The sequence below is a fragment of the Mustela nigripes genome, chromosome 5 (genome assembly GCF_022355385.1).
Source record: "Mustela nigripes isolate SB6536 chromosome 5, MUSNIG.SB6536, whole genome shotgun sequence".
NCBI lineage: Eukaryota > Metazoa > Chordata > Mammalia > Carnivora > Mustelidae > Mustela > Mustela nigripes.
In genome coordinates, this window is record NC_081561.1 from 66,371,575 (window position 1) to 66,443,276 (window position 71,702).

Sequence of the window (71,702 nt, forward strand, 5' to 3'; positions counted from 1 at the left end):
GAGAGAGGGAACACAAGCTGGGGGAGTGGGAGAGGGAGAAGTAAACTTCCCGCTGAGCAGGGAGCCCGATGTAGGACTCGATCCCAGGACTCTAGGATCATGACCCGAGCTGAAGGCAGACGCTTAAAGACTGAGCCACCCAGGTGCCCCCTAAAAACAAAGTGTTTTTTAAAACTAACTCCAAACTTCTTGACTTATAATTCAAATAATCATTGAGCAGGATGTAACTTAGCCTCAATAAGAGAACTGTGGAATAAATGATGGCATATCCACAACACTAAAAAGAAAGGATTAGAGCTGTGCCAGCTGACTAAAGAGAACTCTGGGAGGTACTGAGTAAGCAAAGCAAGAAATGAAGTGTCTGTAATATGATTGGATTTTTGATAAAGCAATGATAAAAATCTTGATTTTGATGATAATTAGAGAGCATGGAAGAAATTGTGAAAAGACACACAGGAAGGGGGCGAGCAATGTGGGGGAGAGGGCGAAGTCCGCAACAAGCAGTGCAGGAAAGTAAGGACATTAAGCAGCATGTAATGTAAGAATTTTTTTTTTTTAGATTTAGAGGAAAAGAGAGAGCGCATGAGTGGGAGGAGCAGAGGGCGAGTGACAGAGGATGTCAAGCAGACTCTGCGCTGAGCATGGAGCCTGGCGTGGGGCTTGATCCCACGACCCAGAGATCAGACCTGAGCTGAAGCCAAAAGTTGGACACTCAACTGACTGCGTCACCCAGGAGCCCCAAGAAATAGTCCTAGTCATGCATTTATATAAAGCTTGTATGTAGTTAAAAAAGAAATCACACAAAAAATGTGAACACAACAAAATGACTTAACTTAAACCTGCACTATAAGGTTAACTGAGTGCCAAGAGTGGCCCTGATCAGTGGCAGCTGGCTCCCATGGGCCAGCAGGGGCCTGGCTGATCTCCCTCGAGAACCAAGGACATCCAGAGGGGAGGTGACACTGTGATGGCATCTGGATCATATGCAGCTGGCTGGAGAGACAGAAAAAGGCACCCAGGGTCTCATTTGATTTCTGGGCAAAGTGCAGGGATAGGAAGAAAAGAGAAATCTGGGAAAGTTGGGAGAGAATGTTAGAGAGGACCGGGGTCATCAGGGACAGGTGACGGGGAGGCTCCCAAAGGCACCTCAGGGCTGCCTAATGAGTACGATGTGGCTAGATGTCTCCTGAGTTATGGGGGAAGAGAAATCTGGAAATTTAAGAATGACACCAAGTATAGGAAAGTTCTTATCAACCAACATGCACAATTTTAATTGCAAAAGTAAGAGCTTTCATTACATAAAACTTTAATTTACATACATTCTTTACATGGCAGAAGCCTTTACAAGTTTGTAGTACATTAAGTAACCATCAACATTCTGCACCGAACACATATTAGAACAGCACACATGTGCGGTTGGGACAGGTATCCGTCTCCCTCTGCCTGTCAGGACCTTCCCTGGTTCCCTGAAGATGCACAGCAGCTATCCCAAGGCCTATCCCTGGGCAGGGAAGAGGCTGAGCAGGAGTTGCTGGCTTAGCTCTGCCCTCCAGTCTGCTCCCCCAGCCTAGGCACCTGTTACTGACCTTTCTGCAGGAGAAAGGGAAGAGATCACAGCTGGCATGTTTCTGAGGGGGGACACTATGAGAAGTAATTTGGGGGCAAAGTTGCCGGTCATGATGAGACTAGGGGCTTGGGAATGCCTTGTGTCTGTCTGAGCCTGTCATGAATTCTTGTGGGCAAGAGCTTGATCCTGAAAGGGCCAAAAGTGTCCTGAGGGGCTAGAGTTTGGAGGCTGGGACACAGCTGATCTTTGAGTAAAGGTGGCTTCACAGGGTGACCTCCTCTATCCCACAGAGCTGTTGTGAGGAAATGTAAATAAAGTTTGGCACACCGTGATGGCCTGACTCCCCAGTTTCTGTCTGACTCTAATCTGGTTTCCCTTCTCTGCTCAGGTGTCTGCAGCTGGAGCTCACGCTTGGATCCACGCCGACTAAAAGACACACAAAGTGGAGGGGGAGTGGTATCCAGCTCAGCCCCAGTCCCACCATGTCTGGACGGTTCCAGGCCTAACTCTAGGAGTTACATAATATTTATTCTCTCCACTCTTCTGAAAAGCTCTGGACATTTCCCAGTCTCTGGAGAGAGGAAAATGACAGATGTACTTAGCTCTAATGCTTAAATTATGCAGGGCAGGGAAACCAGACACTAAGGGACCTGGATGAGAGACAAGCTGGCTGGATAGTTTCTCACCAAGGCCAGCGCATAAAACCATACTGTGTCCAAGGGTGGGCCAACTTGGGTGTGGTGCACAACAGGGGAGCACCTGTCCATCTTCTTGGAGATGCTTTTGTGGAAGCTACTTCTTTGGGAAGATATCGGGAGACTGGGGGTGGGGAGGCTGGGGAGACGCATGCTGATGGTGACACAGCATTATATCCAGAGCCTCCCATTTTTCATTCGCTACAGGGTCATCCCCATAAGCACTGGCCCCTTCCTGGCCTCCTGGTCCCAACACCTCTCGGCGCTGTGTACAACATGCATAGCTCCAAACACAGAAAGAATCCCAATCTAAAATGCCACTTAAACCAATACTGCACTGTATGTTAACCCAAATTTAAAATTTTAAAAAAGGGGGGAAATGCCATCTAAAGCACATTCTGCATTGCTTTCCTTTGACAAGTTTTAGTTAGGGATGGGTTACCACTTAAAGCTATTGAGTGTGAACTTGTGAACTCAGGAGAGTTTCTCCTCCATCACTAGGAGAGCTCAAAAGCCTAAAAGACCCTTCTGATTAAGAACTGATTCTCAAAAAGTCATGATCACTTCTCTTCATGCAACCAGAGAGCTCTGGCTCTTTCCCCTACAACTTGGCCACCTCCTGCAGGCAAGGATTAGGTGAAAAATGAACATTTGCTTTGGGCTTTTAAATAATGTTCATTATGGAAGCCACTGGTTAAGGAACAAACTCTCATCCCAGACTATATTAAAATGAGTGAGGCCATCAGCGGCAGCGAAGGAGACTGACAGTTTTGTTTTGTTTTTAAAGATTTTATTTATTTATTTGACAGACAGAGATCACAAGTAGGCAGAGAGGCAGGCAGAGAGAGAGAGAGAGAGAGGGAAGCAGGCTTCCTGCGGAGCAGAGAGCCCGATGCGGGGCTCGATCCCAGGACCCTGAGATCATGACCCGAGCTGAAGGCAGCAGCCCAAACCACTGAGCCACCCAGGCGCCCCGAGACTGACAGTTTTTTAAAAAACGAACTGCTCCTACACAGAGGCCTAAGCTGGGTTTGGGAAGAAGGGATGAGAAAACGGAGAGCTGAAAAACAAGTGAGGTAAACTCTAAAGGGAGCCACAACTAGAACTGGGCAAAGTCCCTCTTCTGGTCACACATCTGGAAACATGTGTGATGGGAAAATGGCTGGACACAGTTGTGTTCCAGCCACGCTCACTCTAAAGAGTTTTCAAATGGGGAGGGAGAAAGTGAAAGGATTTTTATAAAAGTCATCTGGTTAGATCCTCTTTTGTTCCCTTTCTAAAACAATTTTGAAAACAAACCCTGAAGAGTTCCTGACTTGCTGACCCTACCCCGAGGTTCTCTTGACCCAGTGGGGACACGCCCCAGGCAATAAACCCACAAATTGGTTCTTGGGCACCAGGCTGTGCTGAGGCAGCGAAACTGAGTTGCAAAACCAACTACCTACTGACCAGCAGGTAACTGTTCTAAGCCCAGATTTTCCGAAAAATGAAGCTTTAACATCTACTTGACAGGACTAAGTAATGATTAAAGGAGACCACGGAGACTGAGGCCCTCTTAGAATGGACTGGACAAACATTACTATTCTTATCCTTAGAAAATGAGCCCAAACCTGCCCACTTCTTTTTTTTTTTTTAAAGATTTTATTTATTTATTTGATATATAGAGAGAGAGATCACAAGTAGCAGAGAGGGAGGGGGAAGCAGGTTCCCTGCTGAACAGAGAGCTCAATGCGGGGATCGATCCCAGGACCCCGAGACTATGACCTGAGCAGAAGGCAGAGGCTCAACCCACTAAGCCACCCAGGCGCCCCCATAACCTGCCCATTTCTTAAAACTGTTTTGTTTCTCACCAAATACGAAGGTTCTGTTTGTTAATTTTTAGGATTTTATTGTTAAGTAATCTCTTCACCCAACATGGGTCTCGAACTTATAACCTGAGATCAAGAGTGGCATGCTTCCCCGACTGAGCTAGCCAGGTGCCCCTAGAGTCTATGCTCAAAACCATATTATTTTACTCCCTCCCTTCCCTAAAAAAATTGAGAGTGGGGAGAGGGTAAGTTCTGCCTCTTTTTATAAGCCTGAACAGGTATAATGTGTTACCAATATCGGACAAGTATACTTGCCCCCCACCCTTCCACCTCATCTTGATGACTCTTCTGCACACGGGGTGACATGGAGGGACTTCCGCCACTTCCCCAAAAAGCCGAGAGCTAGGTGAGCAGCACCCTCACACAAGGCCTCGGGCTGCCAATTAGGCCATTCCTGAGGGAGGCCATTCCTGTATTCTGCTTGTCAGAACTGCCTTGAGAAGAAGGCAAATTACTTCTACGTATCCAGTAATTAAGAGGGGGAAAACTCTCTTCAGAAAATTCCCCCCTTAACAGAAATTGACCTTCAACTCTGAACAGGATAGACTTTAAGTTTAGAGTAGGAAATGCACGAAAATCTCTGCTTCTTTGTTGCCACACCATTTTTTTGGTTGAACTGTAGACAGCTCAGGGGCTTAGGGGACTTTCCAGGAGAGACCTCAGAACAGCAACACATACAAGGGTTTCTCAGTTTTCAAAGTTTTGAGCTGAAGCGGATATTTTATGAACATTGAAGGTATGAAGGGCAGGAGTGAAATGGAGAAGGAACACAGGGTAATTCATAAAGACAAAACAGAAATCTCAGTCACCAAAAGTTTCTTTTTCTTCTAGGAAACCCTCTCGTTTGTTAACCCAAAGGGCCCAAACGAAGAAAACTCTGAAGAACTTGTTTACATATAATTCTTCTCCATGCGCAGCAGGGGTAAGGACACTGCAAAGGCCCTAAAAGCTTGCGCAAAGCTGGCCTCAAGATGATCCCTCTGAAATAAAACCTCTTAAATCATAATTGCTTAGCAGCATGACTTTTATATCTACAAAAAATTTTGTTTTGCCTGTATTAACCCACACAAGGCACAGACTTGTTTAAGGAAAAATTCCCTCAGGTACCATTTATCCTAATTTCACTCAAGTCCATAGAGGCCAATTAGTTCCACCCTGAGCTCTGTGAACCATTCTTGTCCTTTACAGGCCTACAAACAAGACTTTCAGTGCCTTGTTGATCCCCAACGCCACTCAGGAGATGTGCTAACAGAGAGCCCAGGGATAAGGTCCAAGGCCACCTCCAAGGATGCAGAGTAAGGACCCTGCAAGGAGTCACACCCCCTTCTCTCGCCACTGTCTGCCTCTGATCCACTCTGCCATGAAGCCTGTACTCATCTGATTCCTGCGATTCAGAACCAAGGGCCATAGTCAGGCTTTTTTCTTCAGCTTGGCGACAGCATGACTAGAGGCCAGGTATCAAAATAGCAGCATCAATAAAGGAATAAAGGGGGGAAAAAAGAGGAAGAAAAGTATGCCCTTATTTACACCATTTGATTAATACATATTAAAAGCACTTGGGAGAAAACAGTGAGCATAGGGAATCACCCAACTGAAAGAACATAGCTTTATATTTTTACAAACGATAAAAAATACCTCACCTTGTTTCCCAGGAGAAAGAAATGATTTCAAGACAGAGGATCCCAGAGTCGCACACCCAGCTGGCAAACACGTTGGGTCTGGAGTTCCTTCCCCAACCATATTACAACATCAGCTTGACACATCTGTAAAACATCTTCCCTGCAGAAAGCTGGACCCTAAAACATCAAACCCGGGGAGGCACCCTCTCCCCAGGCCAGGACTCTAACTCATCCCCTCCGAAGACACTTGGTAAACCAACCCAGCTGACAGAAGCTGTGCCGCCTCAACAGTCCAGGGCTCTGGACCTGCCAGCGAGGGAGGACGGGGAGTCCAGCTTCTGCGAGACAAGTGAGAAGGGGTGGGGGTGGGGGTAGGCCTAAGAACTTGATCAAATGGAGGCAAGTATTACCTTAGGAATTACCATTTCAATTATAATCACACTCCAACCTGGCATCACTGAAACTCCAAGAGTCATGGACACTGGGAAAGCGGTGCTTTTCTTGAGTGCAATGAGATTACTTAATCCTGTTTCACGGATTCTAGATTCTGTGCTGCTGGGGAAACTGCAATGACTTCTTTAATCAGCCATGGCTTTCAACAGAAGTACAGGGTGGTGTGGCCAGGAAGAAAGGACAAGCAGGACCACCTAGTGAGGGACGGCTCTGAAGTCTGGACCTGCAGGCTGCCCTCTCTGTGGCCAGGGAGCCAGCAGAAGGGATCATGCCATGCAAGTAAGGGAAGGCACCAATCCTTTTTCCTGCTTGAGGGGCAGCCTCGAGGCTGCGGTTCCAAAAGGTGTGGAAGATAGAAGAGCCCAATCCCTCACAGGTAGGTACTGGCAAAGTCTTGGCCAAGCAACTAGGCTGGAAGAGTCGGGAGGGCCAGGCTCTGGCCATGGCCTCCAGCATATGGTTGGCTCATACACGCATGCACAGGGCAGGTAACTAAGTGACCTTGGAAAGTGGTTTCATCGTTTTTATTTCTCCCCTTTCAATCTGATCTTCAGCTCTCGAAGTTGTTCCTCTGTCCAGTTCTTGTTTCCTATAGTTCTGAGAGGGTGGTTCCATCACAGATGACCAAAGGCTGGACCCCTCTGGCTATCACGTAGACCTTCCAGTGTGTGGCACCGGCATAACCTTATAGAGAAAGAGCAATAGGACAGCAGGTAAATGTCAGGGACCAGGCACACCTGTGGGCAGGAGCAAGGCAGGTCTGCCTCGAGTAACACCCCCAGTGCTCGGGCCTCTGTGCAAACTGACATCCGGCAGGAGTCACTGTGAACCAAAGTGCCTCCTTGCCACCACCTGCTGGGGGAACGAGGACTCAGTTCAACAGGTTTAAAAGGACAGGATGTACCAAATGAGGTTGGAGCTGGGCATCAATTCTCAGGCCCATGTCATCTTTATCAGCAAGAAGACAGGATGAATTCCGAGGGGGAGCAGGACCCCCCCAGTTCAATTCTCCTCCTGTGATCTCTAACACTGTCTCATGATAGAACTTCCAGATTAGCTCAAACCAGCATGTCCTAAATCATGTTCTGCAAACAGCATCGGCCTGAAAGATAGTCCAAGGGAAATGGGTTCCATGGTCAAGTCAGTCTGAGAAACCTAGGTTCCATCAAGGCTTCTGGAGCCTTTGGTACACTAGCGTGTACTATGTAATGACAAGACAGACGGTTCCCAAAATTAAAGGACCCAAGAGCCCTATTTGCCAAGAGCCTTTCTAAGGGGCTCGTGCTCCCACCCCCAGGTCATGAGTGATCTGAAGAACTCTTCAGGAAACAGTGACCTGCTATAAACTTAAAAGCTTTAAAAACTTGAATACTTCAATAATCTCTAGAGTATGATGTGCCTTACCTATCTTTAAACTGAGAGCACTGAACAGAATTCAACTTCTACTTGGTGACTCAAGAAAGGTCACCATGGGCAGTGACTCCTCAATCACAGCACATGTGTGGGCTCACCAATGTCAGCCTCTGAGGCCTGACCCCTATATCATTCTTGAAAATGCTTCTCAGCACAGGTTTTCTGGTGACATGTGTCCCTGTCCCCTTCCCCTCAGCCTTCAGAGGACAACGCTTATTTTGTCGAAAACCAGAAAACCAGTGTGATTCTTAAGGGTCCCAAAGGTGCTGGAGATGCCCCCATCCTACAAGCAGCACTGGATTATTCCCCTTTGCTGTCAGGTTCTGCTTTCCTGTCCTTGTCTTTATTTATGTATTTTTATAAAGACTTTACTTATTGAGAGAGAGAGACCGCACACAAGCAGGGGGAGGGGCAAAGGGAGAGGGAGAAGCAGACTCTCTGCTAAGCAGGGAGCCTGATGTAGGACTCAACCCCAGGACCCTGGGATCATGACCTAGGCGAAGGCAGACGCTTAACTGACTGAGCCACCCAGGAGGCCCTCTTGTCCTTAACTGTGGCAGCTGCAGTCATGGCTTCTGTTTCTTCCACTGCTCAGAAGCCTGCTGACCTCCTTAACCCCCACCACCCCGTTCTTCTCCCAGACCTGCCCTCTTCCTTTGGTTCTAGTCAAGCCCCCATCCCTTCCCCACGTTGCTGTCCCGTGGCTGGCCTTTCATGGACACTGCTACCCATAGGCCTCCTTTCCTTCCGGTCAGCAAATCAGCCAGTCAGAGCACAGCAGCTGATCACGCTCTGGATCTGAGGCTTTTCTGCACTACTCCCACCAGCCTTTGATGCTCAAAGCTTCTTTGGTCAATACCTGTTCCCCATTTATTCCCCTTAATTCTATAATTGGCATTCTAGATGTCTGTGGGCTCCAGAAACCTAAACTTTGGATAACTGAGATATTTCTGTAGTTGTCTGAACTGTCAGACTTCTGTAGAACAGAAGACAAGAAGCTTTTTCAAACATCACTACACACTCAACCCCAAATGCCACACAGACTTGTGCAATAGTCCTGCCTCACGGAAGGGTCACCTCCACTACAGGAAAATAGCTTTAGAACAATTTCTACACAAAAATTCTCTTTTTTGCAGTAATTCCCAAAGGCCAGGCCAGCTGTGCTCCATTATCAGTTAATGCTTAATTTGCACGTTATTTTCATTTCTAAACTAAAACAAGTTATGTAACATGGATTAAAGCTTGTCATAGTTTGCAGTCTAAACCCTACTTCCAAATGAGGGGAAGCAGGGACCAGGGTCTTCTGTGGAGGTAAAATGAAAAGGAATCAGTTGGGAAAACTAGCCTGGGCTCTGTCATGGGTGCTAAGCTTCCCCTAAGCTTCGTGAGACAGGAGGAACAGAGAGGGCAATTTTGACACTTGGTATTTGCTTCTGCCAAGAAAACTCTACCATCAAACTGATTGCTACGGACAGCAGTTGATTCAGACCTGTTTTCTTGGAACAGATTTTTAGAAAATAATGCACAGAACAGGTCACAGTTGGGAAATCATGGAGCCAAGGGTGAGTCATGACTGTGAAGGGGGGCCCTGGCTGTGGAAGCCACAGGGAAGGTAATACACCCCCACGGGGCTGTTGCCCTTGCACACTGCTTGTGTTGTTTTATGAGCAAAACAGGCACAGAAAGGGTTTCTTCGAATTTAGAATTGTACCTCCCCCTGGCCTGACTCTGTTGCAGAAGACACATAAAGCTCAATGCTTTGCTTAGCTGATGGGAACCTGGGATGGTCACCTCTCCTTTCTGGGGTCTCAAGCTCCTCATCTGAAAAATAAAGGATTGCTCTCAGTATTTTCTATAATGCATTCTAACTGGAAACTTCTAAGACCGACAGACACATCATGCATTCTAAATGTATATACAAGAAGGCATTTCTCTGTGCTACATTTCTTCTTTAGCCTAGTGTTCCACCTAAAGCATAAATATTGACTCTGTCCATAAAAGAAGGCTATTTTTGACTCTACCTAATTGAAACTTTGTGTCAATTCTCAAGATAGTTCTTGAGTTAAGAACTACAAAGATCCTGTGACTGACCTTGTCCCACCCGGGGCGGAGGCACCTACCAATATCCCCTGGCTCTAGGGGCATTGCTACCGACTGGCAGTGTCTTCGGCACTGGGCAGGAGGAATGAGCTGCAACATGGCCTCACCGCTGCCAACGATGAACAGGTCATGCATCCTATACATCTGGAAAGAAGGAAAAAAACCAAAAAACAACAACAACAACAAAAAAAACATGGGAGAAGGAAAAGGAAACAAAATAAAAACCAGTGGCACAGGAGATTAACATACAAATATTATATATATATATATATATATATATATATATATTTTATATATGGCTCTGACTTTTCTAGCAGCCTGAGCAAAAAGCAAAAGAGAACCAATGACACCATTCACAATTATGTCCGAAGGATTAAAACAAACTAGTTTCTCCTAAACCTGGCTTCTCCTGGTATTGAGACCACGGACTCAGCGTCCCTATCTCCTGGTACTGAGATCTCTTCTGCGGGTTCTGCTAAAGAGACATCCTTAGCACCAGCCGCAATGCAGATCTAGCATGAGCTTCATAATTCACGGCTATTTCTCGCCACAGCTCCAAAGCAGGTAGAAGGCAAATCATCTATGTATGATTTAATAAGTCTAGGTGAGGCCAACACATACTGGTCAAAGTACACGACCTTCTGAGGGTCTGGTTGGATCCAGACTTTTCAGAGAAAGGGATGGCCTGCCTTTCCTTTGTGCAATGTTCCATGGAATATTACTTCTTACGGCCAGGGTCTGGAGAACTGAGCAGCAAGAAGTTCAAGTTTACACTCTTGGGCAAGACCTGGGTGAGCAGGTATATCACACTACTGATGAAAAACTAATGGCAGTAAGAATGGCCTTAGATTTCAGACCCTCAGAAGGCAGCCAGGCTCCACGCCCCCACAGGAACGTTTCACTTGGGAGGGCAGACTACTGCCACCAACAGGATGTGGGCCAGGTCTGGCTGTGAACCCTGGTGTTGATGTGGGCAAGGAGAAGAGACAAAGGGAGAGGTCAGGCTGGTCTTGCTCAGGCTTTTCTTCCTACCTAGATGGTGAGAGGAAAATCCCTAGGGCCTCCTTTCCCTGTTCCCTCCAGGAAAAGGCTTTCTGTGCCCACAGAAAACAAGGATCTGAATGAAGTCTGACTCTCTGGGCCACATCCCGGTTTTCTCTTCAGCACCGGGGCCCTCCAGAGCTTTGGATTGGGCCCTATCTTCTCCTGTCCCCAGCCCTGGTCTCTCTGTTGCGCCCACAGGCCCTGGCCAGAATGCTGTTTCCATAGCAACATTAGAGCCATTCAATTGCCAGAGTCGTGACAGGAGGAGGACTAAGGAGGACAAGTGGCTTATGACTGACTGGCAGAGGCCCAGACACCTGCAGTCTTGAAGAAATCCCAGTACACCAAACCCAGTGGATGTAGCTCTTTTTCATACAGGCCTGAGAGGGGGCAGGAACATGTGCCTCTACCCTCAGGATGGGAAGAAACAGACAACGGGATGGAGTGGGCCAGGCCCCAGGTGACACTGTAGACTGGGTGAAATAGGCCTGGAAGCCAGGCTCTCACCTCTTTCCTCCAGTGCCTCTTACAATCGGATCTCCACTGCCCAATTTCTATTCCAAGACTGCCTCCACAGACATATGACTTTACCGGGCTGCAGGGCCCAGGGATGTGGACAACAGGGTGGAGTAACGAGGCTGTAGAGAAAGGAAAGCCTGGGCCAGGGCGGGGAGCAGATGCTCTAAGGAACCAGACTCTCAGGATTTCTGCCTCTTTGGACCACTCCCCTTCCCAAAACATGCTTGGGAACCACAGGATGACTCTGATAGGCATCTGAGTAACTTAGTATTTACCTTCTGGCTGGATCCTCTGTGTTCTTGTTAAGCAGACTGGTGAAATTAACTTCAGATTCAAGTGGGAAAACCAAGATAAAGATAAAAGCTCTCGCCCAGAATTATATCATAACTATGAAGATGAAATCATACTAGGGCCCTGAGTTCTAGCCGGGGACAGCAGAATAATCTTCTTTAAAATCTGAGGCAAGAGCCCAGCACCTCCACCCTAATGCTGGCAGACAGAAGTTCTTACTTCTAGACAAAATGATTGTTTTTATAGGCTTTGAAATTCCTTTACCACGATTCAGCAAATTTCGAGCCAAACAATAGTACTGGGAGGTTGAAAACATAAGCCAGAGTTGATAGGGGTCACAGTTTGGGAAATTTCGTCCTATTAATTCTTCCAAACCAATCTAAACTCAAAAACCTTCCTCAGGAATGAGATTCAACAAAAGAGCAATTCAGAGAAAAGTAAACAGACACAACACAAAACAGATGGCCCCAGAGAGGTAATGTGGGCTCTGGGTACTTGGCCGTGGACTGAGTAAGAAGTGTTGCTACCTAAACTGGTCTGCCTGCCTTGGGCACATCTGGCAACCCTTTCATCCCTAAACTTCTTAAGCTTTTTGCTTTTCAGGTTCTCTACCTGAAGATTCTCATTTGTTTATTTCTGGGGAAAGCTAACTTGGGAATAGGGGGTGGGTGGGTAGAGCCCTCCTATTAACTTGCTGTGTCCTTGGGCAAATCACTGTCTCTGGGGCTCAGTGGCCCCATCCACAAAATGAGTAAGTTGAGCTGCTTACAGCATTGCTGCTGTCTACTTTGAGGTAGGGAAGTCAAACTAACTGCATGCTTGGGTCCCTTTAAATTTCAGGATTTTATTTCCTAATGTAGAAAAGTAGATTGACCTCAGGTGTCAAGGGCCGGAAACAGATTTGCAAGGTAAGGAGACTTTCTGTAAGCACGTCTTCGTGGAAGGGTGGGCCACTGCAGGTCTCCTTGCTAGCAACAGATGGAGAGAACTTTAGATTATGTGGGTGTCCCTTCAATTCATCTTCTGAGTTGACATGCAGGGAAGCAAGGGATTATGACATCAGCCCAGGTGCCAAAAGAGGAAAACTCTAGACCCAAGTCTTCTCAAAGTGTCCTACCTTACTACCCACAATAGGTTCCGGTTGAAGAAGGAAGCACTTTTTTAAGGAGGCATCTTTTGGAAATGGCAGGTAGGTGAAAACAGGAAAAAGCTCACGTAAAATGCGTGCTCTACTTAGAGGTCTTCTCCTGTAAAAGTTTGAAAGAGACAAAAGTAATTCAGCTGCGCAAGCCAGCCTCTATCTCCATGACTAACAGAGAGCTAAGCAAGAGTGGGAAAACTGTGGGCGGTGGGTTAACAGGGAAAAGTATCAGGACAATATCTTAAGTATTAGGTTCATGAAGAAGAGTCATGCCAAATCAATTAATTGTGACACGCACTGGTACACACGTAACTCCACAGCCGCAATTTGTACACGTGGGTGGGGTGTTTATGAAGTCCAGCTAAAACAACATATAGAGGAAGAAAATAAACAGTCCATTCATTCTATCTTGGAAAAGAGACTGAAGTAACTAACAGCAGGCCAGGCGGGAGAACAGAAGGGAGGAGGAGGAGGCAAAAATCACGAACTTTCTTCTAAGGTGGTATGGCATGCAGTGGGAAGCTGACTGGTTAAACCAGAGTATTCAACAGGCAAATAAATGGCAAATTTTTTAAAAAGACCAAAGCACTGAGAAATTATCTAACAAAAAGACCAAAAAAAGAAGGCATTTTAATTCTCTTCTGGAATGGTTCTAGACGGAAACGGGCTTTCCTTTTTTTTTTTTTTCCTAGAGAGCAACCCTCACCCCAAGAAATGGACCATATTTTCTTTTTTTTTAGATTTTACTTTTTATTTTTTTTAGGAAGTGTGAGTGTGAGCAGGGGGAGGGGAAGAGGGAGAGAAGAAGACTCCCTGATGAGCACGGAGCCGGATGGGAGGCTCAGTCTCAAGACCCAGAGATCATGACCTGAGCCGGTATCAAGAGCTGGACACTTACCTGACGCACCATCCAGGTGCCCCGACCGTGTCTTCTATAGGAAGGACAAAGGCAGGAAGAGGGAGACAGATCTGGGTTTTGGGCCTGGCTGGGTGACCTTAAGCAAGGTTCTTAACCTGATTCCCACTTCTGATCTGAAAAATGACCATGATAGTGCCTACTTCCAGAGCTATTATGAGCATCACCAATGAGCACCAGACGCTAAGCACTAAGGCACACAGCCTGGCACAAACGAGTGCCAGGAAATGAAGTTGGCCTTCTGTTCTTCATGCTTTCTCTCTAGCCCTCAACACTCAGGAAGCAGTCTGCATAAACACAAACACTAAACATGACTTCAGAAATAAATCAGGATGCTTTCATCTAACTTGAAGAGTGCTTACCCAGTGCGAGGTTAGGGAGGGTCTGAGTAGCCAGTACTGCTTGGACATCTGCTCAGCCCCCTTCCTACCGCATGCAGGCTAAGTGCCCTTTCCCACACTCACCACGGATAAGGAAATGGGAACCACCGGTCGGGAAAGCAGCGCCACCACTTGGTGAAAAACCCTTCGCTGAAACCTTCCGTGACCTCAGGGTACTGGCACAGAAGATGCTGAAGCTCCTTGGACAACAAGAGCTGTCCGGTCTTGGCAAGGCAGAAAACAAAAGCGGGACAAAAAAACAAAACAAAACATGGGATTCCTTCTCAGGTATGTCACAGAGCTTGATGCTTGCTAGCCATTAAATAAATAGCCTAGCAGTGGGAGAATGAGGCTTCTTGCTCACCTTGATCATCAGAGGATGGAGTCTCTCAAATTTCTTTGGGGTATCTTCCAAGAGCATTACCTTGAGGGGTAATTTCTGGGCACAGCCAGTGCAGTTGGCAGGGACAGGGTCCGACTCATTCCGCTCACAGCTGTTTGTCCACCAAGGGTCAAAATCTGAGCAAGGAAGGGATATGGAGAAGGCAGATACAGAAAGAACACAGCAGGTAAATCCTCAGCCTCAGCAACAAAAGGAAAAAGCAAAGATGTAATGATTTAAAAGCTAGGAGTGACCTCTGAAAAGGTACATATGGAATAAGTAGCCTCTGGGGAGGGAATAGAAGGCACGGGATAGGGGTGGGCAGGAAAGGAATGTTCCTCTCTATATTCTTCTACACTTCATGGAAAATATTTTTTAATATGTACATATATCTCCTAAGTCAAATCAACAACATCAACCATGTGGAGAAGATATTCAGTGATGTGGGGCTGGAGATAGAGCTCTCCCATTTTCTAACCAGTGACCCAAACGTCTGAAAGTCTATAGCACTTGGGGAGGCAGGAAGGGTGGTCCCACCATCAGTGATGAGCCCCACTGCATGTCTTCTCCAAGTGGAGGTCAGGATGACCCTGGGAAAGAAGAGTAAGAAAAGAAGGCAGAGAGAAGTGATGGAGAGGAAATAGGACTTCTCATGAGCCCATCTCTGGTACAAAGTAAATTGTATGTGCCCATTAAAACAGTTCTCTGTGGGGCACCTGGATACACAGCTGGTTAAGCGTGGGACTCTTGGTTTCAGCTCAGATCATGATCTGGGGGTTGTGGGATCAGGCCGAGACAGGCTCTGTGCTCAGCGGGGAGTCTGTCTCTCTCACTCTGCTCCTGCTCCTAGCACCCCTCCTCAGGTTCTTTCTCAAATAAATCTTAAAAAAAAAAAGACACACTCTGTCCCAGCTCAGACCCTTTTCTCTGGCTGGTCCTCTGCTGAAAGGTTGGCTCCCTCTCTCTATGCAGCGCTTCTCAGTTTCCTTCTATTCCTTCCCTCTGACACTATTCTGTTTCTAATGTTATTGCATTATTTCTTGTTTGCTTTCTGTTCCACTCTGGGTTTCATCTGTGTTCTCTGAGATATGTGCTTATGATAAACTCTAATTTGGATCCAAAATTTTCACAGATGGTTTCAGATTCAAACCCAATGGAAACCAAATCAGGAGAATGTCTAGAACAAAAGACAAACAGCCAAATGTGGCTGAAATGAAGTCAATTCTCTGAACCAAAACATTTGCTGCAGTTGACAGCAAGTGCTTTTTCCCTATTTTTTGAAGGCAACAGTAGTGGGGTGGAGGAAATCCCCACCAGGGAAGGACTGCACTTGTTCTCAGCTTGTTTCCCGGGTGCCCTCCAAACCCCCTCCATCTCTTGCAGAGAGAATCTGTGTTTCCTTGAGGCGGCTGATATCTCCCCTCCTCATGTGCCTCAGTCGTGGACACACTGCCAGCTAGGGGACTCTCTGCTGCATCCTTATCCTGCCAGGAGCCTCCAGGCACAGCCAGGAACCTTCCTATGGCACCTGTTTCAGAGGGCACACTGAGGCTACAAAGTTAGACTTTTTTTTTTTTTTAAGATTTTATTTATTGGGGCACCTGGGTGGCTCAGTGGGTTAAGCCGCTGCCTTCGGCTCGGGTCATGGTCTCAGCGTCCTGGGATTGAGCCCCGCGTTGGGCTCTCTGCTCCACAGGGAGCCTGCTTCCCTTCCTCTCTCTCTCTGCCTGCCTCTCTGCCTACTTGTGATCTCTATCTGTCAAATAAATAAATAAAATCTTTAAAAAAAATATTTTATTTACTTATTTGACAGACAGAGATCACAGGTAGGCAGAGAGGCAGGCAGAGAGAAAGGAAGGGAAGCAGGTTCCCTGCTGAGCAGAGAGCCTGATGTGGGGCTCGATCCCAGGACACTGGGATCATGACCCGAGCTGAGGGCAGACGCTTTAACCCACTGAACCACCCAGGTGCCCCTAGACTTTTTGTCTTCTGGGATATTTTCTTTCTTTCTTTTTTTATTTTGATAGAGAGAGAGAGAGAGATCATGAGTGGGGGACACGGGCAGAGAGAGAGGGAGAGAAGGCTCCATTCCCAGCACAGATTCCAATATGGGGCTTGATCTCATGACCCTGAGACCATGGCCTGAGCCGAAATTGAGAGTCGGACACCTAGCCAACTGAGCCACCCAGGTGCGCCTCTTCTGGAATATTTTCAAATGTTCCTAATTATAGGTCAAATACGATGAATTCTTGCCCAAATACAAGCACTCTGGGTAACAGACATACAATGAGCCATAAGTAATCATAACATGTTATATAGCATTTCACTTTCCAAAGTCCTTGTGAGGGAGTTCTAAGGAAGGAATAGAAAGGACATCGACGTGTTAAATGCTAGGCCCCATGCTGGTCATGTTCACATGCTCTATCATTTACTTTTTACCATAAAATTATTGAGGAAGTGCTGCTCTTCTCCCTTTACAGATGAGCAAGCAGAGAGTGAAGGGTGACAGCAGTGACCAAGGCACCAGAGTGTGGGGGGAAGACCAAAGACCGGGAGGCGGCAGAAAGGAAAAGTAGCATGGCTATGATGAGGGCCTCCAGGGAGTGAAGTACTTCTGACTCTGACCAAAACAAGGAACCAGCAAAGGCCTCTGGGTAAGGGTTTCCAATGCTTTAGGAAGGTTATTCTGGGCTGTAACTAGAGGGTCTGAGAAGAGAGAGGCTGGAAAGAGGAACATTGGATTGTACTTTTTGTCCTTTTTTGGGGGGGGCGGAGGTTGTACTGTGACGAGAGGTGACATATAATGAGAGGTAAACTGAGGCAGTGACAGCACAATCTACAGATCTAAAGAATGCTGTGCACTGAGATTGCCCGAGCATGCCTTGCCTAAGGGGGCCCGGGTGCAGGAGACACTGGAGACCTGCAGATTCACCATGACATTTTCTTACAGGCATGAATCCTATTCCAACTGAATCAGTTAATTATGGCAATTTCTCCAGTAGATAAGAATCAAGTGCCCAGAGAAAGGGGCATCTTCTCTTAATGCATACAAACATGCTTTAAGGGCTAGGGGCTAGCAGTGAGCAGTTCTGAACCTAAGGGCACAGAGAGATCATTTTAGCTGTGACTTACTGAATTTCAGTTTTATTTGGAGCTTTAGACACTCCTGGGATTTCCGGGTAGAGGTGCCCTGAAAAAGAGGTAGAGGAAGAAAACCCCAGAAAGGAAAAATTGGGAAAGAAAAAGAGAGACTAGAGTACTACAAAGAGGACTGAATAAAGTGGCAGGATGTAAGGTAAACACACCTAGACACAAGAACATCAATTACCTCTTCCTCTCACTGCAAAACTGAAATGGAAGAAGGCCTCATTCATAACTAGCAGTAAGTTTCACAAAAAAGATAAACTGTAGTATTTGACTGGAGGACATAAAATAAGACCTGAATAAATAAACATATCATACCATGATCCAGGATAGAAGACTAAATATTAAAAAGAGGCCAAGTCTACCCAAAGATCAGAACTTGGATAGTCTCCCATCAGAGTTCTTATGGTGAAAGTGGGGTGGGGTGGGGTGGGGTGAGATGGGGTGGGGTGGTGTGAGGCTGTGACAATCCCATTCTGAAGTTCATCTAGAAGAGTAAATGTGTGAGAACAACAACAGGCAGTAATCCATCCCCTCCCCAGATTAACTCTGGAAAGAATTTCAGGGCCAGAGGCGTCCTTGGTAATACAAATAACTTACAAAGTTTGGTCGCTGCTTCAGATCTACGGAGGATGGCCCCCTCAGGCCCAGATACCATTACAGAGTACAGTAAGAGCCTATGTGATGGACCCTGGGCAGATGGTGGACCTGACGACCTTCACCCCTGACCGCTCATGGGTCACCAGACAGCTCAAGCAAGCCTCTCTCCACGTGGGGCATGAAGAGGGGCAGGACTGGAGGGAAGTGGCATTATTTTGCTTTCTTTTTGTAGATAAAACACTAACAAAAAACCAGCTTTACTGAGATATAATTACTAGACCATAAAATTCACTCATTTAAAGTGTACAGTTCAGGGACACCTGGGTGGCTCAGTCAAGGTTAAGACGCCGACTCTTGATTTCGGCTCAGGTAATGATCTCAGGGTCCTGGGACTGAGTCTGGAGATGGGATCCACGCTCAGCAGGGGGTGTGCTTGAGATTCTCCCTCTCCCTCTGCCCCTCCCTCCCGCTCCCACCCTCTCTCAAATCAATAGATCTTTTTAAAAAAACTTTATAATTCAGTAGCTTTTGTATATTCAGAGTTGTAATAACTATCGCCATTATCTAATTTTAAAACATTTTCATCACCCTAACAAGAAACCCTATACCTATTAGCAGACACTTTTCCCATTCTAACCCCTCTCCTGCCAGCCCTAAGCAACCACTATTCTTTTAGTCTCCCTGGATTTGCCTGTTCTGGTATTTCAAATAAATGGAATTGTGCAATATATGGTCATTTGTGTCTGGCTTCTTTAATTTAGCCTAATGTTTTCAAGGTTCATTCATGCTACAGTCTGTGTCAGTTGTCCTTTCCCTTCTATTGCCAAGTAATATTCTGTTACATGGATATACTACATTTTGTTTATTCATTCATATGTTGCTGGACAGTTCTACTTTGGGACTGTTACGGAAAACACTCCTATGAATACTTGCGTACAAGTTTTTGTGTGGACATGTGTTTTCAATTCTTTTGTGTACATACCTAGGAGCGGAATGACTAGGTCATTTGGTAACTCTGTGTTTAATTTTCTGAGAAACAGCTAAACTGTTTTCCAAAGCAGCTGCACTACTTTATGTTCCTGTCATCTGCATATCTTTCTTAGAGAAATGTCTATTCAGATTTTTTGCCCATTTTTTTAAAGGCTTTATTTATTTATTTGAGCAAGAGAGAGAGAGAGTTGGGGGGGCAGGGAGCCGGGTTGGGCAGAGGGAGGGAGAAATAGACTCCCTGCTGAGCAGGGAGACTAAAACAGGGCTCGACACCCCCAGGACCCTGAAATCATGACCTGAGCTGAAGGCAGATACTCAACCAACTGAGCCCCCCAGGTGCCCCTCTTTTGTCTATTATTGAACTTAAAGAACATAATTTTTTTTAACATAAATTCTTGAAAAAAAATAAGGATCTTGCTCATCTAGATATAAGAACTTAGTAGCATTCTATAAAGTGACTGTAATTAAAAGAGTACAGTCAATCCTATTTACAGATTCTGATCTGTCAATCTGCCTACTCCCTGAAATTTATTTGTAACCCCAATCAATTCTTGTGGTGCTTTTGCAGTCATCCTCAGCCATGCAGAGTGGCAAATCCTAGCTGAAGTAGAAGAAGTTGACACTTGGCCATTTTGTTTCACCTCTCATGCTGTAAATGAGTGTTCTTTTTGCTATTTGGTGCTACATTTTTTTGCACTTTTATTGACGATTTTGCTGTTTAGAATGGCTACCAAGGTTATGCATTGTGGGGACAGTGGTATATGGGAACTCTCTGTACTTTCTGCTTAATTTTGCTGTGAACACAAACCCAAAACTGCTCGACAAGTAGTTAATTAAAAAAAAAAGGCTTCCAAGCATAGTGCTAAAGTTCTAGCCTTCTTAAGTGCAAGCACACTGTGATGTGCCTTACAGAGAAAATATATGTGTTAGATAAGCTTTGTTTAGGCATGAGTTATCGCGTTGTTGAATGTGAATTCAATGTTAATGAATCAACAACATATGTATTAAATGAGGTATCTTTAAACAAAAACATAGATAAAACAAAGTCAAGTATTCATCAATTGATGAAAATGTGGCCAGAGACTCTCAGGAGCACAACTATGATTTCCCTTAAGGGCAATGGATCAATATTCACTAATTCACTATTTATAGGGACTTTACAGAACATAACCGTAGCAAATAATGAGAACTGTATTCTTATAAACAGACAAAAAAATGTAATAAAACCAAGTAAGAATGTAGCAACAAATCCAGTATATACACCCACATACACACAATGAGAATATTTAATTTATGATAAAGGTCAGTTTTAATTCAGTGAAGAAAGGATGGATATACAGTAAATGATGTTGGGACAAGTAGCAACCTATTTGGAAGAAAATAAAGTTTGATCTCTACCTTTCACTATACACGGAAATAAATTCTAGATAAGGACCTAAGTGGATAGAACAAAACTTTAAAAATAATTAGAGGAAAATATGATTTTTATAATTTGGGGGGAAAATAAAGGCTTCCTAAGCAGATTCAACCAATACTTGCATATGAGGCAAAGAATATCTCTAATATACAATGAACTGCTATTTATTAGAAAATGTTAAACAGGCAAAGACTAAACAAGTAATTCACAGAAAAAATAAATAAAACGGCCTATAAAGCATATAGAAAGGCATCCAATTCCATAATAATCAAAGAAATGTAATTTAAAATAAGACATCATTCTTCAGTTTTTCTAACTGGCAAAACAATGACAGTATCACTGCACATATGCTGCTAATGAAAGTATACACTGATATAAGTTTATGAAGAAAATCTGGGTAGTATTTATTAAAATTCAAAATGTGCATGCCCTTTTGACCCAGCTGACTTTTTTTTTTTTAATATTTTATTTATTTATTTGACAGAGAGAAATCACAAGTAGGCAGAAAGGCAGACAGAGAGAGAGGGGGAAGCAGGCTCCCCGCCAAGCAGAGAGCCCGATGTGGGGCTTGATCCCAGCAGCCTGCCATCATGACCCGAGCCGAAGGCAGAGGCCTTAACCCACTGAGCCACCCAAGCACCCCCCAGCTGTTTGACTTCTAAGAATCTCTTACAGAAATAATAGTACATGTATATAAAGATATGTATATATTAAAGTCCCAGGTGCATTTTTAAAATAATAGTAAAAAAAAAAAAAAGATAAAAAAAACTCTGTAGAAACTTAAATGATGGAATATTCACAGAATGGAGTAATATAAAATCTGGAAAGGTATATATACTCAGTTGAATAGGAACGCCCCCCCCCCATTTAAGTCCTTCTGGAAAGTCAGAATGTGACCACAATTGGAAATAGGGTCTTTGCAGATGTAACTAATTAAGATGAAGTCATACTGTAGTAAGGCGGGCCTTAAATCTACTCCAACTGTTATCCCTAATAAGAAGATGAGAGGACCACACAAAGACACACAGAGGAAAAATGGCCAAGTAAAGGTGGGCGCAGAGATGGGGAAATGTTACCACAGCTAGGGAGCACTACGGATCACTGGCAACCATCAAAAGCTGGAAGAGGCAAACAAGAACCTTCCTTGGAGGGAGGAGAGCCTTACGAACATCTTGATTTTGGACTTCACCCACAAACTGGAACAGGATGAATTTCTATTGTATTAAGGCACCCAACCTATGGTACTAGCTCAAAGTATGTACATAAGTCAGTCTCCTGGGTATGTACCAAAATATATTTATATATGTTAAGTGTACCTATCTGTATAGCCATGGAAAAATTCACAAGTATGTATATCAAATTATTACCAGTGGTTGGGTGGGAGGAGGAGTTAGAAGGACTGAGAGAAGTCTCTTTATTAAAACTATATTTTTTAAAATAAAGATTTTTATTTATTTATTTGACAGACAGAGATCACAAGTAGGCAGAGAGGCAGGCAGAGAGAGAGAGGAGGAAGCAGGCTCCCCGCTGAGCAGAGAGCTAGACGATGGGCTCGATCCCAGGACCCTGGGATCATGACCTGAGCCGAAGGCAGAGGCTTTAACCCACTGAGCCACCCAGGCGCCCCTAAAACTGTATTTCTAAAAATAAAAATCTTATACCCCTTTATTGTCTTCGTATGTGTCTTATATATTTTCCAAATAAATAAAAATGCTGCTGGGGACTATGAAAACTTAAGCTGAGAGTATCAGCTACAAAATGTAGAGTTCGATTATCTTAGAAGGCAGGCCTCTGGAGTGGTACCTGACAGGAGCAGAGACACTGGTCAGGCTGGTGGCCAGCAAAGAAAGAAGGGAAACGATGAGGAAAAATGGATCATTGGAATGGGGTAGCTTATGCCATCCATCTGAATTAGGGGAGCCAAACTTCAAGAGGGAGAGCTACTCTTGATCTCTCTACAGCCTTGAGATCACCAAAGGTGGATAAAGAATGTGCTTATATTTTGGTGGGAAGTGACTGATGAATGGCCAGGTAGTGAATTGTCTGGGTGTATGAGGGGGTGCACGGCTGGGGCTCCTTCCTCCCCTTCCTATAAAATCCCCAACAACAAAAGGAGAAGTACCCAGACTCCCCACTTGGCCTCCATCTACCTGAAAAGGCTTCATCTGATGTGTTCTCTATACAACTGGCTTGAACCATCATACCACGAAGTGAGCAAAATCATACCCTGGAAAATAGCCAACAGCACAGAGCAGACCACCCTAGGCCATTCCAGTACACAGCTCTTCTTCAGCCCCCTTGCATGCTACATCTCACCTCTCCCCAGTCCTCTCTTCTATCCCCTCCCTGCAGCACCAGATAAAGCCCTGTGGAATTTGGATAGTCACTTCCTAAGTTTTAAGTCTAAGGTTTCCTTACTCCAAATAACCTCCCTATCCTAGCTAATTGTTTAAAGATTTTATTTTTTATTTGAGAGACAGAAAATGTGAGAGAGAGATCTCAAACAGGGGGTGTGGTAGAGGGAGAAGGTGACTCCCTGCTCAGCAGGACTCAATCCCGGGACGGTGGGATTGTGACTTCAGCCGAAGGCAGATACTTAACTAACTGAGCCACCCAGGTGCTGTATACTAGCTATTTTATATTTTAAAAAGGTATGACAGAAGTACTACACACACACACACACACACAAATACACACACAGAGGAATATCACTCAGTCATAAAAAAAGATAGAGATCTTGCCATTTGTAACAACGCAGATAGAGGGTACACTGTACCAGGTGAAGTAAGTCAGGCAAAGATGAATACTATAAGATTTCACTTACATGTGGAATCGAAAAAATAAAAAGGCAGCAACAGACCCATAAATGCAAACAAACTGATGGTTGCTGTGAGAAAAGGGGGTGAGGGAGGATAGGCAAAATGGGTGAAGGGGACTGGGAGACACAGGCTTCCAGTTATGGAATGAATGAGTCACCGGGAGGAAAAGCACAGCTTAGGGAATGTAGTCAATAGTACTGTAACAGTGCTGTACGGTGCGAGATGGTAGCTACCCTTGTGGTGAGTACAGCATGACATAGGGACTTGTCTCCTTGTTGTGCTGCACACCTCAAACTAATGTAATATTGTGTGTCAACTAGACTTCAGTTTAAAAACATGGTCTCTAACTGTGAAACTTTTAGAACAGTCAATCCCGGGCATACCAGTCTCCTCATCTTTGAAGTGGACATAAAGGGGCGCCTGGGTGGCTCAGCGGGTTAAGCCTCTGCCTTTGGCTCAGGTAATGATCTTAGGGTCCTGGGATCAAGCCCCACATCAGGCTCTCTTCTCAGCAGGGAGCCTGCTTCCCCCCCCCAACCCCCGCCTGCTGCTCTGTCTACTTGTGATCTCTGTGTCAAATAAATAAATAAAACCTTAAAAAAAAGAAATGGACATAGAAACGGTAACCACTCTGTGATTGCTGTGATGACTGAGAAAATACATGGCCCAGAGCTTGATACAGAAAGTGCATCACACAGTTACTATTATCACCTCAAATTTTCTTTGCAAATAAGAGGATGGGACATTCCCTGAGGTCTGAGAATTTCATCTTTGGGCACTGGCTTAGACTCTGATTAGGTCCTTAGTTCTAAGTCCATGAATGATTTACTATTCTCAAAACTCCTTGATGTTGGATCTACTTCAACCTTTCCTTGAAAGTTCATGAAGACATGAAGTTCCAATTATGCAGTACAGATCCAGAGAGACACTTTCTCATTGTATATGGGAACTATCCCAGGCCTCCTCAGTAAAAATGGATGTCATAATTAAAAATTATAGATGCCTAGGGGCACCTGGCTGGCTCAACTCAGGAAAGCATGCGACTCTTGATTTCAGGGTTGTGGGTTTGAACCCCATGTTGGATGTAGAGATTACTTAAAAATAAAATCTTAAAAAAAATTATAGATGTCCCAAGTAACAAAGTAATTGGACCTAACATGCAGGAGCCTGGCTTGGCTGAGGGCAGAGACAGTGGGCCATAAGTGCGGTGTGATGGAAAGAATGCTACATTAGAGTTAAGAAACAAAGGTTCAAGTGCCAGTTTGGTATTTTTAGCTGGGTAAGCAAGTTACTTCACCTCTCTTGTCCTTCATTTCCTCTTTAAAAAAATGGGGCTATACACTAGATCAACACTAAAGTTCCTTTTTAGCTCTAAGACTCTGTGACTCCATGGAAGGGTGAAAGCCAAGAGGATGGCTGGTAAGACCAAAGTGGATATGAAGATAAGAGGCTGGAGAGAAAATAAGAACTAAGACTGAGATTGTGAAAGAAAACTATGGGTTGGTAAGATAAAGGATTCAGTCAAACAATAAGTGAAATATTACCCATAAGGGTGCAGACCAGGAAGATGAGTGGGGCTGAATACCTAGGAAAAGACTAGATTAGGAAAATTCTAAAGCACCAAGAGCTTGGCTTATCTTTGGATCTGCAGTACCACATGCAAAACCTTGTTCTGGGCACTCGGGAGCTGAGAGGAAGCATCTGGTGAGCTAAGAGAGAGTACAGAACTCCAAAATCAAACTTTTCTTTTTCCCCCCAAATCAAACTTAAAGCTAGATTCTTCAGGTACACTGTGTAGCTACACACAACTCCCAGTACAAGGTAAGAGCTTAGACTCTGAGAATAGGATGCCTGGGTTCGAATCATGGTTCGGTGACTTATTAGTCATGGGACCTTGAGCAAGTGACCTAATGTCACTGTACCTCAGTGTCTCCATCTTTAAAACGTGCATAAAACCAGGACTTCCCTCACAAGAAAAGTGTAAAGATTAAATGAAGCAATATATGGAAAACCCTTTGAACAGGGCCTGGCATCAGATAAGTACTAAGGAAGTGTCAGCTTATTTATTTTCTGCTGCAGAGTGGGAGGTTGATGTGAGTCACTGGAGAGTCACTTAGCTCCTTCCCATCAAGAGGATTCAGGAGCAGGGTTTCCAATCCAAGGCTGGAACCTAGAAAAACAATCTCACTTCTGTTGCCTTTTGTTCCCTGGGTGGAGTCAAGAGGAAAAAATACCAGAGGTCAAGAGGAAACCTAGCACCACTGGTAGTGCTGCCTGGGGCATATCAGCACTGCTCCCACCATTGCCCTTGGTCATTCCCAAGATGCCACTGCAAGGAGTGTCAGAGGACTGGGTGGGGGGGGACAGATGACAAGTTAGACAGACAGGGCAGCCCCAATATGCCAGCAGGCTTTCCTTCAGGGAGCCGAATCTGCCCGGCCAGACTCTCTACATTCACTTCAAAGGTATCACTAAGTAATCCTGAATAAAAGGCAGTTGTTTTTTGGTACCATGACATTAGGAATGATACCTTGTATTTCTTTTCTAGCCCTCTTACAGGCCCAGCACTTCCTATTTCTTGTGCCTAATTCTCCCTAATATGTTTCTATTTACCTTTTACAATATTATGCATTCTTAAGTTTCCTTCCAAATGCTCTGCAAAATGCTGTTCATTCTACATGGCCACCGCTTCCCAGAATGATCACACACAGGAAAATATGGTGCATCAATGTCCACATTTACAAGTAAAAGCAGCACTTTAATAGAGTCAACAACATTAGAGAGCTAGAACCCCACCCTGCCAATGCTCTCTTTACAACTGAGCTCCAAGGACTCATTTTATTTCCATCTGCAAGGCAAATATTCATTTGGAGTGGACCCAATAGTTAGGCTTGTGGATGAGACACTAAGGTTTTTTGAATTACTAGACTCTGACTTAGAGAATAAGCAATCGTGGTCCAACGACTCTCACTTCTTTTTTTTTTTTAATTTTTTATTTTTTATAAACATATATTTTTATCTCCAGGGGTACAGGTCTGTGAATCACCAGGTTTACACACTTCACAGCACTCACCAAAGCACATACCCTCCCCAATGTCCATAAACCCCCCCCCCTCCTCCCAACCCCCCTCCCCCCAGCAACCCTCAGTTTGTTTTGTGAGATTAAGAGTCACTTATGGTTTGTCTCAACGACTCTCACTTCTTAATTAAATAGCCTGCGGAAATCTCTTAAAGGAAAGGGAGAAAGAAAGAAACTGCCATCAATTTGGGACTAAACACTGCTGACTTCATCTCTGTGTGCCAAACAGCAGAAGATGCCTTGAGGGAGGCAGTGAGAGGAAGACTGGAAAGGAGGCTGATGCATGTGAGGATGCAGCACAGGCTGGCCTGATTAACAAGTTTCTCTGGATCTTTCCCCCATGTGCTCTGGACCTTCCGAGATAGGGTATTGGAAACGGTGTTTTTTTTTTTTTTTTAAAGCTTTGATGTTGACATTTCAAAAACAACCCTTCCAATAAATACAAGGAAGTTAAATCTGGAATTAAAAACTTTCTATACATGAGCTAACAACAACAAAAAAAAACCCAACTCACAAGGCTTTTTGTTTTGTAATGTTCCCTTCCTCTGATTTTAGTATAATTTTGGAAATCTTTCCATAATTTCCTCCCTCAAGTGTACAAAAATAGCTTTCAAAGGAGACTCAATCCAAGTGATTTTTTTATGACTGATTAGGTCTTGGCTTATATAGGGGCATTATAAAGTGTAGTTTCCACTAGGAAATTTTTGCTGAAAGCAAAATGAAGAGAGAACATACTTCCTAAACAGTTATGCTGGAACCTAAAGGTTTCAGAACACGGTTAAACAAAAAGTTCTGAAATCCATCTGTGAAATTAATTTACAGGCAAATAAGATTAACACCACCAAAATAACAAAATCCCCTTCGTTGTTTCTCAAAGAGTAAATTTCAAGTCTTGTCATGTTATGTTGTTCTCAGAAGGAAAGTGCTCAAATGATGCAAAACCAGAAATTCCTGTGGCATCAATGATGCATCGTTACTAAGTTAAGTGCTTTTTAAATTCAACTTATTGGCAGAACTCGCTTAGGAGCATGAAATAAGCATACTGCGAGACAGAAAAGACTAAACTAAAAGACCATGACAAACTGGGACAAAAACCTAGTCCAACAGGCAAGGACTATTAGAGGATATGGCTAAAAGCAAGCCTAACTCATATGCTTTCAGTAAATCAAGAGCTATTTATTAAAATGCCTATTATGAACAGGGAGCACAAGAGAGAAGAGGGTAGAATACAACATTCAGATCATTTCTATAAACAGAAACACTCATCTCCACTTGTGTGCTTTGGTATTGGAGGGGGTTGAAATTTGGCTCCCCCAGAAGTGTTTTTCTGTTCAGTTTCTTAATCTCTCTGAGCCTCAGTTTCTCAATCTGAAAAACAGGGACAATAAAACCCATCAGTCCCCACTGAATTAAATGAGACAAAATAGGGAAAGTGTCTCTCATTAGATGTCAATACACGTTATTTCCTTTCCCATCGTATACTGTCAATAAAGCTGTCTCTCAGATGTAGTAAAATGCAGCATTCTACCTGGAAAGGGTCTGTCTTCATCACCCCCATGCAGAGGAATTCCCTTGTTTTCTGGCATATACTTCCTGGTAATGGGCAAGGACATCAGCCGGATGTGATGGATGAGTGAGCGCCAGGTGTGAGCTCCAGAAAGCACTGGTTCAGGTGGTAATGGGCTGAAAGGTTGAATCACAAAGTAGGCAGTGAGCAAGATTAATCCCAGGGTTACAAGGACCTACAAGGAAAGACAGGGAAAGGATTAATAATTGTCCCAGCAAAAAAATATTTTAATGCCAAGAAAAACCCCCACCTCTTCTATTATTTCCAATGTGCCTTAGAACTAATCCATTTTCATAAACAAGTCATTTACATCCACTTCTGAAAGCATTTAAAGTTTGATTTTGAGGGACACCTGGGTGGCTCAGTGGGTTAAAGCCTTTGCCTTCTGCTCAGGTCATGATCCCAGGGTCCTGGGATCAAGCCCTGCATTGGGCTCTCTGCTCAGCAGGAAGCGTGCTTCCCCCCTCTCTCTCTGCCTGCCTCTGCCTACTTGTGATCTCTGTCTGTCAAATAAATAAACAAAATCTTAAAAAAAAATAATAAAGTTTGATTTTGAGAACTATGAGGACTGCAAAGCTTATCAAGCTTCTATTATATGAAAAATTATACAAAAAAAAGTTTAAAATACACACAAATACAGTTTAACTATAAACATATAGCTTCCATCTAGGATATTTAACAAAACAATCAAATTCCTAGTAACACATGGTAATGATAGCAAAGACCAATTTATTCACAGAAAAACTAAGGTTCAGTGGTGGAATCAGAGGACAGTAGTTTTTGGAGAGAAAGTTGAAGAATTTGTGTTCTATAAGGTATCTCCACATCAGAACACATTTTTACCTTATACATAGCTATCAGGAGAGGATACTGGGGTGGCCCCCTCTGAGGTTCATTCTTTTCCAGGAGCTGTCGGATAAATTTTTCAATTGCCTTCTCGGACATGCCACACTGATGGCCTGTTTGTCTCACCAAATCAACAGTCTCTGAAAGTTTGTCATAAATGCTGAGCTCACTGGCGGCGAGATCCATGTCTTCCAATACAAAATCCCTGGGAAAAAGAAAATAAATGTAAAAACAAAGATGGTTTCTTTCAAGTACTTCCTCCTCAAAGCTCCTTCCTTTAGAACAGCGCTTCCTGACCATCTGTGGGGGCAGGACCAGCTTTGTGTTTTTCCTAATCCACTGCAGGCCAAAGTTTTTGTAAAACAAAATCGATGTCTAGACAATGTCAAGTTAGTGGCATACAGCTTTTAGGTGTTTCTTAATTGTGGGGTAGTAACAAATGGTTTACAGACCAGTACTGGTTCCCAAACACTTTGAGGAATGCTAGTCTAAGAGCACAATAAATAAATGAAATGGGACTCTGAAACACTAGTACCAAAATGATTTCTGAAACCAATCACAAGAGGTCTGTTACCAGTAATTTACTTAAATAAAAAGAAACACAACATGGAGTCTTGTTCATCTTATTTCTTTGCATTTACATCCGATACGCCTTTTAGCAACACAGGAGGAGGAACTAATCACTGAAAGCAAGATTTACTGTGCGGAACATGCTGATACTCTTTGTTATTGTTAGAGCAAGAATTTCAGGCAACACGGAAACTACAGCACTGGGTCTTCAGACTTTGTACGTTGCAGTCCTCATGCTTTTCCACAAACACGACTTTAGAAAATAAAGAGCCTTTTATTTGTGTTTTATATACTTAAAAGACCTGAGATCTTTAATTTCAAAATTCAATCTGTTCTCATAGTTACTTCAAAGCCAAAGTGTTTCACAGTAGCCAGAGAATAAAAGGTAAAAACTAAAGTGTCGAAGTATAATACTCTCTTGTAACTAACATTTGTAAAATGCAGTCAAATAGTTCTTTTAAAAACTGCTTGTGTTTAAAAAAAGAAAAAAAAGTATTTCCTTTATTTATAGAAGGAAAAAGAGAGGGGCGCCTGGATGGCTCAGTCGTTAAGCGTCTGCCTTAGGTTCAGGTCGTGATCCCAGAGTCCTGGGATAGAGCCCAGCATCAGGCTCCCTGCTCAGCAGGAAACTTGCTTTTTTCTCTCCCACTCCCTCCATTTGTGTTCCCTCTCTCGCTGTGTCTCTCTCTGTCAAATAAATGAATAAATAAATAAAATCTTTTTTTTTTTATTTTTTCTTATTTATTTGACACACAGAGAGAGAGATCACAAGTAGGCAGAGAGGCAGGCAGAGAGAGAGGGGGAAGCAAGCTCCCTGCTGAGCAGATAGCCTGATGTGGGGCTCTATCCCAGGACACCCGATCAGGATCTGAGCTAAAGGCAGAAGCTTAACCCACTGAGCCACCCAGGCGCCCCTGAATAAATAAATAAAATCTTAAAAAAAAAGAAAAAAAGAAGGAAAATTAGGGCTTGGGATTTATGTTCTCTTCTATTGGTCTTTTCCCCCCTTAAATGTAGAGGTCCTATTATCTCACATACCTCATCCCCAAAGTGCTTATAACCCCCAAAAGCACTGACAGGATACAATTCAATTTTTTTTATTAAGGAGATGCTGCCTTCTGTAGAGCAGAGGACAACAGTCCTGGAGGTCAGCAGAGAAAAGCAGGCCCACAGTGCCACCAGCCAGCGAGCACCTCAGCCTATCTCCCCTTCCAGCAGAGCCTCTGGGGGACTGATTGACTGGTGCTCTTTATGACTCTTAGCCCTTTAGTTCACTAGTTATGAAGTGGGCCTACACATTAGAATCACCTGGACAGGTTTTTTTTTTTTCCCTAATATTTTATTTATTTATTTGACAGACAGAGATTACAAGTAGAGAGGCAGGCAGAGAGAGGAAGGGAAGCAGACTCCCTGCTGAGCAGAGAGCCAGATTTGGGGCTTGATCCCAGGACCCTGGGATCATGACCTGAGCAGAAGGCAGAGGCTTTAACCCACTGAGCCACCCAGGTGCCCACTCTGCCCTGGACAGTTATTAATGAACGCTCATACCAGGACCTCAACCCTAACCAACTGAATCAGAAACAGACTTCTAATGGTGAATTAACAGGCAGGGAATCTAGTCTTTGAGGAACTGGCTGGGGGAGGGGAGAAACCCCCCACACCTAATGAGGCTAAATCCTTTCCCCAAAGTCTTTGCTCTTGCTCAGTGTTTTTATTAGGCCATACAGACTTTCATTTCAAGGTTCAGATAAAAGGATGGGTAAACTCTATTTAGAAATGTGTATTTTCGGGGTGCCTGGGTGGCTCAGTGAGTTAAGCCTCTGCCTTTGGCTCAGGTCATGATCTCAGGGTCCTGGGATCAAGCCCCGCATCCGGCTCTCTGCTCAGCAAGGAGACTGCTTCCCCCTATCTTTGCCTGCTTCTCTGCTTACTTGTGATCTCTCTCTCTGTCAAATAAATGAATAAAATCTTTTAAAAAATATATTTTTTCAACCAATGGTTCTGGGACAACGAGATATCCACATGCAAAAGAATGAAATAGGACCCTTCCTTCTACCATACACAAAAATGAACTCAAAATGGATCAAAGACATAAACTTAAGAACTAAAATTATAAACCCTTAGAAGAAAACGTGGGGGAAAATCTTCACGACACTGTATTAGGCAATGGTTTCTTAGATAAGGCAGGAAAAGCATAAGCAGCAAAAGAAAAACTAAATTGGACTACATTAAAATAAAACATTTTTGTACTGCCAATGATACCTTTTAGGAAAGTGAAATGACAACCCACAGAATGGCAGAACGCATATGCAAACCATATATCTGATAAGAGACTGGTATTCAGAGTAAAGAATTAGGACAATTCAATATTAAAAAGATGACCCAATTTTAAAATGGACAAAGAACGTGAATACACATTTCTCCAAAGAAGATACACAAATGGCCAATAAATTCATGAAAAGATGTTCAACGTCATTAGTCATCAGGGAAATACAAATCAAAACCACAATGAGACACTACTTCACAACCAAGGGGATGGCTATAATAAAGAAATCATATAAGCTGGCAAGATGTTCAGCACCTGGAACCCTGCTAGTGGGAATATGGTACAGCTGCTTTGGAAAAGTTTGAGTTTCTCAAAAATTTAAACAGAGTTATCGTATGATCCAGTAATTCCACTTTTAAGTATGAACCCAAGAGAATTTAAAACATTTCCAAACACAAACTTGCATACAAATATCCAAGCAGCACTATTCATAATAGCTCAAAAATAGAAGCAATCCAAATGCCCATGAACTACTAAATGGATGAATAAAATGTGGTATACCCACACAATAAAATATTGGACAATAAAAAGGAATAAAGTATTGATACATGCTACAACACAGGTGAGACTTGAAAATATTATGCTAAATGGAAGAAGACAGTCACAAAAGATAACATAAGACTTCATTAATAAAATGCAAACAGTCAAGAATAGCGGCAATCTATAGAGACAGGAAGTAGATTCATTAGTAGTTATCCAAGGGAGGGAGGGGAGAATGGGGAGTGACTGTTAGTAGATACAGTGTTTCTTTCTACAGTGACAAAAAACGTTCTAAACTTAAATTGTGGTGATAGTTGCACAACTCTGTGAATATACTAAAAATGTACACTAAATCGTACATTTCAAATGGGTGAATTTCGTAGCATATAAATTAAAGCTCCAAAAAGACATTTTTAAAATCTGTATTTATAGAATTTCAACATATGCCTGTTGTGGCATTTATTACACTACACTGCTATGATCTGGCTAAGTCACTTGGTCTATTTCATCCAAAAAATAAAAGGACTGTGAAGTAGGAGGTTTTCAAAGTCCCCTCTAGCTCTAAAATTTTAAGAGTAGGGGCGCCTGGGTGGCTCAGAGGGTTAAGCCTCTGCCTTCGGCTCAGGTCATGATCCCAGGGTCCTGGGATCCAGCCCCGCACTGGGCTCTCTGCTCAGCAGGAAGCCTGCTTCCTCCCTCTCTCTGCCTTCCTCTCTGCCTACTTGTGATCTCTGGCTGTCAAATAAATAAATAAAACCTTAAAAAATAAATAAATAAAATAAAATTTTAAGAGTAGATGAAGACTTCAGGAATTAGAAAAAATTCAATTCATTAGAAACTAAGGACTTATGCCAAATTGCATTGCTATCCCACTTCCTGTTATGCCATTCTATATGCTAGGCATCATGCTAAGCACTCTAGAAACATTATCTTTGTAAATCATCACAGCAATCCCAGAAGGTAGGTGTGACTTCTTTTTATTAAGTTTTTAATTTTAATTCCAATATAGTTAACATACAGTTCTATCAGTTTCAGGTGTACAATATAATGATTCAACAACTGTATATGTGACTCAGTGCTCATCACAGGTAAGTGTACTCTTAATCTCTTTCACCTATTTCCGCCATTCCCTCACCAACCTCCCCTCTGGCAACCGTTAGTTTGTTCTATAGTTAAGAGTCTGTTCCTTGGTTTGTCTCTCTTTGCTTTCAGTTTTGCCAAAAGGTAAGTGTGATTAATCCCATTTCTCAAATATTAAACTAAGCTCAGAAAGGTTCCATAACTTGCTGGGATGTGAAGTCAAGTGTGCCTGACATCAGGGTTGATGCTTTTAACCTTTATGCATGCTGTCTCCCTTACCAAGTATTTTCCTGCTCCTAGCTGGCAGTACAGAAACCACAATACCGTGTCCCTCAATTATCAAAACTGAGTGGTTGAGAACTGGAAAAGTGAGAAACTACAATGATTCCTGGAAAAATAAAGCAGTAACTTATAATAATATTTTTTACATCGTGATTTTGTGACTAGTGATTCCAGAGAGAATTTTTCTGTTGAAATTAACAGACATTCTAAGCAAGCAAGGATAATGTCCAAACAAACCATAATTAATTACCCAACAATATCCAGTCAAAATCCATTAAAATTTAGTAAAGGGCCAGAAAAGAGAGCAGTGAGAATACGAGAAAAAATCTGAAAGTGTTGGAAGGTGGAGCACACATAGGTAGCCCTCAGGCAGCAGAGAACATCACATTATTGTGCCTTTAGGAGAACTCTGAAAGGAACAAAAGCGCAAGTGAGGAGAACTAACTACCATAATTTCTGACGACAATTTCACAACCTTCTGTAAACCTCTGCTTACTTTTAATACACATAAACATCTCACCAAACCCAGAGTTTGTATTGTAAAAACAGGGTTTCCTTTGTAATTCAAGTATACAATGATATTACAATACTGAATATATTTTTTCCAACTGTACATCCTTCTTCCTTGAGATTCTGACACACTTCCCAAGTTATGGATGGATTATTACTAATAATTTCATAAAGTTTCTAAGAGCATATGGGGATCTTCATAATAAGCCCTCCTTTTGGCTTTGGTTAGACCAGTCATCCTCACCTGGGGGTGATTCAGGACAGGGGACATTTGGAAAGTCTGGAGACATTTTTTATGGTCACACTGGAGGGGTACTGGCATCTAGCAAATATGTTAATTAAACATACACAAAAAATTCCCCTTTGGGTTGGGATTTCATACTAACAAAGCAGCTCCTTGCTGTGATCTGAAATTCCTCAACACAAGGACTTGTATTAAAAAATACTAATAAAAAATCTTGTCCTCTAAAAAAAAAAATACCAAACACAGAGTCATGGCTATGTATCAAGCATGAGGGGACTGACTGAAATCAGCTGAGCGTTGATGGCAATTCCTTTACCTCCAGAAGGAAAGAGAGATCCAACTCTGGCAGGAATGAGCTTTGCCACAGAGGGAAGTTCCAAAGAGTGAGCTTGACTCCTAACAGTGGCTTAGACCTGCAAGGGCACAGGCAGGGTCACCAGCACAATTATGAAAATCAAGGTATCATGCACCACCCTGAACAGAAGGAACTGCTAGAACATCTGGGAGTGGGATCCAGGTGCAGAAGTATTCAAACTCTTCCCTGTTGATTAAAGGCACACCCCCAATTAGGAGACACTGCTTTCGCCAGTTCTCCACTGGGGAAGAGTTTGTTCCCCAGGGGACATGTGGCAATGTCTGGAGATATTTTATTTTATTTTTTTAAAGATTTTATTTATTTATTTGACAGACAGAGATCACAAGTAGGCAGAGAGGCAGGCAGAGAGAGAGAGGAGGAAGCAGGCTCCCTGCTGAGCAGAGAGCCTCACACGGGGCTCAATCCCAGGACCCTGGGATCAAGACCTGAGCCGAAGACAGAGGCTTTAACCCACTGAGCCACCCAGGTGCCCCTGGAGACATTTTAGATTGTCAAAACTGGAAAGGCACCATTAGCATCTAGAGGGTAAAGACTAAACATCCTACAAGGACAGCCCCCTATAACAAAGAACTGTCCCACTTAAACTGTTAAGAGTACTGAGGTTAAGAAAGTCTCCTTTCAAGGGAGGCCGGGGTGGAAGTGAGGGGAGAAGTAAGCCAGGAGGCTGTTTGCTTCCGAAGGAGCATCTCAGGAAGAGAAGGAAGCCACTGACAACTCTGATGAGATGTTCTCCACAATTCCTTCTGGGTCTCAGTCTAGGAAAAAGACAGAGGCACAGCTGACAGAATGACCCTGACAGAACTTATCAACAAAAATATTTAAAGTAGAAAACAGGTTAAGAGGTCAGAGTAAGGGGTGCCTGGGTGGCTCAGTCAGTTAAGCGTCCGCCTTTGATCCCAGGACCCTGGGATCAAGCCCCACATAGGGGTCCCAGCAGGAAGCCTGCTTCTTCCTCTCCCTCTACATCTCCTCCCCGCCACCCCCTGCTTGTGCTCTCTCTCACTCTCTCAAATAAAGAAAATCTTTCAAAAAAAAAAAAAAAAAAAAGAGGTCAGACCTAATGTCAACTTCTGCTTTGTCCTGTCTAATACAGAATTCCTTTAGAGTTATAAATATGTCCCAAACACTGATTTGACATCACCCTGGAGGGTCACGGTTTACCAAACTAAACAGCTGTGCCAGTTAGGCAACTCTGAGATGCATCTAGCATCTCTGATGCATGTAGCTAAAACATGAAAGGGAAAATGCTATATTTCAAAAAGAAAGTTTCAAAAGCCCATCTAAATATGTCCCAGGGGCGCCTGGGTGGCTCAGTTGTTAAGTGTCTGCCTTCAGCTCAGATCATGATCCCAGGATCCCAGGACTAAGCCCTGCATCGGGCTCCCTGCTCAGCGGAAAGCCTGCTTCTCCTTCTCCCATTCACTCCCCTTGCTGTGTTCCCTCTCTCACTGTATCTCTCTCTGTCAAATAAACAAATAAGTAAATAAATATGTCATAATCTTCAATAGTGGGAACAATATCCCGAGCGATACTAAATTTTCTTTTTTCAGTACCAGGTTCTTTAGTGCTAGCTATGCAGTATGATAAAACCATTCCTTAGCGTTACGAACAAATTCCATTCTATTTTATCCAGGGATTCCCATTAACTGAAGAAGTTCTACTAAAATGAAAAAAATGCGGCCTTCGGTATAATAAAAACCACTAAAAAAACTCCATCATATTTATTTATTTATTAAATGTATTTTTTTAAAAGAGTTTATTTATTTATTTGGCAGACAGAGATCACAAGTAGGCAGAGAAGCAGGCTGAGAGTGAGAGGGAAGCAGGCTCCCCGCTAAGCAGAGAGCCCCTTGTGGGGCTCGATCCCAGGACCCCGAGATCATGACCTGAGCCGAAGGCAGAGGTTTAACCCACTGAGCCACCCAGGCACCCACAAATACAATATTTAAAGAAAAAATAGTCGATGAATATTAAAACAATGGGATTTAAAAGAGCAGGAATTAAAAATGTAAAAAGTGCTCAAAATGTACAACTGACGGAATAGTTTTTTGCAGTTGTTTTTTTTTTCTTAAGATTTTATTTATTTAAGAGAGAGAGACACAGCAAGAGAGGAAACACAAGCAGTGGGAGTGGGAGAGGGAGAAGCAGGCTTCCCACTGAGCAGGGAGCCCAATACCAGGCTCTAAACGGGATTCCTTTCCAGGACCCTGGGATCACGACCTGAGCTGAAGGCAGCTGCTGAACAACTGAGCCACCCAAGCACACCTACTTTTTTGCAGTTTTATCATCACTTGACTAAGTCCTCTTTCTGGACACCTCTGTCCAGTGAAACTTGATGAGTCTGACACTTTCTTTGCTCACTGAAAATATGTCTCTTCCACTTTTTCCAGCTGCTTATTTTTGAAAAATTGTAAGCCTCCAGAAAAACGGAAATACTACAATAAACACTTGTATATCCTTCCCTTAGACTGTTAACATTTGGCCAAATCTGCTTTATCTGTCTCCTCTCTGATTTTGCCAGAATCATTTAAAAGTTAGTTGCAACACATCATGAAATCACTTCTAAATGTTTCAGCATGCGTCTCCTCAGAACGAGGACACTGCTCTACTTAATAATAAGCAAAATTATCATACCTACTAAAATAAAAGATTAATATCCACACCATAATCAAATTTCTGTTAAAAAAAAAGGCTATATAGTTTTTTAGAAACCCAAGATCCAATTAACAGTCACAAATCACAACTAGCTGTCATGACTCTTTGGACTATTTAATCTAGAACAGATCTTGGCCCCCCCCCCCTTTTTTTTTGTCCTTTATGATAGGAATATATTTGAAGCAGTAACCCCCATCCCATTTTAAAACTTATTTTTACCTGTTCCTATCCTCACCTTCTCTAGTTTCTATCATTAAAACAACAAACCCTTCCTCTCTAGAATTCCAGTGCTCATGTTCTCCCTCCCTTCTGAGCCAAGTTCCTTTAAAAAAAAATGGGGGGAGGGCATCACTTCACCTTTTTTCTCAGATCTCCATTTGTTTACTAACCTCTTGAAATTATACTGCCCTGCTCACACCAATAATGCTCTCACTCAGGCCACCAATGGCTCTCTACATGCCAAGTCCAAAGGTTTTGGATGTTTTCTCAACTATCACTTTACCTGACCTCTCTGCAGAACCTGCTGCTATCTATTTTCTCTCTCAAGTGCTCTCAAACCTTGGCATATTTCTCTTTTCTCAGAGACTATGCCCCTGAATGTGGCATTTATCACAGCTGTCCTTGACCTTCTCATACCCGTCTATGGCTTTAACTGCCATCTATTAGTGATTCCAAATCTCTTCTCCAGTCTACAACTTTCCAGAACTCCAGACCCATCCATCTACCTACCTACCGGACACCATGGCCGAAATTTCCTACTGTCTCTTATATGTAATGTGTCCAAAACTATTTTCCTCCCTGCAACCCATTTCTCCTACTATATTAGTTTGTAATTAACAGAAACACCAGTTCTCCAGATTTAAAACCTCTCTTCCACCTTCCTCATCACCACCAGTGAACCAATCCCTAAATCCTCAATTCCACCCCCTGTATAGTTGCCTTCATCATCTTCCCTTTAGCTCTACATTAATGGCAGTTAAGGCCCTCAATATCTCTCCCATGGACCATCACAAAGATATACTTTATTGCTACACTTCCAGTCCTCTTTCTCCTCTCCAATCCGTCTTCTACTCTCTCCACAAATTATTTTTCTGAAACACGAATTAGTTCATGTTACTCATCTATTTAAAGCAGCTTCCTTGGGGCACCTAGGTGGCTCAGTGGGTTTAAAGCCTCTGCCTTCTGCTCAGGTCATGATCCCAGGGTCCTGGGATAGAGCCCCACACCAGGCTCTCTGCTGGGCAGGGAGCCTGCTTCCCCGCCTCTCTCTCTCTGCCTGCCTCTCTGCCTACTTGTGATCTCTGTCAAATAAACAAATAAAATCTTTAAAATAAGTAAACAAATAAAGCAACTTCTTTGAGGGGGTTCCTGGGTGGCACAGTTGGTTAAGTGTCTGACTGTTGATTTTGGCTTAGGTCATTTCCTCAGGGTTGTGAGATCAAGATCAAAACCCAAGGCCTAGCATGGAGCCTGCTTAAGATTCTCTCTACCTCAAATAAACAAACAAACAAAATAAAGCAACTTTCTTGAATCCCCATGACCTGCTATGCAACAGTGTAGACAATGGGTTAAGAAGGCAAATGGAGTTGGGAAAAGATGGATAATTACTTGATCTTCCATCTACTGTGTAGCCATAGCATTTTATAAAATAAATCTTAATCTATGTATTTATATAGATATATATTTATAAAATAATTCTTAATCTAAGCCTCAGAGTTTTCATTATTTTATAAAATGTTTTTTAAAGATGAATGTAGGGGCGCCTGGGTGGCTCAGTGGGTTAAGCCACTGCCTTCGGCTCAGGTCATGATCTCAGGGTCCTGGGATCGAGTCCTGCATCGGGCTCTCTGCTCAGCGGGGAGCCTGCTTCCCTCTCTCTCTCTCTGCCTGCCTCTCCATCTACTTGTGATTTCTCTCTGTCAAATAAAAAAAAAAAAATTTAAAAAAAAAAAATAAAGATGAATGTAAAACATGTGTCCCAATACCCAAATTTAATACTTAGTAATTGTCCTAAGATGAAGCCCAAATTACTTAGCATTGGCCCTTTATGACCTGGTCAACTGCTTACCTGTTCAGTCTCATTTCTCATTCCTTCTTCACATGCTTCACTGCCATACCATTTCACATCTTTTTGCTTTTGCACAAGTAATTTCCTCTGCTACAAAGTCTAGCTCCCATAAATTCCCAATGAGTGAACTCCTTATTCCTGCCTTGATTTTTGTCCTTTGAACCTTAAACACACTCAATCACTCTATATTATACCTATTTCCATGTCTCCTCACACTACATTGTTTTTGTTGAAAAGAAAATCTCAGGGGCACCTGGGTAGCTCAGTTGGTTAAGTGTCTGCCTTCAGCTCAGGTCAAGAACTCAGGATCCAAGGATCAAGTCCCACATTGGCGGGGGGTGCCATGCTCAGCAGGGTGTCTGCTTCTCCCTCTCCTTCTGCTCCTCCCCTTGCTCATGCTTTTTCTTTCCCAAATAAATAAAATCTTAAAAAAAAAAAAAGGGGGGGGGAGAGGATGAAAATCACAGGCCCAAAATGGTGTCCCTTAGGTAAAGTCAGTAAACCAAAACTTAACACCTAATCTAACTGCAGTTTCAAACCCCCCAGAACTTTAACCAGCCAACATGGAATTTCTGGTCAGTGCTAGAAAATTTACTGATAAAACTCTTCCCATTTCCCATAGGTGAATGACCTTGCCAAAAAACAAAAAACAAAAAACAAAAAAACCCACAAAGTCTTTATTCTACTCTACCTTTATTTTTTAAAGATTATTTATTTATATTTCAGATCTTTTTATTTTTACGTATTTATTTCTTTTTAAAGATTGTATTTATTTATTTGACACACAAAGATCACAAGTAGGCAGAGAGGCAGACAGAGAAAGAGGAGGAAGTAGGCTTCCCACTGAGCAGAGAGCCCAATGTGGGGCTTGATCCCAGGACCCTGGGATCATGACCTGAGCTGAAGGCAGAGGCTTTAAGCCACTGAGCCAACCAGGCATCCCTAGATTTTATTTTTTATTTAACAGAGCACGAACACAGCACGGGGAATCTGGAGAGGGAGAAGCAGGCTCCCCGATAAGCAGGAAGCCCGGAGATTTCGGAGCTTGATCCCAGGACCCTAGGATCATGACCTGAGCAGAAGGTAGACGCTTAACGGACTGAGCCATCAGGCCCGCCCCCTATTTATTTTGAGAGAGAGAGAGAGAGGGAGGGAGGGAGAGAGGGAGCGTGCATGCGTGCGTTGGCGGGGGGAGGGGGAGGAGTGGGAGAATCTCAAGCAGACTCCCTGCTGAGTGCGGAACCCAACACAGGGATAGATCTCACAACTCTGAGATCATGACCTGAACCAAAATTAAGAGCTGAATGCTTAACCAGCTGAGGCCCCCAGGTGCTCCCTCAATGTTTGAAAACCTTTCCTAGGGGCGCCTGGGTGGTTCAGTGGGTTAAAACCTCTGCCTTTGGCTGGGGTCATGATCCCAGGGTCCTGGGAACGAGCCCCACATCGGGCTCTCTGCTCAGCAGGATCCTGCTTCCCCTCCTTCTCACTGCCTGCTTCTCTGCCTACTTGTGATCCATGTCTGTCAAATAAATAAATAAATAATCTTTTAAAAAATAAATAAAAACCTTTCCTTTTCTGTACCCCTTAGGAGCTCCCCTCTACTTGCTAGATAGGATGTTGCCTGATTAATGAATTAATAAAGCCTATTATACCTTTAAATTTGCTCATTTGAATTTTTGTTATTTAACACTTGAAAGCAAGAATAATGGAGAAACAGAAGAAACTAAAAACACACATGAAATTCACCTCAGGGACATGAAAACTGATCAATGTCTACTAAGCAAATTTATAGAAAGGACCTAAAGTGATCATTCTTTTCCCAAACTAATTGATCTAATACTTGATTCATTTTACCTTTTATTCTTCTTATTCTTAAAAATACATCAACCTAAGAAGGATTTAGATGAGATTAGGAACCTCCCATTTAGACAATCTGTGGTGTTGTGGGGCAGCTGTAGAGGACTAAGGATTCAAAGTGGGTCTTGAAAGTTGTTTTGGTCCAAAGCAGAAAGACCTAAGAGGGCAAACAGGGTTACTCTTTGGTATGCAAGTTGGACTATGTGAACTTCAGTCAAAACTTCAATGTAGCAAAAGTTGTATTTCCGTTGTTCTTTAGAAAAAAAAGTGTGATAAACTCAAATACACACGTTTATTAAGGGAGAAGATTCCACCATGGGAACAACCAAATGAGCACCCCGAAGAAGTCAGAATAGTAAGTATTCGGGAGTCGTTTCTATTATAAAGTGTACACTTTATATGTACAGATGTGTATATGTACATATGTACACATATATGTATACCTGCATGTATATGTATATGTACAGTGTAAACTGTACACTTTCAATGTACTCGCGAATACCAAGGCTGTGCAGGCTCTTAAACATGAAAAGGTGCGCCAACAGGGCTAACGGTCTTAAAACACTACGGAACACGATTTTTGTACTAAAAGGTGATTACAAACAGCTCATCGGGTCAATAAACCAAATCATACAACTTTCTGAAACCCTAGATGCTACTGTTATCACATACCAAGTCCACACTTAAAGAAAATTCCTTAACAACTATTAGAAAAAAATGTTCGGTGGGGGCGGGGGAGGACTACTCCCAATATACACAAAAAAATCAGAAGTCCGTCAAAAGGGCAGTGAAATCTAGACTTCGAGGCGCCAATCGTGTTTTGGACACCAACGTGACGCCTGCCAAACAGATTCAAGCAGAGTCGACCTCACTTTGCTCAGTCTCTCGGAGCCAAAGAAAGAAAAGGTCTTAAAGGAGTCAACCTCGACTGGGGGGGAGGGGGCGGAGGTATGAGGGGAAAGTTGCCGGGGGTGCAGGCAGTCTGCGAAACACCTGAGGCTCAAGAAATGGCCTTGCGCAGGGGCAAGGGGCTGCGCGAGGATGTCACAGACGGGCCCGGCGGCGAGGCTGTCACAGCGCGGCCTCCCCCCTCCCGGCCTCGGGCCCCAGTCACTCACATGCGGGGCCCGCGCCCTCTCGGGCTCCTCCTGCCGCGGGGACAGCAGCCACCCGGCGAGGAGGGTAAGCCGACAACTTCCTGCTTCCGGGCACGCAACCCGGAAGCAACTCCCGCGCCACCGGCGACGCCGCGGACCCTAGGGTAGCTCCTTCTTCACGCCCCGCGCTTCCGTCAGAAACAGAACCCGTGACGTTGCCGAGCGCGCGCGCGAACTCCCGCGATATCTGGAGGGCACTGGCCCCTGCTCCCCCTGGCGTAAGGTTCTTGCCGTGCGGGTTCTTTTCATTGCATGCCAGGGTCTGTCCTCTGGCTGCGCTGATCCGTTCAATAAGCTTTTATTAAGACTCCTACTACGTGCCGAGCAGCGTGTTAGGCATTAAGGGACGGGAGTGGGAGGGTTCGGTAATTGGGAGAGGCAAGTCCTTAAAGCCTCCCGGTGCTCTTCGTCTAAAACAAAGACAAACCCTGTGGCTTCCAACTTTACCGGGCTAGCAGACCAAATGTCATTGTGATGCGTTTGCGTTGCAGTTTCTCCCGCTGCCTAATTCCCGGGGGCGGGGCGGGGCAGGCGGCCTTGATAGTTCCGGTGGAAAACTTTTAGAGGCAAAATTTCTCCCTCCGCACGGGTAGGAGTCTCTAAAGAGTCGGACGCAACCTCCATTAAAGACGACCTCCTCCACAGCTCTACGCCACAGGAAGGAAGTGCTCCCTACAGCCTTGCGGTAGTCGTCAAATCACCTTCTCCTCCATCTTGATAGTGTACTATTCTTTAATAAAATGCTTTGTGCTTGGTACATTCCTAGTGTCCTTATTCGAGAGCGGATCCTCATATAGATCTTTGGAGGGGAATCCAAGAACCGAGACTTCCATTGACACAAGACCAGCTTCCATCGGTAACTCCAGCACAAGGTAAGATAGTCCTCACCCCGATGGGGCTAGAGGACCCATGTCTGATTTACTTTCTCGGATGTCAGTTCTCACTCACTTTGCAATTTGCTTACTACTGTCTGCATTTCTTCCTTTCCTGCACTTCTTCTGCCATCACTCACTGTGTGACCCTCAAAACCCGAGGACATGCTGTCCCACCTGCTAGTTTCGTCCATCCTCATACTCATTCAGCCTCCTGGACGATCCATCTAACCAGGAGTTCTACTTTTTCTGTTGCCTCATATCAGACCTCCTCATGTGCCCCCCCACCCCCTTTCTGGAACGATGGTTTCAATCAATCAACCTCTAAAACTTAAATCCCAGGTGGGTGCATGATTATCACGGTATCGTGTGGAAGTTTATTTCCAATAAGGCAAGGGCAAATCTTTGTACCTACTCAAACTCAAGTTAATACCCTGGGATGAAATCCGTAAATGGAACTACATAGATGTTGAGGGCCAGGGCACATATCCTGGCACTCGGGGAGAGGAACCATAAAATATACCAATGCCCTCCCTCATGGGCACATCAATTGCGAGGAGGCAGGTAAAGAAAGGAGAGGCTATAGTAATATTAATTAAGGAAGTGGGCCTCTCCTAGGGGGACACCCTCGGGGTTGCTCTTCAAAGCAGTGAGGAAAGGGGCACCTGGGTGGCTCAGTGGGTTAAAGCCAGGGTCCTGGGATCGAGCCCCGCATTGGGCTCTCTGCTTAGTGGGGAGCCTGCTTCCCCCTCGCTCTCTCTGCCTGTCTCTCTGCCTACTTGTGATCTCTCTCTCTGTCAAATAAATAAATAAAATCTTAAAAAAAAAAAAAAAGGCACGGAAGAAGGCCATCTCCCTTCCAGATACACAACATTCCAATGGGGACATTCTTGGAATATTGTGTCCACTTCTTCTTCTTTGCTATCCCCTTACAGATGGGAAACTGGGAAACTGGTTGTCAGATGTACCCGGAATGCTTCCTTGCTAACTGGAATGTCTGACCCCCAAACTTTAAAGAGGAAACCGTTCATCTTTTCTGCATACAGCATGGCCCCAATATAAACGAAGAGATGGGGCAACGGGGCCCCCCAATAGGACAATGGATTATAACACCATCTTACTAGGTGGCTCAGTCAGTAAGCATCTGCCTTCAGCTCAGGTCATGATTCCAGGGTCCTGGGATCGAGCTCCACATCAGGCTCCCTGCTCAGCGGGGAGTCTGCTTCTCCTTTTCCCTCTGGCCTTCTCCCCTGCTAATGCTCTCTCTCTTGCTCTCTTAAGAAAAAATCTTTTAACACCATCTTATAGCTAGACCTCTCTTGTAGAGACTAAGGACAGAGGTCTCAGATCCTTTAGATCTAAGACTTCATGTTCCTTAAACAAACCCTAGGCTTTTCAAAACCTGCAATATTGAGCTGTCCTCTTTAGTTCTCCTCACAGACCCAAGCCGTAAGCCCCCTCCCCACCGTCAGAGGAGGTTTCCCAAGCCCCACTGCCCCACCAAACCCTACCATAGCCCAAAAACAATGATCCAGTATCCCCATATCTGGGACCACCAACCCCCTCAGGTCCTAATAAGCCCCTTCCAATTCTGTGTCCCTTCCAGGAAATGGCTGGTCCAACTGGAACCACCATGTGGGTGCAAACTCCATTCTCTATGAGTGTTCTCCACCAAGTCCAAAAGGACTTGGGAGATTTTTCTGTGGACCCTGACACTTACATATCAGTTTGGCACTAATTTTTGATCTGTCCTGAAGGACACAGTGGTCATTCTCAATCAGACTCTCTCCAAGGCAGACTGAGATGGAACTGGGGAGCCTGCCACCCAATTTGGGGATAAACTTCACAGTTCTGCCAGATACCATGGCAGTGCCAGTCACAGATCCTCGCCGGAACTATGAGACTCTACAAGGACAATGGTCCCGAGACCATCTTACAATCTATCTAACAAATGGAATGAAAAGATGCCAATCAAAGCCAATTAATTATAATAAGCTGGCTCTCATAAACCAGGGAAAGGAAGAAAACACTGCAGCCTTTATGGAAAGACTAAGAGAGACTAACTAAACAAACCAACCTTGATCCCAGTTCTTACAGTTCTTAATGGCCGACTCCTCACTCAGACCACCCCCAATGTAAGGAAGAAACTCCAAAAGTTATCCCTAAGGCGAGACACCCCAAGCTCTGAACTCCTTAAGGTGATCAATTTGGTGTTCTATAGCTGGGACCAGGAGGGAAAAAAAGGGAAAAGAAAAACATAAGGATCAGAGACAGGCTCAATTCCTGGTGGCCTTGCAACAGCAGTCATCACCTTAGGGTCACCCCCCTCAAAAGGGAGACACCAAAAGGAGCCTGCTACCATTGCAAAAAGGGACACTGGAGAGATGAATGTCCCTAAGTCTATAACATGGCCTGTTCTTAATGTCCTCAAATGGGACATTAGAGGAGAGACTGCCCCTCTAATGGGAGAACCAGAGGTTCAGAATCCCTTCTGTCACCACCATCCCCACTAGCTGTCACTCTGAGGAGCCCTAGGGCACCAATAGGCTCCCCAACTCACTGTTTCCATCACTGCAATGGGACTCAGGTGACCCTTGATGTGGCAAGTAGGACAATTAATTTTCTTTTGGACACGGGAGCCACCTACTCTATCTTAACCTCTTTTATGTATAAGCTTTCCTTCAGCTCCTGTCTGGTTATGGGAGTGAATAGCCAACTCACCAAGCTAAAATTCATCTGTTCTTGGGACAGGGCTCTATTCAGTTAGTGCCTTCGAGAGGCTCTATGGGAAAAACAGATCCTACCAAAGCCACACCACTGAAACCCAACCTCCCCACTCCAACCAGAAGATGAGGTCCTAATTAAATCCTGGAAAGATGGATCTCCTGGATCCCAACTAACTCCTTTATGGAAGGGACCCTCTACTCTTCTTTTATTCAGCCCTACCCTATATCAGTCATCAAGGTCCCAGAAACTGCCAGTTGGATCCATCTCTCCCAGTCAAGCCTGCTTTGACCTCTAACGAAGAGGATGACCCTGATGCCTCTGAACATACTCTTCAAAAAGGGGCCATCTCAGATAAGTCCTAAAATCCTCTATTCTGTTATATCCAATACCTTAGTGTGGTCAAAGTTCCTCCAGGGGACTTCTAAGACTATACCCTTAAAGAAATCCATGGGTACCTCTTTGACCACATTCACTTCTTCTGCCTGATAATTCTCACACTGCCCTGGACCACACAAGAATGCAACTTTCTAACCCCTTAGACCCATCACTTACACTTTTAAGTGCTATCTCAACACCACCAATTCCTCTTGCTGGATATGTGTGGGACCCCACTTAGCCACTATAATTCCTGTACCTGCTTCATTGTGGGCCACCAACAAGAGCACCACTAGTTCCACCTATACCTGTCTTTGGACACAAACATGGACCTTGTTGCCCCCTGTAAGTGCAAGAAACCTCCAAAGAAAGGTCACAGAACATAGCAGAAAAATCCTAAATGCTCAGAGGCCCCTCCCAATACCTGCTATTGTGGGACTGCTGCATACTCAACTCAAACTTTTTAATATGACCTTCCCAATCTATGTTAGTGCTAGCTCATCATCTGAGACTCCAGTAGGTTCTATTCCCTTTTCTCAGTGCCTTGCATTTCAACCTAACTTCAGCAGGGAAAGTGGGAAAGTGTTTCTGATCACTACTTTAACACTGTTAAAATACCCCACTTTTAACCTTCCCCCAAAATTCACCATCAAGCCCCCCATTGGGTCCACCATGTCTCAATAATGTCAGGGCCATCTATCAGCCCAAGTAATCTCCTTCAACACAACCTACCAACAGCCCTATCTCCCACTGGAAAAATTCCTAGAACATATTCTGGAATCCTCACTGCCAAACCTCTTTTCTGAACAGCCCATCACAACTGTACATCTAGTCATTACCCCTTGCCTGCCTTCATATTGGTTTCAGTCCCCTTTAGGGCCACTGCTGGACATTGGAGAACTCCCTCTGAGGAAGTCCCTTTATTTTCTTTCTTCCCCCTCCCCTCTGAAAGATTTATTTATTTGAGTTGAGGAGGGGAGGAGGAATAGAGGGAGAGAGAATCCCAAGCAGACTCAGCGGAGCATGGAGCCAGTGCAGGGCTCTATCTCACAACCCTGAGATCACTACCTGAGCCAAAACCAAGAGTATGACGCTCAACCAACTGCACCTCCCAGGCGCCCTATTTCCTATCCTAACCAAGGCTTACCTGCATCCTCAGAAGGGACTCTGTGTAACTCAGACATACCTAGCCCTTCCAAATGGATGTAAGGGCATTTGTTCTTTTACCTGGTTGGCTCCAGATGTAACCCTCATAGGAAGTACTCAAAGAGTTTTCCACTCTTTTGTAACTGAAACATCCATATCCAAAGCAGGAAGTCCTTACACTCCTCTTACTAGGGACCCTCCTGGAAACAGCCACAGGATCGGCCACAGGGATCACTAGGACTGTCCTTTCTTCCCAATTCTCTCAAGAATTAGGCAAATCCGGGGCGCCTGGGTGGCTCAATGGGTTAAAGCCTCTGCCTTCAGCTCAGGTCATGATCCCAGGGTCCTGGGATAGAGCCCTGCATCGGGCTCTCTGCTCAGCAGGGAGCCTGCTTCCCTTCCTCTCTCTCTCTGCCCACCTCTCTGCCTTCTTGTGATCTCTGTCAAATAAATAAATAAATAAAATCTTAAAAAAAAAAAAAGAATTAGGCAAATCCATTAAAAAAAGTATGCAAGTCTTGGCAACCTTAGACCACCAACTCAGGGGTAGTCCTCCAAAATCAAAGGGTATTAAATATCCTTGCTTCTGCCCAAGGCGGTATATGTGCATTAGCTTAAGAATAATGTTTTTATGTCAAACAATGGGTTTGTTCAAGAAGTATTAAAAGACTTCCCATCTCCTATCAGGTACATCCACCGCCTCCTTTCTTTTGGTCTTAGGTCATGGATATTTCCCTTCTTCACAGGACCTCTCCTTTGCATGATCCTTCTTTTGTTTTTTGGACTGTGTCTTCTTCACCTTTTAATGCAGCTCATCTCCTTTCATGTTAGACAGGTCCAACTTCAGCTCTTAACTGCAACAAGGGTATCAGCCCCTATCAAGTGAACATCAAAACTACCATAGCCCCTGGACCAGAGTAGTCAAGCCTTCTAAGACCAAGACACAAGCCCCCGCTCCGCCTTAATCTCATACCACTGCCTGATGCCCCAGAGAGCAAAGATTAGGACTCTAATGAAAACATTGCCGTGTTCTGAAGGAAGCAACTACAGAAGATTGAGTTCGGCCCCCAACTTAAAAGATTTCAGGACCTCGTCTTTGAAGGGGGAATGGCAGAGTAGGCTATTACATACGAGCTGGAGGCAAGGGCAGCAATAAATGGGTTACATTTAGAGACCCGAGGGCAAACATCTTGGTTTTGTGGTTTCCAACTTTCCAGGACTACAAGACCAAGAGCAGCAGGTGCAGAGCTTGTGCTCCGCTGTTCAACTTCTGCCCCAGGGTAACCCCAGAATTTATTATATTACGTTTGCATTCAGAATTGCCCCCCCCCCCCCCGCGTAAGGGAAGACAGCGAAGACCGGTCCAGCAGGAACCTTGTAGGGCAAAAGTTCTCCCTCCCCACCGGTAGGAGGAGTCTCCATTAAAGACTACCTTGTCCTTAGGACCCCGCTTACTTAAAAAGGAAAAAAACTGGTAGCCTCGGGGCAGTTGCCAACCCCAGACTTGCCCACTCCATTCTGAGTGTACTGTCCTTTAATAAACCGCTTTGTGCTTACTACCTTTCTTCTCATTGTCTTTATTCCACACTGCGGATCCTCATGTATTAAATCTCTTATGGGGAATCCAAGAAGAGGGCCTTCCATTGACACAGGGCAAGCTTCCACCGGTAACAATTACAAAAAGATGTTTCGAAGAGGGGCGAGGAATCTACTCCCAATATACAAGAAAAATCAGAAGTCCGTCAAAAGGGCAGTGAAATCTAGACTTCGAGGCGCCAATCGTGTTTTGGACACCAGCGTGACGCCTGCCAAACAGGTTCAAGCAGAGTCGACCTCACTTTGCTCGGCCTCTCGGAGCCAAAGAAAGAAAAGAGATCTTAAAGGAGTCAACCTCGACTTGGGGGGAGGGGGCGGAGGTATGAGGGGAAAGTTGCCGGGGGTGCAGGCAGTCTGCGAAACACCTGAGGCTCAAGAAATGGCCTTGCGCAAGGGCAACGGGCTGCGCGAGGATGTCACAGACGGGCCCGGCGGCGAGGCTGTCACTGCGCGGCCTCCCCCCTCCCGGCCTCGGGCCCCAGTCACTCACATGCGGGGCCCGCGCCCTCTCGGGCCCCCCCCGCCTTGGGGACAGCGGCCGCCCGGCGAGGAGGATAAGCGGACAATTCCTGCTTCCGGGCACGCAACCCGGAAGCAACTCCCGCGCCACCGCGAGGCCGCGCGCCCTAGGGAAGCTCCTTCTTCACGCCCCGCGCTTCCGTCAGAAACAGAACCCGTGACGTTGCCGAGCGCGCGCGCGAACTCCCGCGATATCTGGAGGGCAAAGGCCCCTGCTCCCCCTGGCGTAAGGTTCTTGCAGTGCGGGTTCTTTTCATTGCATGCCAGGGTCTGTCCTCTGGCTGCGCTCAACCAAGGCTTCGCAGCTGCGCTGATCCCGTTCAACAAGCTTTTATTGAGGCCCCTACTACGTGCCGAGCAGCGTGTTAGGCATTAAGGGGCGGGAGTGGGAGGGTTAGGTAATTGGGGGGGCAAGTCTCCGGGAGCTCTTCGTTTAAAACAAAGACAAACAATCACTCAAATTAACACACATTCAGTCCACTCCTGAATATTTATTGATGCTTACTCTGCCAGACATTGCCAAGCCCTTTATATTCGTGAAATCAACTCAACTACTCTATCATATAAATAGTTTCTGTACGGGCCAAGGTCAGGCCACCCCAGGATGGGGGAATTTAGCATTATGATTATTTTGAACCAAAAGCAATTAGAATCCAACACTTTTAGGAAAAGCTCTCCACTTTCCCCATCAACTGCTTGCCTGTAGCAAGAAGATAGCTATTAACGCAGATTCCTCTTTACCTGAGAAATTTACAGGACGACTTTTGTTTTTCAAACAACTCCTCTCACCTTCCTGCTAATAGAAGGGGGCCTTTCTCTTCTTTGTAGCCCCAGATCCTTGCCCCTCTCCTTAGGTCAGGTTGTCTCCTATAAGCCTTATGTTGGCTGTCTTTGGAGTGTGTGTGTGTGTGTGTGTGTGCGCGCGCGCCCTGCATATATGAAACTAAATTTGATTTTCCTCTATTAATTATTTTGCAGGTCAATTTGATTCTTTGTCCAGCTGGAAGAACCTTGAAGTGCAAGGTAAATTCTTCCTTCTTGATGCCCAACAACATTTATCTCATACCAACCAAGCTGAGGTTTATGGAAAGGTTAATTTGCTCAAGATTACACAAAGGGTGTTGTGGTCACAGTTTGAACCCAGGTTCCTTATTTTGCCCTGTCTTTAGTGCCAAGATCCTAAATGCTTTCTTTTAGAGAGCTGCAATCAAAATGCTACTGAGTCCATACTGTAAGGACCTATTTAACCAGAGACTTCCATTGAGGTTAAACTGAAAGACCCGCGGATCCCCTTACCCAAGAATCCAACACTGCCACTGGATGCAATCAGCAAGAGGTTCTTTATTGTTAGCCTGCGGGTGGTCAGCACGCCTGCGGGTGGTCAGCAGCTGAGCACACCCGGCTGGGGTGGTGCCGGGTTTTTATAGACAGGTACAAACAAGTTTTGGGTGGGGCGCAACTGATTGGTTGACAGTTAGAACTTTTGAAAAAGGCATACGTGGAGTTTGCTGATTGGCTTTGGGGACCCGCGCGCGGGAGGAGAGAGGCAGGGAGGGGGAACAAGAAGGGGGAAGGTAGGAATGCCATCATGGCGTCTTCTATTATTTCTATAAGCCAAGCAGTTACAGAAGGGCAAAAGAGCAATTAATAACCTAATTTACACCTAAAAGCCAGCGGTTCACAGAAAAGCAAACAAGCGGTTAGTTATCCTATCTATCTTCTAGGGGAGGGGTCTTTCAAAACAACCACCTTGTTTAACCCTTAAACTGTTCCTGCTCCCCTTCCCCCAGGGGACCGACTTAAAAATAAGTCCCAGAAACCAGCTCCAGGTAACAAAGCCCGAATACAAGGGTGAGTCAGGCCAGGTGGAGACTACTGATCAGTGGGGAGATACATACTGTCTCCCTAGTTACCAAGGAGTATGGGCCCCACCCTTTGGGCACCTTTTGGGCGCCAATTCTGACCAAGGTGATAGGCTGATTCAAATGTCTACTAGGGTAAATTGTAATTCAGTTGGTCACCTAGCATCTCTGTGGGGTTTCCTGTGTGTGTTACAATCTCATTGGCCACCTGTGTGTGGCCAGGCCCGACCGCATGGCCTTTGCCCTTTAAAAGCTAGTCTGTGAAACAGAGAAGGGTCACCCCTCTCTGTAAGAGGCGCAGCCCTGGCCGGTCAGTATGATTCTTGATGCTTGGTGAGAAATAAATCTTTGCTTAACCTTCGCTTTACATCAGTCTCGCTCCTTTTTTTTTTTTTTTTTTCAGTCTCGCTCCTTTAATCAAGGACCCATTTTGGGGGACATAACAAGACTAATAAAGCTAACTATAAAGGCAGTGTGATACTGATGCAGGGAAAGGGAAACTAATTAAGCAGAACAGAGAGACCAAAATGAGAACCACACATCTATAGACACATGCTTTAAGACAGAGAGGTACAACAGAGGAATGAGGAAATGATAATGCTTTCAATAAATAGTTCTGATAAATAAATAAATATCTTTTGGTCAGTTGTATATCCATATAGGAAAAAATGAAACGTGACTCCAAATCACACCACACACCAACATAAGTTCTATGAGCATTATAGCTTTACATGAGAAAAGCAAAACAAGAAAACTTTTGAGCAGCTCTGTCCAATACCATGGCCATACAAGTGACTACTGAGTACTTAAATGTGGCTAGTCAGAATTGAGATGTTCTGTAAGAGATAAGACACAGTGGACCACATTAAATTTACAAAACCCACCTCTGATCACTAAAAGACACAATTGAGAGAACGAAAAAGATAACCTATAGAATGAAAGAAACCAACAAAGAGCTTGCATCCAGAATACATAAAGAACTACCAATAAGAAAAAAGACAACTGGACAGCCAAATAGAAGAATGAGCAGAAGATCTGAACACAGAAAGATAATACCACAAAAGAGGACACCTAAATGGCAAATACACGTGTAAAAAAAAAAGTGTTCAACTTCACTAATCATTAGTTGTTAGGGAAATGACTATGAGATCTTATATATGCTCCAAAATTGCTTCAATGGAAATTACTAGCAACAGTGGGTGTTGATGAGGAAGTGGAGCAAAGCAAATCACATGCTGATGGTAGGGATGTAAATTGCTATAGCCATTTAGGAAAACAGTCTGGTTAACTGTTAATTACAATATACATATAACTTATGGCCCAGCAATTCTACTACAAATATGCTCCAAAAAATTCTCATACAGTGCACCAAGATACATACAAAAATATTCATAGCAGCACCGTTTGTCATAGACACAATCTGGAAATATTCCAAATGCCCATTAAGAATAGAATGTATAGGGGCGCCTAAGTAGCTCAGTCAGTTGAGTATCTGATTCTTGATCTCAGCTCAGGTCTTGATCTCAGAATCATGAGTTCAAGCCCTGCACTGGGCTCCATGCCGGGCACGGAGCCTACTTAAAAAAAATAATAATAATAAAATAAAAGGAATGAAATGTGTAAGGCATGTAGTATATTCATTCAACAGAATACTACACAGCCACTGCATACAATATGGTAATAGCTTGCAAAAATGATAAGCAAAAGAAGACAGACACACAAAAAATACTTCATGACTTCATTTATGTAAATTTCAAAAACAGAGAAAAATAATCTATGGACTTAGAAAGTGGTTACCTTCATCAGGGAAGGGGTACTGATTGGGAGGGGGAGCTTCTCTGGAGTTGGAAACATTTCTTGATTTAGTGGTGGGTTTACTTCATAATAATTAATTGAACTGTTACACACAGGATCTGTCCATTTTTCTGAATGTATTCAGAATTTAAATTTTTACTTAAAATACTCTGGGGTGTCTCAAATAACAGGTGCTTAAGCATCTGTCCTCACAGCTCAGGTCATGATCTCAGGGTCCTACGATGGAGCCCCACATCAGGCTCCTTGCTCAGCAGAGTCTGTTGCTCCCTCTGCTCCTTCCCACCGCTCAAGCTCTCTCTTTCTCTGAAATAAATAAAATCTTTCTTTAAAGATTTTATTTATTATTTGACAGAGAGAGACACAGCGAGAGAGGGAACACAAGTAGGAGAATGGTAGAGGGAGAAGAAGTCTCCCCGCAGAGTGGTGAGCCCGACGTGGGGCTCAATCCCAGACCCTAGGATCATGACCTGAGCCAAAAGAAGACGTTTAATGACTGAGCCACCCAGGCACCCCATCAAATAAATGAAATCTTAAAAATACTCTGGGGAGGGGTGCCTGGGTGGCTCAGTGGATTAAAGCCTCTGCCTTCGGCTCAGGTCATGATCCCGGGGTCCTGGGATGGAGCCCCGCATCGGGCTCTCTGCTCAGCAGGGAGCCTGCTTCCCCTTCTCTCTCTGCCTGCCTCTCTGCCTACTTGTGACCTCTATCTGTCAAATAAATAAATAAAATCTTAAAAAAAAAATACTCTGGGGAGCCCACAGGCTCAAGAAAGCCCATTTTTTGCTGGCCCCTCCTGCCAGTCTCCATACCACAGCCTGAGTGACAACTTTCAATGTACAAAATCTGATTTTTCCACTTCACATGTCCCTATTGCCTCAGAATCAAGTTCTAAGATCCTCTATGATTCCCTCACACTCAGCTCCAGGATGGCCCAAGAAAAACTGACTTCCCAAGCTCTTTATAAAGTTTCAGATGTACAAAGAGAACTCTCCTGGCTTCTGGCCAACTCTACCATTTTCCAGATCTCAGCTCAGTTTATCACTCTCAGAAAAATCTCTGACTATGCAAAGCCAGCTCTGGAACAACCAGAGGTCAGGAAGTACCATGTGCTTCTTTATTATAACTCTCATTCCACTCCCTTGTAGCTGTATTTGTCTCTCGTAGGATGTGAGTTCCTTTGGGGCCGCACAATGTCTGTGACTCGTCTTTATTTTCCTCAGTGCATAGTGGCTGGTAGGTGCTCCAGGAAAAGATTTAGGGAGAAAAGAGATCTTGGAAGTGGCTGTAAGGATTCAGACATTGGAGGCTGAGAATGGAAATTTCAGGCATTAAGATATGGGAGTAAGAAGATTCAGAGGAGGGAAGATAAGAGAACATCTGGAGAACCTAGAATGTTAATCTGAGTGAGGCCAAGGCTACTTATAGAAGAAGAAACAATGTTTAAAGATCAGCTTGGCATAGCCAGAAAGAACTTGATGCTAAGACTTTTGATCTGTGGGTGGTGGGGAGCCACTGAAGGTTTTTGAGCAGGGTTGTGACATGATCAGAGTTCTATTATGGCCATATAAATCTGAAAGGTGGCACAGGATTAAAAACCAAGATGGGAGAAAGTCTACTTAGAGACAGGAAGGGGAGAGAGGTTTCCTGAAGGACTTGGGACAAAGGCATGGGTGAGGTTTGGGAAGCTTTGCAAGGAAAGGAATGGCCTGAGGAAAGGCCTTGAAATGGGAATGCCCCTGGCACATTTAAGACATGGATGAAATAAGGGACGCCTGGGTGGTATAGTTGGTTAAGACATGGATGAAATGGTAGGAAATCAGGCTGGGGAAGCCATTGAGGGGCCAGTGACCAAGGGCCTTCAAACCCAGGCCAAGTGATCTGGGACTTTATTTTAATAGGCATAGGGAAGCCATTTAACATTTTGTGGCAAAGAAGTGACATACTATAACTTGGGAGGACAGCTTTGGCTGCTGCTGTGTGTGCTTAGGATGGGTTATGGGGGAAAAGCCAAAAGGCAGGGAACCCTACAAGGGGGCTTCTAAAATAATCCTAATGTTAAAGGTCTGAAACATCAGTGGGACTAGGAAGGAAGGAATATACTTTGGGTTATCTTGGGGAAAAAAAAATTGACAGGTCTTGATGATGTATCCTTTATAGGGAGGAGAAAGAGGATGATCTTCAGTTCTCTAGCCCAAAAAGTAATGTTTCTGTAGAAGTTTATAATTTTGTTTTTAATAAAGCACATTTCTTCAGAAGACACACTAAGATTAACAGACTAGATGAAGTACATATAAGCTACTCTGAGTAATTTCATGTGGACTATTGGTTATAACTCAGAAACGAAATCTTTGTCAGTTCTTCCGTGTAGTCATCCAATGTTCTCTTGGGGACAAAAAGGCCAACAAATACTGAGTCTCTTGAGGAAGGGCTTTGGAATGAGACAGCAAGACACTGACCTATTCTTGTGTATAATCCTAGTGCATTCTCACTGTGCCCTAAGCCTTACAAAATATATAGTAAGGAACTACACAAGGCCCAGAGAAAGGGAACTCAAATAACAGAGGACAGAAGAGACGAATGATGATCACTTTTCTGTCCAGCTCAAGGATCACAAAGTGGACATGAACACAAGACTGCAGAGGGTGTAAAATTTATTACACCATACATTACCCAGCACTTGTCAGTTTAAAATGTCACTTTCTGTCCATTATTCATTTGACAAACCTGAACACCTTATTCTTAGTACTCTGCGAGAAGGGGACAGAGATGGAGGGGGCCCGGCTTGCTCACTGTCCAATTTGATCTTTACGACATTGAATCGACATTGAATCGACATTGAATATACCCTTATTCCTACCTGACAACTACGAGAGCTAAGGTTGAACTGTGGTTAAACACGGGGGCTCACAGCTGTAGTACTTTGCGCAAGTTACTTAAGCTTTGTAAGATTCGGTTTCCTTAAAGGAAAAAGATAATAGTAATAGCTATCTCATAAGGTTTTGAAGTGTTGTCAAAAGTTCAGAAATAGCAGAAGAAAAACCACTGCACCACTGAAATAGTAATTAGGAAAAGTTCATCATGCACAAAAAATAGTTTGCAAACTGGAACCACTCAAACTGAATATGGGATGAGAGGTTCAGAGGTATATTATCATGAAGAACTTCATATCATGAGAGGAGGCAGTGGCTTTTTACTCTTCAGATCTGTTACAATATCAGTTTCCCTAGTGATGGGGATGAGTTACAAGAAGTTATTTCACATCCATTTTGAGAACATTTTTAAGTTTCCTTTTTGATATCCAGAGGCGTTAACAAGAAGTGGTCCAAGATAAGTTTTGCTTATTATACAGAACAAGCTAAATTAAGATTTGCTTATATGACTAAACTAGTTTGCCTGCTCAGGAGATTTTCAAGTCTGGTCGCCATTTGTGTTTGATTTTAACCATGTGAAAGTACACACGAGTACTTAACTCGATGCCTGACATAAAGTAAGAATTCATTGGCTAACATCATTATTACCGAGTGTGCAAAGCATCTAAAACATGTGATTACTTACCCCATTTCCTTCTCGTCCTTCCTCCAAACCTCGCAGGACCTCTACTTTGCCTCTCTTTAGTCCTGAACAAACCCTCCCAACAATCTTCTACCCCATCTATCCCAGCCAGTCACTCTGAGCCCTGTTTTAGCCCTCATCCCTTTGATCTTCGTTCTCCTGTCTCTTTTTCCTCCGCATTTTCTTCCTGGCCCTTCCCCTTCCACTCTCCCTGACTCTTTGGAAGGTGGAGGCTCGGGTTAGCTGTAAGGCTATGGACACATGAGCAAGTCATCTCACCGCTGGGTCTCAGTTTTCACAACTGAACAATGGGAACAATATTATCTTCTTTATAGGACTGCTTTGTGGAGTAGATAAGAGTAAAGTATAGTGTTACGCAAATTGTACAGCGCCTTACAAATGTCAGAGACTAGCGACTCATTCCCATCCCCTTTCAGGACCTTGCCCTTTTGTGGAACTAGAAAATCGTGCCAATTGAAAGTTAGGATATTAACTCCAATCGGAGTGCAGATTTGCTGGTTGTTCCCGCCTTCCACGCCTGAACGAACCAATCAGAGCGTCCGGAGAGTGTCGGGGTCTCTTCAACCTAGAGACCACCTCTACGATGGAGCTTGCACTTTTCTCCGTCCTTGCCATCAGCTTTTTCTCATCTCGCATCCCAGCTTCCCGGCCTTGGAAGGGGGATCCTTCTTCATCCTTGTCTCAGTCCCCCAAATCTTGGCATCGCAAAGGTTGAACGACGGAGACCGGAAGTGCGCGCAGTAGCGCAGGGTCCCCGGGAACCAACACCGGAAGTAGCTTTGCTGCAAGATTCCGTCGGCTGCGCTATGGCGGCGATACCCCCGGACTCCTGGCAGCCGCCCAACGTATACTTGGAGACCAGGTGAGAGGGGTGGGACCTCTGGGGCTCGGCTGGCTGAGGCAATGCGGAGCCCGGGCTTTGCCGCGGGGCTGGGTTCCCCGTGCACTTCCCCGGGAGCACGGCCTCCTCGTGGGGAAGCGTGCAGGGACGGCCGTGGGGGCCGCCTGGGAGCTGAATGGGGACCGACACCGCCCGCGTCCTAGCTCCGCACCGGCTTGCTCTGAAACCTCAGCGACAGCATCCTGCTTGCCCTCCTTCCACCCCCTGGTTCATTCATTCCTTCGTTCGACGAGCGTGTGTTGAGTCTACAAGCAGGCGACGTCGGGACTGGAATCAGGATATAGCTGCAGGAGACACGCCGCCTTGCATTTAGGACCTTACAATGTAGTGAAAGGGGCAGATCTGTAACTACTAACGTTGTAAATAGTTCAGCTGGATAACCAAATTACTAGGAAGGCATAGGAAGAAGCACATTTCCCCACTGTCAAAGAGCGGTATCATTGAGCACCAGCCCTCTTGTCCCCGTCCCCTGACGTACAGCATCTCACTGATTTTTTTTTTTTTAAAGAATTTATTTATTTATTTGACAGAGAGAAATCACAAGTAGGCAGAGAGAGGAGGGAAGCAGGCTCCCCACTAAGCAGAGAGCCCGATGTGGGGCTCGATCCCAGGACCCTGAGATCATGACCTGAGCCGAAGGCAGAGGCTTTATTCCATTGAGCCACTCAGGCGCCCCCATCTCACTGATTTTAATCCGCTTAGCAACTCAAATCGTGCAGGTGTTATTCCACCTTCTCTCCCATTTTAGCAGGGGAAACGATAGAATTCACGGATTAAATGATTTGACCAAACCCGTATATCTAGTAAGTAGGGGAACCTCATTTGGAGGTTTGGTCTGTCTGCCTCACTTGCTCGGTTCTTTAGCCCCATTGATTCCATTGCCTCTTTGGAGATAGTCCTATCTTTTGGAAGTAGGACAAATAACCTTAAGTAACTTCTTACTGCTACAGCAATATCAGCTTAGTTGTAGTCTGACATTCAGGGTGTTTGTTTGTTTGTTTGTTTGTTTTTCTCATCTGGTCTTTACCTAGCTCTCTAGCTACATCTTCTGCTATCCCCACACCAGTAGTCTAGGTCCAGGCCCTAGTTCTCTGTCAACTTTCTGCTTTTGGCCATGCTGTTTTCCCGCAGAACACGGTTCTCAGGTGCTGCTTTTGCTCTCTGGTCATCTTCCCCACCGTGTATGGCAAAATTCTACTTCGTCAGGCCTCAACTTGTAAGTAATTTCTGAATTCACCTGTTAACATTTTTAAGTTACAAGATAAATTGAAATTTAAATCCAAGCAGTGTAGAAGTGTGTAGAATAAATGAAATCCACCTCTTCCTGTAGAAATAGTTAATAGTTCTTTGGATGACCTACATCTTTCTCTGTGAATGTATAGACATTTTTTTTTAATGTTCTGTTTCTTAAAAACAGGATCGTGATCATACTGTATATATATTTTTTCCTATAATTTGCTTTCCTTTCACTTGTTAATATGGCTTCCCACATCATTGCTATTTTGTATTTTAGTCATTTCCTCTTTAAGGGACTCTTAAATTGCCTCTTGTTTTTTTTTTTTGTTTTTTTTTTTTTAAAGATTTTATTTATTTATTTGACAGAGAGAAATTACAAGTACACTGAGAGGCAGGCAGAGAGAGAGAGAGAGAGAGAAGGAAGCAGGCTCCCTGCTGAGCAGAGAGCCCGATGCGGGACTCGATCCCAGGACGCTGAGATCATGACCTGAGCCGAAGGCAGCGGCTTAACCCACTGAGCCACCCAGGCGCCCTCTTGTTTTGTTTTGTTATGATAAATACTAGAATAAAGACCCTTGCACATACTGGATCCTTAGGCACATCTGTAAATTTTGCTATAGAATACTTTGAAGTTGAAATTGCTGCCAATAGGTATGCAGATTTCAGAGTTGTCTAGGTATTTCCTGATTGCCATTCCAAAAAGTTACTCCCTGTATTTAAAAAAATTTGCACCAGAATATAAGCTCTATGAGGGCAAAAGCACCTAGAATTTGTACAGAGTAGGTGTTAATCCCTGTTGAATTTTAGTAGTGTGAAGGATGAATTGCTGGTAGAAAGGGTTTTAGAAAGCTATATTCTAGCACATTTTATATATATGTATACACACACACACACACATTTACAGAGTGCTTACAATGTGCTTGGCACTGGGTATACAGGCTATCCAGAGTTGCCTCAATTTTCACATTCTTGGAGCTTAAAATCTAGGTGAGTGATGGAGTGGAGGGGAAGGCACCTGTCTAAAGTCTTTTGCTTTTTTCTTTTCCTTTGCTGTACTTAAGGGGGAAAAGTGCTCATCCCATTTGGTAGGTTAGAGATTTGAAATAATCATGTTTTTCGTTTGTTGCACCCCCTCCTAAGTACACACACAAACTGTACTTTTTTTTTCCACATTAAAATTTTTACAAATAGGTAATATATTTACATGTTTCAAAAATACAAAAGTTTAAAAGAAGGTACTCATTGAAAGCCTTCCTGTTTGCCATTATCCAGTTTCTACCTCCACCCAGAAACTCATACATGTATAAATAAGTATAAATTCCTGATATGTTAATGTCCTTCTTAAAAAAAATTACAAATTAAGTGTAATTTCCCCCCTAATTTAAGAGTTGGTTATATTGGTTTCCCACGATCAAAGATTTTTTTAATATATAAAGCTAGTTTGAATTTTTTTTAGTTGTCCACAGTTATTTTGTTTAAAATAAGTACCATAATCTCCTGTGTGCTTTACTCAAAGAAGATACCTGTGTTTAAGTTATTTACATTGTGATTGTGATGTTTTCCTTTGCCCAGCGTGAAATCCGATATGTATTACAATTTCATGACTTAATATAAACTTGAAAATAGAGAGTCCTGGATCAGTCCCATAACATTACTGTTGCGTGACCTTGTTCCTGACTGGAGCTCTACTTTCCTCTTCCCCTGCAGCATGGGGATCATTGTGCTGGAGTTGTACTGGAAGCATGCTCCAAAGACCTGTAAGAATTTTGCTGAGTTGGCACGTCGAGGTTACTACAATGGCACAAAGTTCCACAGGATCATCAAAGACTTCATGATCCAGGGAGGTGACCCAACAGGAACAGGTATAATTAAGCCGACCTTGGCTGAATTCAGCAAAATAAGGAAGGCTGAGAGAGGAGTACGTGCAGAGGGGAAAAATCAAGAATTTGGTTTTAGTTTTGGATACATTACATTTGAAATACTTGTCAGATCTTGAGGTAGAGATGTTGAATAAGTAAGGGGATACGAGTGTGGAGTTCATGGAGAGGTCTGGGATGGAGGTCCAAATCTGGGAGTTACTGTCATTTAGATGGGATTTATTAGTGAAATCAGTGGATGGTAACGTTAGTTTTAAGGCCCCCTTGCTTCTCAGTCTGCACCTTCTCTCCGCTGATTCCTGCTCCTGCTTTTTTGCCTTTAGATAAATTTGATACTCTCTGTGGCAGTCTTTCTTCTTCTTCTTCTTCTTCTTTGTCATTGTCAGTTGTTCTCTGTCTATCCTTTATGACCAGAGGCATTCAGTTTCTTTAATATATATGGACATGTGTAAAAATGTACAGTGTAGGGGCACCGGGGTGGCTCAGTTGGTAGACTTTTTTTTTTTAAGATTTTATTTATTTGAAACAGTTAACAAAATCAAAAGACAACTGACAGAATGGGAGAAGATATTTGCAAATGACATATCAGATAAAGGACTAGTGTCCAGAATCTATAAAGAACTTAGCAAAATCAACACCCAAAGAACAAATAATCCAATCAAGAAATGGGCAGAGGACATGAACAGACATTTCTGCAAAGAAGACATCCAGATGGCCAACAGACACATGAAAAAGTGCTCCATATCACTCGGCATCAGGGAAATACAAATCAAAACCACAATGAGATATCACCTCACACCAGTCAGAATGGCTAAAATTAACAAGTCAGGAAATGACAGATGCTGGCGAGGATGCGGAGAAAGGGGAACCCTCCTACACTGTTGGTGGGAATGCAAGCTGGTGCAGCCACTCTGGAAAACAGCATGGAGGTTCCTCAAAATGTTGAAAATAGAACTGCCCTATGACCCAGCAATTGCATTACTGGGTATTTACCCTAAAGATACAAACGTAGTGATCCAAAGGGGCACGTGCACCTGAATGTTTATAGCAGCAATGTCCACAGTAGCCAAACTATGGAAAGAACCTAGATGTCCATCAACAGATGAATGGATCAAGAAGATGTGGTATATATACACAATGGAATACTATGCAGCCATCAAAAGAAATGAAATCTTGCCATTTGCGACAACATGGATGGAACTAGAGCGTATCATGCTTAGCGAAATAAGTCAAGCAGAGAAAGACAACTATCATATGATCTCCCTGATATGAGGAAGTGGTGATGCAACATGGGGGCTTAAGTGGGTAGGAGAAGAATCAATGAAACAAGATGGGATTGGGAGGGAGACAAACCATAAGTGACTCTTAATCTCACAAAACAAACTGAGGGTTGCTGGTGGGAGGGGGTTTGGGAGAAGGGGGTGGGATTATGGACATTGGGGAGGGTATGTGCTTTGGTGAGTGCTGTGAAGTGTGTAAACCTGGTGATTCACAGACCTGTACCCCTGGGGATAAAATATATGTTTATAAAAAAAAAAAGATTTTATTTATTTATTTGATAGAGAGAGATCACAAGTAGGCAAAGAGGCATGCAGAGAGAGGGGGAAGCAGGCTCCCCACTGAGCAGAGAGTCCAATACGGGACTGGATCCCATACCCCGAGATCATGACCTGAGCTGAAGGCAGAGGTTTAACCCACTGAGCCACCAGGCGCCCCTCAGTAGACTCTTGATTTCGGCTCAGGTCATGATCTCCAGGTGGTAAGATTGAGCCCCATGCAAGCTGTATATTCCGAGTGGAATCTGCTTGAGATTCTCTGTCCCTCTGCCCCTCTCCCTGGTTGATCACTCTCTCTCAATGTAAATAAGTAAAATCTTTTTTGAAAATACAGTATATATAGAAAACTACAAAAAAGAACACTCATAAATATACTTCCTAAAGATTTCTAACCACTATTAGTGATTAATTATTCTGCAACAGTCCTACTTCTTCTTTTTTTTTTTTCTTTTTTTAACATTTTATTTATTTTTTTGAGAGAGAGCAAGCAAAGAAAGTACGAGCAGGGGGAGGGGCAGAGGAAGAGGGAGAAGCATACATCCCGCTGAGCAGAGAGCTGGATGGAGGCCTCCATGTGGGCCTCTATCCCAGGACCCTGGGGTCATGACCTGAGCTGAAGGCAGACACTTAACCAACTGAGACACCCAAGCGCCCCAACATTCCCACTTCTTAGAAACAATTAGTGTTAACTCTTGGTGGCCATTATTCTAGACATTTTTCTTTTCAGATACCTAGTCAAAAGGATGGATGGATAACTAGCTAAACAGAAATAATTTCAAGGGAATAGGCTATGTCATGCATGCTATTTATATATATAATCAAATAGTTGGGTTCCTGCTATGAAGGATGGGGCAATTAGTACTTAAATTTCTACTCATTCTTGTTGTTTAGGAAAAACTGCGTTTTGTCTGCCTTCTGTGTTGGGAGAAACCTAGTTCTTCCCTTTTGTGTTTTTCTCTTACATGTCTCCTTTACTACTCACACAGATCACTTCACTTCTGACACTTCTGGTCACCAAATGCATGGAGGTTTGCCCTCCAACAAGCAGTTCTGTGACACCAAGTGAGTCTTATTATTTAGCTCAGTTCCTACACCATCTAACCAGAGATAGCATCAGATCCCACAGGTTAAGGCCCAGTTCCACAAGACTGCCCCCTGCTCCCTACCCCACTTCAGTCTCAAGCCTAGGTTATCAGATGTTCCAATAACCAGCCCCTTCCTTGGGTTCAATTAATTGCCAGAGCAGCTCACAAAACTTGTGGAAACATGTTTACCAGTTTATTAAAGGATATGGTAAAGGATACAGATGAACAACCAGATGAAGAGATCTGGGAGGGTCCTGTGGGCAGGAGCTTTTGTCCCTATAGAATTTGGGTGTGTCATCTTCCTGGAAGGACTGTGTTTGCCCACCTGGAAGCTCTCTGAACCTGGTACTCTTGGATTTTTGTGGAGGCAGCTTCTTGTAGCTGTGATCGATCATTACCTCCACTTCCAGCTCCTCTCCTCTCTCTGGAGAAGCAGAGGGTAGTGGGGATTGAAAATTCCAAGCTTCTGGGGCACCTGGGTGGCTCAGTGGGTTAAAGCCTCTGCCTTCAGCTCAGGTCATGGTCCCAGGGTCCTGGGATCGAGCCCCGCATCGGGCTCTCTGCTCAGTCGGGAGCCTGCTTCCTCCTCTCTCTCTGCCTGCCTTTCTGCCTACTTGTGATCTGTCTGTCAAATAAATTTAAAAAAAAAAAAAAAAAAGAAAGAAAATTCCAAGCTTCTAATTGTGGCTTGGTCTTTCTGGTGACCAGTCCTCACCCAGGGGCCATTCGGGAGTCTACCTGCCTCATTAGAACAAAAAATGCTTTTCGTGCCCTTATCCCTCAGGAATTCAAAAGGGTTTTAGAAGCCCTGTTTCAGGGACAGGTCAAAGACTAAATGTGAGAACCACAGATATTCCTAGTGTTCTTATCACTTAGGAAATGACAAGTTTTAGGAGCTCCTTGCTGTGAATCAGGGACAGGCATATAGATCCATGTAGATATATCTGTATATCTTTTATTACCTCACACTCTCCCTTGCTCTCGGTTTTTGTCATTACTCTTTTTCCTTGTCAGAGTACATTTTCCACCCTGTGTTTGATTCCCTCGGTTACAGTATGGGTCCTGCATTTCCGAGGTTTCGGTGCCCACCATTAGGCTATTCCGTTCCCAGGTGCTGGAGGGCAGAATTTCCTGTTGAGTAGTTTGTATTGCAAGGGCTGCGGGATGTTATATTTGGTAACTCAGGCCGGTTTGAGAATTTGAAAAAGACCATGACTGGATCTGCCATTCTTGGGCCTCACTCATCCCCTCAGATTGTTTTCAGCAGTTCTGCTCTGTTGCCTTCTGGTTTTAAGCGTGGCTTTGGAGAATACTGAGGCCAGAGTAACTCCTTTCTTCAGCTCAGGGAAAATGTTTTGATTTGTGTTTTTGAGTATTTTCTCTGTTACTGGCTCTGATTTTGTATTTCAGGAAACCAGTTATTCTCTGTTTCATGACCTCTGCCTTCCCTGTCTTACATTTTTTCTGAGGGTGTGAGATGATGTTTTTCTATTTTTTCCTCCCGCATCCACTGAATTAGTGTCAGACCTTTACTCTGTGCCTTATTTAACTTTTAGTCACGTCTGTTCTGTTCTTGACCGCTCTGTGTGATTGATTAGCTCCGTGTTGCTATCATTGGGCTCTCACTGTTTCCTTAGCTCTGCAATCTTTTCACCTTGATCTGTTGATTTATTATCTTGTCTTTGAGCTCTTGTTTTATTGGATTTGTCTTTCGTTTGATAAGATTTTACTTATTTGAGAGAGAGAGAGACAGAGCACAAGAAAGAAGAGTGGGGTGGGGGTGGGCAGAGCGAGAAGGGCAGAAGCAGAGGGAGAAGCAGGCTCCCCACTGAGCAGGGAGCCCAATGCAGGGTTCGATCCCAGGACCCTGAGATCTGGACCTGAGCTGAAAGCAGACATTTAATCCACTAAGCCACTCAGACACCGCTGGATTCTTATTTCTGTTGAAGCATCTCTAGTTTTGAAACAACTGCAGAGAAGCCCTTTGTGGACTCTCTTTTCTCCCAGACTGAGTTCCTGAGGTGTGTGTTTTGTTTTGTTTTGTTTTTTACTTACACGCTTTCTTTTTCTCCTTCCATTTGTTGTAATATGTCTGCAGAGTTTCTGTGCCATCTCTTTCCATCTTATCTGTGCGTTATGTCGGCACTGATGCTGTCCGTACTTTTTATCTGCTCAGATACAGTATAAGTGGAAGACAGTTGTCTTCCCCATTCCAGATGCTAGGTTGCTTTCTTTCTATTTTATTCCAGCCTGATGAGGTGGGGAGGAGAGCTAAGGCCGAATGCACCTTATGGGAGGGCTAGCTTCTGGTTTTCCCAGCCTCCATTAAAGTCCTGTCCCTGGGTCTCCTCCACCAACCAGTGGTATCCCTCTTCCCCAACCTGGGACACTGGGTGGTCCCCTGAGAATAGCTGTGGTGGAGGAGAAAGATCCTACTACCCTTTTTCATTCATAGCTGGGTCTCTGTAACCAGACAGATTAAAGAGAGAAAAGCATACAAATCTGTTTGCTCTTAAGTTTTTTTTTTCTTTTTAAAGATTTTGTTTATTTGCAAGAGAGAGCAAGAGGGAGAGAGCACACAGGTGTGCACAGGCATTGTGCACAAGCAGTGGGGAGGGGCAGAAGGGAAGGGAGAAGCAGATTCCCCGCTGAGCAAGGAGCCTGAGGCAGGGCTCCATCCCAGGACATTAGGACTTGAGCCAAAGACAGATGCTGAACCGACTGAGCCACCCAGGTGCCCCTGTTTGCTGTAAGTTTGATGACACTGCGGCCTTGATAAAGAAATGAAGACCCAAAGAAGTGGCTGTACCTGAGTGTTTTTGTGCTAGGTTTGACGAAGAGTGGAAATTTGTGGGAAAATGTGGGAGGATGAAGGGAGTCTAAAAAAATAAACTGAGGGAAGCAGCAAGGCCTGTTCTTTCGATTCCTCCAGGAGCCCTTCTGTCTTAGAGATGAGATGTTCTTTTCCCCCTGGTATAGGGACAGCACCTCTCACAGGAGGGTCTTAGGGCCTACTTCTGGGGAAGGTCGGAATGACCTTCTTGTACCTGATATTTCTCAGATTCCTTCAACTTGACAGTCAGTATGCCAAAGCACCATATTTGGGGGTAGTTTGACCTGAACCCCATCACGGCCCAGGGCTCCCCCACGCCCCACAAATTGCCTGGTGCTGGTAGCCTGCCGTGTTGCTCCCGAGCCCTAGTAGGATGCACAGGCTTCTGCCCTCTGGCACTGCTCTAACTTTTCTAGCCTCACCAACCCATCCACCCTCCTACTGGCTTCTCAGCATCGGAGAGTATTTGTAAGAATCCTCTCTGGGTTACTCTCCTTCTTTCCTGATTACCACTTTTAGGGAGTGCAGGCAGAAGAAACTTTCATTTCTTTCCTTGGTGACTCTTTTCAGGAATTTTGTAATAAGTTTGTTTCCTTTTTATTTGGTTGATGCAGGTGAATTTGGGGCTTGGAAACAAATAGAATTTTGTGTGTTTGTGTCATCAGGGTATTAGGGGAGGCAGGGGCTAAGCCTGCCTTACTGCACCCTTTTTTTTTCTTAAGATTTCTTATTTTAGAGAGGGAGAGAGAGTGCACAGGTAATGGGAGGGAGAGGGGCAGAGAGAGAGAGGGAGGGAAGCAGACCCCACACTGAGCGCAGATCCCAGGACCCTGAGATCATGATCTGAACAGATTCTTAACTGACTAAACCTCCAAGGTGGCCCTTCACTCCACTTCTTTATCTGAAAGTGTCCTGTAAATACTTTGATGTATTTCTTTCCTGTCTTCTTCTTCAGTCTTTTCATGAGATAAAATTTATAATTCATAACACCGGTAAGCTGAGAGAGTCCATGATGAGGGTACAAGAATTGGAAGTGACTTCCGATGTGAGTTGCTCATGGCAGAGCTCCCCTTTGTTTCTATAATCGGTTTGTAATCCTTCATAATGTCACATTTCCATGAGGCAATTTTTTTTTTAAGATTTTGTTTATTCATTTGACAGAGACACGGCGAGAGGGAACACGAGCAGGGGGAGTAGCAGAGGGAGAGGGAGAAGCAGGTTCCCCATGGAATAGGGAGTCTGATTCAGGGTTCAATCCCAGGACCCTGGGATCACGACCCAAGCCGAAGGCAGATGCTTCACGACTGAGTCACCCAGGCGCCCCACCATGATGCAGATTTAATGAGATTGAATCAATCAGTCAAAAGATTTCCAAGTAATTGCATCCAGCCTCAAGTATAATGAATGATGGAGCTGGCGGGTCTGCTGTAGAAGGCAAACAAGAGTTAGGCCCTCCTGGGTCACTGATGTGAACCACTCACTGATTAGGTGACACATTTTTTGCTAAACATCTCAGATGAGCAGCATGAGGCATCCTGGGCTCATTAGCAAGCCAGTGTACTATTTCTGTCCCTACCTGTTCCTCCGTCTGGCTACTCTGCAGCCGTTCTTTCCAGTTTTTTCATTTATGCCTTTGCCAGGGGTTTTCTCAATTCGAATACCTTTGACTGCCTGCTGGATTTTATTTTATTTATTTATTTTTTAAAAAATATTTTATTTATTTATTTGATAGAGAGATCACAAGTAGGCAGAGAGAGAGGGAGGAAGCAGGCTCCCTGCTGAGCAGAGAGCCAGATGCAGGGCTCGATCCCAGGACCCTGAGACCATGACCTGAGCCAAAGGCAGAGGCTTTAACCCACTGAGTTACCAAGGCACTCCTGCCCGCTGGATTTTAAACCATTTTCCCACTTTTAAATTTCTCTTCTTATAATAATTGTACACTGGCTTTTTCCTTAGTTGTCCGAGTATCTTTTTATGTGCTTCTACTGACTTCTCCGCTTTCTCTCCTCCCTGTAAGATGTGGCAGCCTGTCAAGCCCTTCCTTTGGCTCTTCATGCTCTGCGCTTTGGCTCTCAGTGCTCCCCAGCTGGCATGATTGCGGTGATTAATCACGTGCTGATTATGTCGTGCATTGCCCTCCCTCTGATTTCACGTTTCCTCTTGGTAGTCCCAGGAACACCTGAGATTGAACGTGGTGAACAGCAAGTTCATTGTTAATTTTATTCATTTGATGACTGTTTGACAAGAGTCCGCTGGGTATCCTGTGCTATTCTAGGTCCCATGAAGAAACTTAAGCGTTAGAAGCCAAGGCACTCTCTTTTCCTGGTAGTGCTCCCTTCTCTGCCAGGAAGACAAGATAGTTCTTACAAGAAACAACTCGAAAGTAATAATATGCTATGCAAATTTATGGCGGCACGCTCTGGGTCATGCATATAACAGAGGTTGGACTAGTTCATCAAAAGAGAAAAAGTACAGGGAGTAGGATTAGCATGGAATGGAGGCATATTTTGAGGTGAGCCTTGAAGGAAATGTGGAATTTTTCTTTTTCAAAAAATTTTTAATAGATTTTATTTATTTCAGAGAGAAAGAGAGTGAGTGAGAGAACTTGAGAGGGGAGAGGGTCAGAGGGAGAAGCAGATTCCCCACTGAGCAAAGGGAGCCTGATGTGGGACTGGATCCCAGGACTCCAGGATCATGACCTGAGCTGAAGGCAGTCACCCAACCAACTGAGGCACCCAGGAAATGTAGAATTTTAACTATTAGGAGGACAGGGAAAGGGCATTTTAGATTTAGGAAGAAAGAATGCAGAGCAGAGGCACAAGTGATGGGGAGACCTGTTGAGGGTGAAGGAGAACGCAGGACTCCATATGTTGTGTCTCACGTGCTAGACTGGCTCTGTGACATCATCTGGCCACCTCTTTATGTCCAGGACAAATGTGTATGATGCAATTTCTAAGGTTCCTGAACTGCATGTTTAGGAAACAGTTAAGGTGCAACTGGGAACAAAGTGCAGAGAGTAATTAGCCCGGTGCCTAAGCTCAGACCAGTTCATGGAGACGCCCAGACAAGAGTTCAGATTTGATCTAACATCATTCTGGAACTGCTTTGGGTTCCAGAGTTTCTTGAGTCTGGGATAAGAAAAGTATCCCAGACTCAAGAATGTAGGGGAATGTGGGGAAATGTAACTCAGCAGTAGTGTATGGCAAGGTCCAATAGCATGAGGTGAACAGCCTGGGTTGCAGAGCCTGGTGGGTTTGGGGTTGACTCTGAACTTCACAGGAACACTTATTAAATGTAGACATAACGTAAATCACTGAGCCTTCTGAGCTATAAATGCAGAGTGCGGTTTGGTTGTGTGCACCTCATGAAGATGTGAGCAGTAAATGAGCTGGTGTTTGTAAAATGGCCGCTACAGGCTTGACACAAAATAGGAGCTTAGAAAGATGTCATTTATTATTTATTTTGGTTGTTAACTTATTTCATAAATGTCTTTTGGACTCCTGCCATATTCCAGGCATTGTTCTAAGAACTGGGGAGAGAAAACAGTAAATAAAACAGCCCCTGTGAAATACTGTGTAAGCAGGGATTCTCAGCCTTGGCACTATTGACGTTTGGGGCTGGATAATTCTCAGCTGTAGAGGGCTGTCTGTGCATTGTAGGATGTTTAGCTGTATCCCTGACCTTACCATGCTGGATACCAGTAGAACCCCTCTGTGTGACAACTAAAAATGTCTCCGCACATGTTCGTAGGGACAAAGTCACCCTGAGTTGAGAATCCCTGGGATAGAGAGCGAGAGAGGTGCTATTTTGGATAGTGCGATTAGGGAAGACCTCTGATAAGATGGCATTTGAGCAGAGCTCTGAATAAAGTGAAGTGGTGAGCCTGAGAGTGTCAGGGGCAAGGACACTCCAGGGGGAACAGCAGTCAGAGGCCTTAGAGCAGAGTGTGCTTGGCAAGAAGCAGCAACAGACCAGGGGCGCCTGGGTGGCTCCGTTGTTAAGTGTCTGCCTTTGGCTCGGGTCATGATCCCAGGGTCCTGGAATCGAGCCCCACATTGGGTGCTCTGCTCAGTGAGAGGCCTGCTTCTCCCTCTCCACTGCCCACTGCTTGTGTTCCCTCTCTCACTGTCTCTCTCTGTCAAATAAATAAATAAAATCTTTTAAAAAAGAAAGAAAGACCATAGACCAGTATGTCTAGAGCAGGTGAATGAGGGGAAGAGTGGTAAGAGACGCCTATGGAGAGTAGCAGAGCACCAGGTCTTAGAGTCTCATACATTGTCATGAGGAGTTTGGATATTGTACTAATTGTGATGAAATGTCACTGTAAGATTTTGAGCAGAGGACTGCTCTGATGAGACCTGTTCTAAAAGAATCCTCCTGGCTTCCACGTGGAGAATCAACTGGTGTGGAAAGGAGGAGATAAGCCTGGAAGCAAGGAGATCAATTGAGAGCTTTTGTTGTTGTCAAAGCCACAGCTTTTTGTATTTGGACTAGGGTGATAGTGTTTTCTGTTGGTTCTGGTCCTCTGGGAAGCAGATGCGAAGACAGAGCTAGACATTCAGGACATTGGTTGGGGTAACACGGTGAAAGTTAAAGGGGCAAGGGAGCAGGTTTGAAGGGGAGGTCTTCAGACATCAATGTAGGTCTCATTTATGCAAGGAGAGGGGGCAGAAGAGAAGGAGCCAGTAGAGAATAGGGGGAGCCACCAGTAAGGCGGGATCTCCAGAGGGGTGACATCAGCTGTCAGATGCTGCTCGTGGAGCAGGCAAGGTGGGACCTGAGGATTGACCATTGAATTTAATGACATGGCATTCACTGATGGCTTTGACAAGAGCCAGGTCGTGGAGCGCTGAGGGCAAAAGTCTGAACGGAGAGCGAACGTTGAGAGGCCGGAGAGGAAGCCAAGACACCAAGGGCTGACAGCTATTTTTGAGTTTTTCTGTGAAGGGATGTGGAGACATGGGGGGATGGATACTTGGAGATGGAGCTTTATGTTTATTTTTTAAGACAGGAAATATTAATACCACTTTTTTTTTATGCTGATAGGAATGATCCACTAGAAAGAAAACTTGATACAGGACTGGGAGGAATTATAGTTGCAAAGTTCCCTAAAGGTGAATGGATTGATGTGAGACATGGTGATGGATTGGCTGGATGAACAGCAAACTCATACAATGTATCCATAAGGGAGGAAGGTTGGTAAATGGGTGGTCACGCAGGAAGGGAAGTGGATTTGGTGGTGAGAGGCCTCTGCTTTTGTGTCAGTAAGATAAG

General features: G+C 44.2%; 2 protein-coding genes across 7 annotated transcripts in view; one reads left to right on the top strand and one right to left on the bottom strand.

Annotated features, from left to right (window-relative positions):
- Positions 1-6,105: 6,105 nt before the first annotated feature.
- C5H6orf89 (chromosome 5 C6orf89 homolog) lies at positions 6,106-49,829 on the bottom strand. Of its 5 annotated transcripts, XM_059400581.1 has the most exons (9): positions 49,662-49,829; positions 49,136-49,423; positions 28,848-29,055; positions 27,966-28,179; positions 14,371-14,525; positions 14,091-14,230; positions 12,687-12,816; positions 9,736-9,859; positions 6,106-6,886 (listed from the first exon to the last, which is right to left on the bottom strand). In XM_059400581.1, exons 3-9 carry the CDS (start codon positions 29,034-29,036, stop codon positions 6,792-6,794), a joined length of 1,047 nt encoding a protein of 348 aa, XP_059256564.1. In that variant the 5' UTR covers positions 29,037-29,055; positions 49,136-49,423; positions 49,662-49,829; the 3' UTR covers positions 6,106-6,791. The 5 variants fall into 5 exon arrangements, with proteins under 5 accessions (XP_059256564.1, XP_059256562.1, XP_059256563.1 ...); XM_059400579.1 differs by lacking the exon at positions 49,136-49,423; XM_059400580.1 differs by lacking the exon at positions 49,662-49,829 and having other exon boundaries at positions 49,136-49,655.
- A 7,695-nt stretch (positions 49,830-57,524) lies between these two features.
- PPIL1 (peptidylprolyl isomerase like 1) overlaps positions 57,525-71,702 on the top strand; it is a 20,892-nt gene continuing 6,714 nt past the window's right edge. The window contains exons 1-3 of one of the 2 annotated variants that reach the window (XM_059400585.1): positions 57,525-57,802; positions 58,973-59,057; positions 60,785-60,939. In XM_059400585.1, the coding sequence (XP_059256568.1) occupies positions 60,786-60,939 (154 nt within the window). In that variant the 5' untranslated portion in view covers positions 57,525-57,802; positions 58,973-59,057; position 60,785. The remainder of the gene's footprint in view (positions 57,803-58,972; positions 59,058-60,784; positions 60,940-71,702) is intronic. The other variant, XM_059400583.1, reaches the window with a different exon arrangement.

What these genes read in the sequence shown, in the direction of transcription:
- C5H6orf89 (XM_059400579.1), bottom strand. An exon ending in AACCTATTGTGGGTAGTAAG is followed by an intron (nt 9,860 to 12,686) that starts GTAGGACACTTT and finishes CCTTCTTTCCAG; the next exon opens with ATGTATAGGATGCATGACCT. An exon ending in CCTAGAGCCAGGGGATATTG is followed by an intron (nt 6,887 to 9,735) that starts GTAGGTGCCTCC and finishes TTTCTCTATAAG; the next exon opens with GTTATGCCGGTGCCACACAC.